The sequence below is a fragment of the Colius striatus genome, chromosome 22 (genome assembly GCF_028858725.1).
Source record: "Colius striatus isolate bColStr4 chromosome 22, bColStr4.1.hap1, whole genome shotgun sequence".
NCBI classification, from domain to species: Eukaryota; Metazoa; Chordata; class Aves; order Coliiformes; family Coliidae; genus Colius; species Colius striatus.
This window is the reverse complement of record NC_084780.1, coordinates 2,356,347-2,425,539: the sequence shown is the minus strand read 5'-3', so window position 1 is coordinate 2,425,539 and position 69,193 is coordinate 2,356,347. Positions and strand designations below refer to the sequence as shown.

General features: G+C 52.2%; 3 protein-coding genes across 3 annotated transcripts; all 3 read right to left on the bottom strand.

Annotated features, from left to right (window-relative positions):
• Nucleotides 1–30,637: 30,637 nt before the first annotated feature.
• On the bottom strand, nt 30,638–39,901 carry LOC133627580 (DNA polymerase epsilon catalytic subunit A-like). The gene is made up of 15 exons (XM_062013860.1): nt 39,896–39,901; nt 37,010–37,152; nt 36,249–36,486; nt 36,038–36,119; nt 35,918–35,958; nt 35,676–35,768; nt 34,969–35,123; nt 32,967–33,108; nt 32,349–32,429; nt 32,032–32,134; nt 31,953–31,957; nt 31,810–31,920; nt 31,447–31,532; nt 30,779–30,898; nt 30,638–30,647 (listed from the first exon to the last, which is right to left on the bottom strand). The coding sequence occupies exons 1-15, from the start codon at nt 39,899–39,901 to the stop codon at nt 30,638–30,640; spliced, it is 1,416 nt and encodes a 471-aa protein (XP_061869844.1).
• Nucleotides 39,902–41,180: 1,279 nt separating this feature from the next.
• Nucleotides 41,181–43,653, bottom strand: LOC133627579 (ciliary microtubule associated protein 1A-like). Its single transcript, XM_062013859.1, has 6 exons — nt 43,536–43,653; nt 43,165–43,365; nt 42,945–43,043; nt 42,490–42,611; nt 41,980–42,117; nt 41,181–41,261 (listed from the first exon to the last, which is right to left on the bottom strand). Exons 1-6 carry the CDS (start codon nt 43,651–43,653, stop codon nt 41,181–41,183), a joined length of 759 nt encoding a protein of 252 aa, XP_061869843.1.
• Nucleotides 43,654–45,816: 2,163 nt separating this feature from the next.
• LOC133627578 (histone-lysine N-methyltransferase EHMT1-like) lies at nt 45,817–62,685 on the bottom strand. The gene is made up of 13 exons (XM_062013858.1): nt 62,612–62,685; nt 60,485–60,792; nt 58,949–59,038; nt 55,834–55,954; nt 53,784–53,951; nt 53,252–53,396; nt 52,703–52,780; nt 51,687–51,802; nt 50,846–50,932; nt 50,293–50,368; nt 49,563–49,738; nt 49,153–49,300; nt 45,817–45,963 (listed from the first exon to the last, which is right to left on the bottom strand). Exons 1-13 carry the CDS (start codon nt 62,683–62,685, stop codon nt 45,817–45,819), a joined length of 1,734 nt encoding a protein of 577 aa, XP_061869842.1.
• Nucleotides 62,686–69,193: the final 6,508 nt, after the last annotated feature.

The following is a 69,193-nucleotide window of genomic DNA, read 5'->3' as shown; positions in this document are numbered from 1 at the left end:
CATCTTTATCCGGCTCCAAAGACACTTTTCTAGTAGTCAAAGCCTCATAAAAAATGAGAGTTTGAAACCAACACAGGAGGTTCTGGCTCTCCAAAATCAGGCTTTGGGGGCAAAAACTGAGGGTTAGGGCACTCAGGATGTGGTTTTGGCGAGGAAAAAAAGGAGCAACAGGATGCTCAATGCGAGGCCTTGGATCCTGAAAATGAGGTGGGGGAGGGAGGGGAGGGGGGGGGGGAACTGAGGCCCCAGAGCCCCTCACACCCCTTGTGACACAAGGTGAGGGGCCTGAGGGGGAAGCTCCAGGACGAGCCAATGGCGATGATCTGGGCTGTGAGGTCACAGAGCCCCACGTTTCCACATCATACTCTGTCGAGCTGAGCTACAGCCACAGCTCAGTACTGCCAGCAGCAGTGGCAGCAGCAGCAGCAGTGGCAGTAGCGGCAACACTGATGCAAGCATAGGCAGCTGTGACCCCCATGAACATCCTTATACTCCTGTTCCTGCTGGGAGCCCAGGGTGCCCAGGCAGCTCCGTGGCGACCACGGCAATCAGGTGAGCAGGTAGGTGACGGGCTGGCAGCAAGAGGTGGCAGCGGGGCTGGGGCCGTGGTGGGGCGGGACCAGGGGAGCTGGCCACTCCGTGAACAAGCAGAAGGCACATCCCTGCAGGGAGGCACAGCAGGTCAGTGTTACTGTAATAGAATTTTCTGGAGGAATAGTCGTGCTCAGAACCAGGGTCAGAAACTGTCCCAGAGCAATCTCTGAACTGCTCTGTCCAGGGGCAGCCTTACCCAGGGCAAGAGCTGCAGGGCAAGAGCTGCAGGGCAAGGCCTGGCAAGATCCCCCAGGAGCAATTCTCCCCTCAGCTGAGTCTCTGCGCTACCTCTGGCTTTCAGTCTAGGGAACAGCTTTCCTTGGGAGATGTTTCCTGGGGAACAGCATTCCTGCTCCAGCCCTGCAGTGCTGTCCTTGGGCAAAGCCAGGTCTCCAACACACAGCCCCAGCCCACAAGCAGGGGAACAGACCGGGGAAAGTCCATGGTCTGGAAATGGTACTTGAAGTGTTTCCAGGTGCCAATCAGTCAGGCCCCTCTAGAGCTGTGGAAGTCTCCCTCCATGCCTGGGTCTCACACCATTACCAGAGCCCCTCCAGGCCTTGCAGGTAACTAGTAAGAAGGAGATCACAGTCCTTAATGGAAATGTGTTTAATTGCAGCTGTGCCTAAAGGCAATGACCACATCAGTTCTCAGCTGGATCATGGGCAGGAAAATCAATGGAATCCCACAGGTATGTTGCATCTGGGTTTTAATATTCAGTTCATAGCTAATTTCACTATGTAATTTCTTGACCAGGGCTCAGATGTGCAGGAAAGCAGAGAGGGAACTGGGGGGCTCCATGGTGCCCTGGGGGCTCAGCCTTGCAAAGCTCTTTGCCAGCCTCTCCCTGCTGCACTGCTTTCAGTGCCTAATGCAAAGCCAGTGGACTCCCTCGGTGTGAGGTCAGAGCTGCTGTGAGTTCCAGGGAGTGCTTCCTATGCACAGATTGCATTGGGCGAGCACGGCGCAGGCTCCCAGGACCTACAGGGTGCTCCTGAGTGGGATGGAGAGACGAGTGCCATGGAGCAGTGCCGCCTTTTCACGGCGTTTTGCTTCTTCCCTGGAGAGCTGCTGGCTCCAAGCCCAAATACGAGCCAGGGGTCTCCTGTGGGTGTAAGGACACGGCCCTGCAGGGCGAGGGCTACGCCATGGCGTGAGCCTCTCTCATGTTGGGCTCTTCTGCTGTTGGGTGAATGTCCCAGTGGATGATGGAAGCTTCTCCTCAGTGTTTGGTTGCAGATGTGGCTCCAGTTCCTGCTCTGGAACCCACTGTGTATCCCAGCAGTCAGTGCTCTGTCTTGAGTGACTGCACAGACTAAACACTAATATCCATATATTATTAATCAGAAATTTAACTGCACTCATTCTGTTGAGGTCTTGAAAGAGCTGGGAAGAAACCTGAAGCAGAAAACCATTCTGAGACGTTTAATGAGATTGTGAAAAGATTTATGGAAAACGTGGCAAAGGCAGGAAATGGTGGGTAAATCTGTCCCTGAACCAAAAGCCTTGGGAAGCTGAGGGTTTATATGCTCCACAGCCTGGTCCAGCCCCTTGTTCTCCTGGGTGTCTGAGAGCTCTCACTGAACCCTCAAGGTGAAGGACAGCTGGGAGCTGCAGCCTGAGCTTGAGGCCGGGCTCATAACCAAAAGGCAGCTGCAATGAAGGGCTCTGAGCTCAGCCTCGGCTGGTTTGGCTTTCTATTCCTAGTTTTCTTTTAGAAAACATGGCTCTGATTTTTGATTGGAATTGGGGGACTTTTGGATCCGCATTGACACTTGTGAACGTGCCCAGAATATCAGGTGTTTTATTTTCCTTTCTTGGTGAATCTCTCAATATGTGACGAACACTTCTCCTGGGCATTTGGTTGCAGATGTGACACCACCTCCTGAGATGAATCCAGCACTGGAACCTACCTTGACACCCACTGGTGAGTGCTCTGTCTGTAGTGACATCACAGACTAAACGTTGTTTTCCATATTTTGTTACTGAGAAACTTTGCTTAATTCTTTCTCATCAGATTCTGGAACAGATGAGAAGACAGCTAAACCAGAAAAATCTCCTCAGTTCTTCAGTGACGTCATCAAGAAATTCATGGAAAACATGGGAAAACCAGGAAATGGTGGGTAAATATATCACCCCAAAACTGAAGCCTTGGGAAGCTGAGGGTTTAGATCCAGGCATGGCCATGCTGTAGTTGTGACTCCTCCAATGTGTGATGGACACTTCTCCTGGGTGTTTGCTTGCAGATGCAGCTCCAGCTCCTGAGATGGATCCTGAACTGGCAGCCACTTTGCAAACCAGCAGTGAGTGGTCATTTTCCATATTATTTTCAGTGAGGAATGTAGCTCAGTACTTTCTGGTAAAGTCCTCAAAGAGGCAAGTAGAAAGCAGAAACAGGAAAATCTTCCCAGCTGTCTTCAAGCCCTTGGGGAAATCCTGCAGGAACTGGACAACGGCCTGAGACAGAGATGGGTTGTGTCCGTGTTGCTCACGGGGCGGCTGGTCAAAGCGCTTTGCTCCCACACGTGCTCTCCATCTGGCCTCATGAGTTGTGCTCAGTGGGACCACTTGTCTTCATGGGTCAGAGACAGCCTCCATGCAGCAGCAGGGAGAAGCCTCGGGGAGGGAAGGGGACTGAGTGCCAAAGAGATGGTGCTCAAATCTGAAGGTGTGCCACGGAGGAGCAAACCCATGACACCAGGAAAACTGGATGGCAGCCAGCCCAGAGAGTACACAAAGCTGAGAGGAGAACGACCAGAGAGCTTTGACTTGGTTTCTGGAGTTTGCCCTGTTTCTGCTGAAACCAAGGCACTGTCTCAGCCCCCGTATATTCACGTCTTCGGAGATGCTGAGAAAGGGAGGAAGAACATTCCCTGGCCATGCCAGCCCTGCCAGCAGTGCGCAGGACACACTAACGTGCAGAACTGTTCTTCCAGGTGCAGATGGTGAGAGAAAGACAAAGGCTGGTGATCCTCAGGATGTTCAGAAGGATTGGCTAATCGGCCTTTTGATCACCTTGGGCTTCGTGCTGCTTGGGATAATTCTCTATTGTGTGATCTGTCTGTGCAGGAAGAGAAAAAGGTGAGGTTTTTGAAGGATTTTTTTGGCTAATGTTCTGTATGAGATGGGCGCTGTTGGCTGTGAAGTATTCCAAGGTGGGACATTCTGGCGTGCCCAGTTAGTTCCTGGCCAGACTGGGCTGAGCTTTCTGCTGACAGATGATTGAACTGGCATCTCAATTCATGGGAGCTCTTTTCCAGATCCCCTTCTTTCTGTGGCAAGTGTTAGTTCAAAGTGACTCTGTCTCAATGAGAGCAGACACATCCACAGATGTAGGCAGGGCAAGGTCAGAGAGTAGATAGAACACGAGCTGGCGTAGGCAGAGAAAGTGAGACTTGCCATGGTGACATCTCCCCAGCAGGGAACCCGTCAGCGGCAACAGCCCCGTGAGCTGATGCCATAAATGCCCGATGTTCACCTCGGCCAAGGGGTTCCAGCAACTCAGGCTGTGCTGAGGAACCTTCCCAGCTGTGGGCGTGGCTGTGGAGAAAGGCAGTCAGTGTGTCCCTTCTGCATTCCAGCACTGCCAGTATGGACCAGCACATGCTGGGGTCCGGGCTCCTTCCTGGCGCATGCAGAGCAGGCAGGTCAGGATGGTCTGGGCTGAGCGGGGATAGCCATGGGTATATGAGCACATCCACAGCTGAGGGGTGTGGGACACCTCATTTCTGTAGAACCTCTCTGTGCTCACAGTTCCCATGTGCAGGCAGGTGCCCAAACCCCACCGTGTGCCCAGCTCTGCCCAGCACCCCTTCATCCACTCAGCACCAGAGCTGCAGCAGGGCCTCAGCCTCTTCCTCTCTCCACAGGAACCTCTCTGCAGCTTCAGGAGCGCAGCCAGAGACCAGCAGCTGCCCTTCACCCACATCCAGCCATCATACACAGCCCAGCACCTCTGTGAGTGGGAGCCCACAGCATAACACACAGAGGCCTGGGGAACAAGTGTCTGCTAGCCCAGCTCACCAGTCCCAACCCGAGAGCCCAGAGGAGTTTGTCCTAACCATTGGGACTTTGAAGCGGTGGAGGAGGGAGTTCCGTAAGCCCTTTCCAGAACTAGCACTACCTTCTTGTGTGAGAACGAGCCCAGAGCATGAGGAAGTGCCTGAGCATAGAGAATCTGAAGGGAGTTCTCTGTGTTGCTCACTTGACTCAGACACACCAGTGATCATAGACTGTGGCTTAGATCCTGAGGCTGCGCAGAAGGTGTACGATGAGATGTGGCGCGACTACCGTCCCCTCCCAGAAATGGAGATTCCTCCCTGCCTTTTGCCATATTTTGAAGCTGAGCCAGAGACCAGCAGCAGCCCTTCGTTCCCTCAAAGCAATGTGGCACAGCCCAGCACCTCTGTGAGCAGGAGCCCACAGCATATCTCAAAGCCAAAAAAGCACTTGGAGCCAGTGGTCATAGATTTCAGATTATATCCTGAGCTTGCGCAGCAGACGTATGATGAGATGTGGCACAACTACCATCCCCTCCCGGAAATGGAGATTCCTCCTTGCCTTTTACCATATTTTGAAGCTCGGCCAGAGACAACCAACTGCCCTTCATTCCCACAAAGTGATCTGGAACAACCCAGCACCTCTGGAAGTGGCAGACCAGGCAATAACACAGTACAACAGATGGACAGAGAAGCCACCTCTGCCAGCCCTAAATCCAAGAGCTGGAAGAAACACATCCTAAACTTCATAAATTTGAGGAAGAGGTTCAAGAAACTCAAGTCCAAAGTGAAACTGCTATCCCATCCTCCCAAATTCATGAGCCCACCCTGAGACCAGCAGATGCACAGAGACACCACCCTTCACTGCCCAGCAGCCCTGAAAGAGTATTGGCTATCCTGTTATTCAGTGAATCGCCACACATATGACACAATGTGGGAAACCAAGGTGCAGGACTCACTACAGCGTGAGAAAGGAGTGGAGTTGTGTTTGAACACAACGTGCACAAGGAGATGGTTGGAGGAGCCTCCACATGAACAGGAGATTCAAGTAGCAAACAAGTTGTCCTGGTTTGAGCCAGGATAGAGTTAATTCCCGTGAGGAACCAGGAAAGGGCACAGCCTGACCCAGGCTGGCCAGCAGGTATTCGATACCATCCTAACGTCATGCCCAGGGTACAGGTGGGGGCTGGCTGGAAGAAGCTCTTCCGGGGTCGCGGGCTCTCGGTCGCCTGTCCGGAGCGGTCGCTCACGTTGGGTCCCGGGTGGTGAGCAACTGCATCACTCACCAGTTTTCTTTGTAATATCCCCTTGTCTTTGTTATAGTTGTTCCTCTTCAATTTTCCCCAGTAAATTGTTCTTATTTCAACTTACACGGGCTCTTTTACCTTTTTTCCCTCCCTCTCCGATCCCCTCCGCATTCCGGTGGGAGGGGGAGGAGTCGTGGGTTTCTTCCCCTTTTGCTCCGGCTGGGCAAAACCACGACATGCATTGGCGCCCAACGTGGGGCGAGCGGATTAATTGCACATCCACGGCTGTGTGCGTCCTATGGAGTCTGGGAGCGCAGATGGGTCAGTCACTGTGTGGGGACGCGGAATGTGATGGGCTTGACAGCGAGGAGGAGGATGAGGAGTGCGGCCCTAGAGCGGAGCCCCCCCAGGAGAGCTGCTTCCCAGTCGAGTTCAGCCGGCCGGGCTACCCCTGGGACGAGTTGCAGAGGATGCGCAGGGGGAATGCGGAGTCGGGCAGGAGTACGGTGCAAGGGGATCAGGGGAGAGTGGGGAAGTGCGACCCCATGTTAGACTGGGTACCATTGGGCACGCGAGGGGAAACAAAAAGCAAAGGCAGGAGAGAGTAATACCGACTCCGCTGGCAGTGCTGGGAGCAGGGCCGGGGACAATGCCGCCGGCACCGGGAACGAGAAAGGAGAAAAGGCAGCTGCCCCACGACCCACCAAAGATTGTGTCTGACGGAAATGGGGGCGGGACAACGGAGAAAAGTCGGCCGCATCGTTGACCACCTGTGGTAGTTTGAGCCTGGCTGGATGCCAGGTGCCCACCACACCGCTTTATCCCCCACCTCCTCAGCAAGCCAGGGAAGGGGAGAAAATAAGATGGGAGTCTGGTGGGTTGAGATAAAAGCAGTTTAATAAAGAAGCAGCAAAGCCACGCGCGGGAAGCAAAGCAGAAGCAGATAAAGCTGTTCCTCTCCACTTCCCATCAGCAGCGATGTCCGGCCACCTCCCGAGAAGCAGGGCTGCAGTATGTGTAGCGGTTGCTTTGGGAAGGCCAGAAATGCATCTCGCCTCCCCTTCCTGCTCCTCTCCCGCAGTTTATATTACTGAGCTGATGTCATATGGTATGGAATATCTCCTTGGTCAGCCTGGGTCAGCTGTCCTGGCCATAGTCCCTCCCAAGATCATGCCCACCCAGAGTTATTGGTGAAGGTGGGGGAAGGAATGCTGGAGGGACAGCCCTGATGCTGTGCGAGCGGTAGTCATAATATTGATATCAACAGTAAGCACAGCACTGCAGGAGCTGCTGTGGAAAGTCACTACCATCCCAGACCCACTACACCACGAAGATGACGCCTGGAGGAGTGGCAGAAATGAGAGCTGGAGTACCGGGGGGGGGGGGTGTGCGGGTACTTTGGGCCACAAAAAAAAAAGATAAAGAAGGTTTATAAAAAGTGGGTTGTATTTTAGACTTGATAAGTGATGTAAGTAGTATTAGACATGCGACCTTGCAAAATAGAGCTGCTATAGATTTTTCCTTTCAGCACAAGTGTAATAATTTTGTTTGTCAGCTGTCCTTTTTTTTCAGTGTATAAAAAGAAGCTTACCAGGCATGAGTTGCTCAAAAAGGGGGAACTGTGGAGGAATTTCTTTCTGAAAGAGGCCATGGCCTGGTAACAGTGAACAACCCATGCTTTGAGAACTAATGTGCGGATTGTCCCTGAGCTACTCTCGACTGAGAAAAGAAGAAGAAAGAATGCCTACATGATAACAAGGAGCAAGGAGGAGGCTGAAGCAGTATTTGAAACTGCAAGGCTTATCGCAGAAAAGTGCAGCTGGCTTTTAGAAAAACGACCAATTAGAAGTAGTACGAGCATGCTAGCTTTGCTGCTGATTGTAAAAGTCTGATGCTTGTTAGTAAAATGGGAGTTATAACCAAACTGCTTTGTGTGGATGACGGAGCAGTGGAGCAGGGCAGCCTTGGAGGTTATCGGGACCTGCCTGAGTATGTTCCTGTATGACCTGGTCTGGGTGAACCATCTTCTGCGGGGTGCGGGGTTAGACTGGGTGATATCTGGGGGGGTCCCTTCCAATCCCTACCACTCTAATATTCTGTGATACTATGATTCTATGATTCAGTGACCGATGGGGGCAGATATGAATGGGCTCTCCTAGAAACAAAGGTTGTGAAGGAATTGCATGGGACTCTAAAGACACACATTTACAGATACCTCATCAAACACCAACACAGCGGCAGTGGTGTGGAAACAGGGAGACAGAGGAAAGAAAATCCTGCATATTGACACCACAAAATTGGTGCAATATCTAGAGGCCAAGGCTGTTGCCCTTGCCCTGGAGGCATGGCATTCAACAACACTCAGTATCGTCACTGACTTGAGATTTCGTCGCTGAACTAGTTCGACAATGTGCACGAGCCATGTGTGCCTCTACCAGCATAGCAGACCTCATATTGAATGCCTTACAAACTCGTCCTGCCCCCTGCTCTATTATACAAATCAACCATCTTAGGGAGGGGGGGAGCAGGGGACATAGAATTACCCCTGATAGGCAACACGATATTACCAGCAGGCAAGTTACGACAAATCAACACTGGGGAGTGGGAATTGGGGTGGAAGCTCAGATGCTGGGGCCGAGGGTATGCTTGTTTAGTAACGGAGGGAAGCCAGCAAAATGAATACAACTGGAGATACGAGTCTAATGGTCTGCTGAGTCTCTCTTGCAGATTGACGTGTTCTTCAAAGAGCCTGCGGTGAAGCAGATCCAGCTGGAGTCACTCAGCTGTTAGTGAGATTGGGCAGTGAAGTGGAACACGACCAGCACCTGATCATATCTTCCTGCAATTGGCTCAGCTAGCATATGTGCTGGGCAGACACGTTATGTATCAGCCCGTGCCACAGGATACTGGAGTCATCGAGCATAGGGAACGGGAGATGTGGTAGGCATCCGGAAGATCTCGGGTTGTAATGTGAGAGGTGAAAGGTACAGAAGAGGTGGGCACGGGGTGGAGGGAGAGGAGATGCTGGTGGTAGCAGATATAAGCACATGGTGTAAACAGGGTTGGAATAAAGTATCATCAATGCTGAGTGTGTGGTGATCCTTGTCCCCTCAGCAGGGTGGGCTGAGAAATCTGCACCGGTGGCCTGGTGGTGTTGCCAGTAGCGGCAACACTGTGTGTGCTTGGCTGTGAGGCTTTGCCAGCAGATATCAGGGTGGTTGAAGTCTTCCATGAGGAACAGGAATTTTGACTGTGAGGCAGCTCTCAGCTGTTTGTAGAGGGCCTCATCAGCTTCCTCCTCTTGATCAGGTGGCCTGTAGCAAACTCCTATAACAGCATCATGTACCTTACCCTGCCCCTTAATTTTCACCCACAAGCTTTCAACCCACCCCTCATCCCCACCCAGGCACAAGTGCCACCCAGGCACCAGCAATTAGCACACTAATTGCTCTCTCACATACAGAGCAACTCCACCTCCTTGCTTTTCCTTCCTAAACAATCCATGGCCCTCCATGGCTGTGCTCCAGTCATGGCAGCTGTCCCACCACATCTCTGTGACCGCAATGAGGTCGTAGCCCCTCATCTGCACCCACATCTCCAGCTCCTCCTGCTCATTCCCCAGCCTGTATGTGTTGGTTCACAGGCCAAGCAGGGGCTTACTCAAGCACACAGGTTTCCCAGGACGAAAGGAAGAGGATCCTCCCTGATCTGATACTCGCTCAGACTGGTCAGCCTTCTGCATCTCATCACAGTGTGCGGCTGAGAAGCACTTACCATTGCATCCCCTGCCCTGTCCTGTTTGCCTGCTAGACAGTATGGCTTGTTCTCTGATTTTCTTCACCCACCTCCAGAGTCCTTCAGTTTAAAGCCCTCTTCAACCAGTTGGCCAGACACAATTTACACTGAGAGTTTCAGGAAAGCAAGCAGCTCCAGCTTTCCTACTGTGTGAGAGAGGGCCCAGCATATCAACAGCACGGTGTTACCTTCCTAGCAGCTTTTCTGTGGGAGCTATCTCCAATCCTGGGCATTTTGCCTGCTTGTCTCCTATTGAAAATACAAGCTGCTGCTCAGGGTCATGCCACTGCACCTGGGGGTTACAGGAAAGCCCGCAGTGCCAGTTTTCCTGCTCTTAGAGGGGGCCCAGGGTAGCCTGTTAGCCAGCGCAGTGCTACCTTCCTAGCAGCTTCCTGTGGGAGCTATCATGGAATCATATAATGGTAAGGGTTAGAAGGGACCTTTAGAGATGATGTAGTCCATCCCCTCTGCCAAAGTAGGTCCATCTAGATCAGGCTACACAGGAGCGCATTAGTGTGGTTTTGAAGATGTCCAAAGAAGGAGACTCCACAGCCTGCCTGGGCAGCCTGGACCAGTGCTCCTTTCCCCCTTATGCAAAAATAGATTTTTCTTATGTTTAAATAGAACTATTTGTTATCAAGCTTCATCCCTTACCCCTTTTCCTTTCTCTAGATACAACAAAATATGTGATGCCCCAACCTCCTGACATCCACCATTTATATTCTTCTAGATATTAATGAGATCCCCCCTCAGTCTCCTCTTGTCAAGACTAAACAGCCCCGCTTCCTGCAGCCTTTCCTCATAAGGAGGTTCTTTCAGTCCCCTGATCATCTTGGTGGCCCTGTGCTGGACTGCAATGAGTTCATGGCCCTCCATTCCCACCCACATCTCCAGCTCCTCATCTCACTCGCCAGGCTGTGTGCATTATTTCACAGGGAAGCAGGGGTTCCCTGAGCACATGGGTTTCTCTGGATGGGTGTAAGAAGAAACTCCTACAGGGCAGTCAGCCTTCTGCTTCTCAGCTTGATGACAGCTGACAAGTACTCATCACTGCACCTTCCTGCCTGACCTGCTCCCCTGTGTGACGGGAAGGCACCTGCTCTGCCATTTTGCACCCTGACTGCCTTCCTGAAAAACTAGAGACTGAAGGCGATTGACCCTCCTGCCCTGTGAGGCACCAGAGGCTTGCACGAGAAGCACCAACACGTCACGACAGAGGGGTGTTCTCGTGGAACATCCACAGGACCATCCCACAACTGTCTGTGGCTCAGTGGATTCAGAAGCAAAGAGCTGCATATGACACTTGTGCAGGATTTCTTTTTCATAGTGTAGGGGTTCTTCTTTGTTGCACGAGACGGGAGTGACCAGACACCAATATGATGTGTATTAGCTCCATTTTATTGGCACATAATCATCACTTATATACTGTCAGAGACCAGCTCTTTCCAGGACGATGAAGGACAGGCGGACCACTGCTCTTAGGGCAAGTGACAGTTTATTGCTTCTTCTTATGCTCTTTTTATAGTCAGTACATATCGCAAAGGTCATCAGTATAGGTTAACAAACAATATGAGTACGTATATTTTCTATATGCTACAAATCAATCAAATGTTATCTACAAAATTTATGGTACTGTTTACTACATTTTTGTGATATATGTTCCGTGGCTACAAGACATCTGGTGTCCTTATCATTGTTGTGTATACAGGATGTTTTTGCTTAAGTTAGGGGCTTTGTTTAAGGAGCCAACCCTTTCAGGCAGGCTTCCTTAGAAAGGATTAACCCTTACCAGGCAAATCCTTTCGAGGGCCATTCTACCCTTTCAGGCAGATTGGTCTCATCATTTCACCCTTTTTTCTTTTTATTCAGTATGTATTGTAGCGGGAACGTGTTGTGTAGCCATTAATTGTAATTTTTTAGTTTTTATACTCGTTTGTTTTATCATATCATACATTAAACGAAATATGCAAGGTAATACTACAACTAGGACAATTATGCATAAAGTTGCTCCTATAAGGCAATAGATTCCTTTATAAAATGAAGATAAGGATGGAAAAGAAGCTTTTAAAACACTAACAAAATCATGAGCACGTTGGGCGAGAGGCAACTGCAATTTTTCTGTATTTTGTAGAGAGAGAATTTCTCCATGCAATTGTTTTAAGTTAATTGAAGAGTTGGCATTATTCCATATTATGCTAAGCCAATAAGCAAAGATCTGTAATGATGACCAATAGTTAAAATCATGTTGTTGTGGTCGAGGTTGTTGTGGTATCAGCATCAGGCGTTGAAACCTCTTTCGGAGCTTGCCTATTTTCGTTTTTGGCATGTCGAACACAGCGTTCTGGAATCCACCGAGGTACAGGCTCATCTGTTGGGAAAATACAAACATACCCTCTACCCCATAATAGAACCGGGTCAGGGCCTCTCGTGGATCCATCAATAGGATCTTTCCATAATACTGCAGGTTTCTGCTGAGCTGGGGATTGCCAATGACGATCAGCAGCCGAAAGGCCAGCTGCATCGAGAGTAAAAAAGTTTAAAACAAAAAGAGCATGATTTAACAAAGACAAAGGAGTGTCCTTAATCGCCCATGTCCCCGTTTTTAATTTCTTTAATTGTGTCTTCAGAGTAAGGTTAAAGCGTTCAATCATGCCTTGACCCTGTGGATTATAAGGAATCCCTGTTTTATGTGTTATAGAAAAATGAGCACAAAATTTTGAAAATTTAGCACTAGTATATGCGGGGCCATTGTCTGTCTTGATAGTCTTCGGTATACCTAAAATTGAAAAGCAGTGTAACAAATGTGAAATTACTTGTGCGGTTGATTCTCCAGACAAAGGAGTGGCTACTGCAAAATGAGAAAAGGTATCAAGGGTTACATGGATATAAGAGAGGCGGCCAAAAGAAGGATAATGAGTAACATCCATCTGCCAGAGATCATTAGGTAAAAGACCTCGAGGATTAACTCCATAATGAGGAATTGGTAAAAAAGAAACACACGAAGAACATGTTCGAACAATTTCTCTAGCTTGTTCTCGAGAGATATGGCACATACGTTGTAGAGTAGCTGCAGGTAAGTGATGCAGAGAGTGCAAACGCTGGGCTTCTGCAACAGTAGCAACAGTAAAACGAGTTAACAAATCAGCCTGATTGTTGCCGTGACTCAAAGGTCCAGGTAATTTAGAGTGACTACGAATGTGTCCTACAAAAAGAGGTGCATCTCTTATTATTAAGAGAGATTGAATCAGACCAAAATATCGTTGTATAAAAGAAACTTTAGAAGCTATGACAGGAACTGTTTCTAAAAATTGTAATGAAGTGACAATGTAACGACTGTCAGAATAGATATTCAAAGGCTCAGAAAATTTCAACAGTGCTTGATAAATTGCATATAATTCAGGCATTTGTGCAGAAACATTCTCTAATTTCCAAACAAATTGGTCTGTAGGAGTATACAGGACTGCTTGTCCATTAGATGATCCATCTGTAAAAACAGTCAATGCTCCTGTTATAGGGGCTCCTTTAACGACCCTAGGAAAAACTAAAGAATGATAGGTAGCAAAACTAAGAATTTTATCAGAAGGGAACTTTTGTGTTATTTCTCCAGGAAAAGCAGCTAAGGCTACAGCAAAATCGTCTACAGTGGCCATCAGCCAAGTAATTTGAGCAGGTGTGTATGGAATTCCAATTACTGCCGGTTCTTTCCCAAGATGAGTAATACATAACTTTCGTCCTTGTTTAATTCGTTCTGCTATCTTTTGAGGATATGAAACAAGAACTCCTTTTGCAGAGTGAGATCCATGTATCCAACACAGAACACCGTCTTGATACAAGACTCCTGTAGGAGTCATTACTGTAGGCAAGATATATAAAAAGAAAGACTTTGTTATGTCTGCATATTGTAATTGAGCATTTTCTATGGCCTTTTCAACCAATCGAAGAGCTTGTTTTCCCTCTTGTGTTAACTTGCGAGGAGAGGTAGGATCAGGGTTTCCCTCAAGTATTTTAAAAAGAGGATGCAAATCGGCTGTTGTTAACTTAAGAAAAGATCTGAGCCAATTAATGTCTCCCAAAAGTTTTTGAAAATCATTCAAGGTTTTTAAAGAATTTGTTCGTATGGCAATTTTTTGTGGCATAAAAGATTTAGGATATAGTTGAAACCCCAAATATTGAAAAGGATATGATTTCTGTACCTTTTCTTGTGCTATTTTCAAACCATGTTTAGTTAACATCTGTTCAATATGAGCATAAGCATGTTGCAACTTATCGATAGATGAGGCTGCTAAAAGGATATCATCCATATAATGGATACAAAGAACATCAGGAAATTGTTGTCTAGTCGCTTTTATACTTTCATGAACAAATTTTTGACAAAGAGTAGGACTATTAGCCATTCCTTGAGGCAATACTTTCCATTGGTAGCGTTCCATAGGTTCACTAAAATTTATGGATGGAATGCTAAAAGCAAATCGACATTTGTCATCTGGATGTAAGGGGATAGTGTAAAAACAATCTTTTAAGTCAATAATTATTTTTTCAAAATTTTGAGGAATGGCAATAGGACTGGGTAGACCAGGTTGTAACGCTCCCATGGTACACATTGTTTTATTGACTTCTCTCAAGTCTTGGAGAAGTCGCCATTTCCCCGATTTCTTTTTTATAACAAAAATAGGTGAGTTCCATGGTGATGTGGAAGGTTCTATATGACCTAATTGTAATTGTTCCGCTACTAATTGACGAGCAGCTTGCAATTTTTCTTTAGTTAGAGGCCATTGATCAACCCAAACAGGATGATCTGATTTCCAACAGATTTTATCTGCATACATAGTTACTGATAAATTTATCAGATTAACTGCTAGGCGTATAAAGGTATGCACCCATTTGTGTCAAGATATCTCGGCCCCAGAGGTTAAGAGGCAAGCTTTCTAGTACATATGGTTGAATGGTACCAGAGTGTCCCTCTTTGTCTGTCCAACTTAACAACTTACAGCTTTGAAGAGGCAAATTTGCAACTCCGATTCCTTTTAGATCAGCTGAAGCATGCTGTAAAGGCCATTCTTTTGGCCATTGTTTTAAAGTCATTACCGATACATCTGCTCCGGTGTCCAAGAGTCCTGTAAAATTTTTACCATCAATTGTTAACTGAAGTTCAGGTCTCTGATGATTGATGGGCTGTAAAAGATAAACGTCAGTAGATCCAAAACCGCCTGTTCCCCGAATGTGGGAATCAGCTTTTCCTATAGATGAAACATAAGGAATTAAAAGCAACTGTGCAACCTTTGTTCCTGCAGGTAGATTAAAGACAGAAATTTCAGATTGTAACATAACTTTTAACTCTCCTTCATAATCACAATCAATTAGTCCTGGTATAACTCGCAATCCTTTCATGCTCAGACTACTTCGTCCCAATACCAAACCGCATGTTCCCGCAGGTAACGGGCCATATATCCCTGTTGGGATAGCTTGTGCCCCCATTTCAGGTGTTAATACGAAGTGGGAGGAGGAACACAGGTCCAGTCCGGCACTATGACTGGTGGCTCGGTGGAGTTGTGAAATGGATTGTTTAGCTGGTGCTCTGAGGTTTGCACCTGCACAGGATACATCCCCTGTTTGTTTGGGTGGGCCCGGGGCAAGCCCATTGAGAAGTTTCCCGACTGTAAGGAATTGCCGTTCTTATCATATTTAGATCGGCATTCATTAGCCCAATGATTACCCTTTTTGCATTTTGGGCATAAACCTGGATTTTTTCCATTATTACTTGGAATCTTTTTATTAGGACATTGACGTACTTGATGCCCCATTTGTCCGCAATGAAAACAGCTACCAGGAGGGCCTGCAACCCTTCTGTTTTTCTTAAATTGCATTGCAGCTAAAACTTGCTCAACAGGTTTGCCCTGTTGTGCTGCGGCAGTGACTATGCCTTGAATATATCCAGAGCTAACATCAGAACATAATCTGATATAGTCATTTAATGTTGATTTATTTTTCCAAGGTCTTAATATGGATTGACAGATATTATTAGCATTTTCAAAAGCTAATTCCTTAACTAAAATCATAGCTGAATCGGTGTCTTGTATGAGCCTAGATGAAGTTTGTAACAAACAAGATACAAAATCATGATAAGGTTCATCTGGTCCCTGTCGGACTTTAGTTAATTCTTCCCTAGACGTTCCATGTCTAGGTAGCCCTTTCCAGGCTTTCAAACCAATTTCTCGAATGGCATCATATGTCGCAGCAGGATAAGTTAATTGTTGTGCCAGATCAACATGCGGTCCTGTGCCAGCTAACATTTCATGAGTAATTCCTTGTTGGCGAAAGTGTGGTTTTTGAGAATAATCATAACAGGAATCCATAAAATCTGTAAGCCATAACAAATATTCTCCTCCCGTTAAGGTAGCTTTAGCTAAGCCTTTCCAGTCCCATGGGGGAAGAACTTCAGCTGCAATGGTCTCTAGAATAGCAATAGTATATGGTGCAGTTGCACCATATTGAGCAGCAGCTGTTTTCAATTCTTTAAGATTCTTAAATGTAATGGATGTATATGTAGCAATTCTAACATTGGCTTGAGTAGGGTGAGGAGCATATGTTATAGGATAAGCATGTAATATTTTTGAAAACCCACTCACATCTTCACCTTGTTGTTTAGCTTGTAGCAATGATAACTGTAAGGGTGAGTGAGGTGATATTTGATGGTATATGTCAGGAGGGGGCGGACGTCTACCAGCTTCTATTGCTGGTAAAACAACAGGTTCCTTTTTTAAAAGTGTTTGCTGTTTCTTCAATTTAAAAGGCGTGTTAACAAACACTTGATCATCTTCATTATGATACTGAGCAGCTTCTTTTTCTAATTCAGCTTCCTCATCGGAGGATAATTCTTCAGATAATTCTATAGGTCTCAAGGCGCTCTTGCTTTGTTTTAACGGTCGGCATTTTTTACCTCCCGTATTTGAGTACATAAGAAAGGGATTTTTAAAATTAGATTCCTGAATATCTTTTTGTTCATTATTGATTATTGATGGATATTCAGGTGGAGCAGAGGGTTGTGAATCGGGATTAGTAACAGCAGAAGGTTTTAAACCTGAATCCGCTGAACGAGATCGAGGACGTGTTTGTCGTTGCCATTTATCATATTCAGTATCACCTTGTAAACATTCTTTAATTAAAGTCCATAAAGGAAAAGCATCTATAGGGATCTTATCAGGGCCATTAGCAGCATAATAGCTTTTAATGTTTTCACCAACCTTATTCCAGGTTTCCAAGTTAATAGTGCCTTTATTCGGAAACCAAGGACACACAGTGTCTATAAATTCTAAAAATCCACCCACTTGCTTGGTGGTTACAGATATATTTCGACTTTTTAACAACGTCTTAACCATAGCTACAAACAGCTGTCTTTCCGTACTATGTACATGTCCCATATTTTAAATTGTAAATGCTGAATATGAGGGAGCCCTACCGTTGAGTCACGAGGTTCAGTTTGGACCCCCTTGCTTTCTAAGACACCTTATAGAAAGGGCTTAGGTGCGGCTGGATCCAGACTTAGTCTCAGACTTGGTCAACGGAAAATCTAAGACAAAAAAGGGATTTTTGTTTTTATTTTACTGAGATAAATTTCTACTTTCTTATATTTTACACCTTCCTAGTAGTTCTGCCCCCCTTTATTTCCCCTTTTCCTTACCGCGGTTCTGTTGATTCGGAGGCAGCTCACCCTGGTCAAAGGCAACCGAGTTTCCCGGGTTTCGGCACCATTTGTCAGAGACCAGCTCTTTCCAGGACGATGAAGGACAGGCGGACCACTGCTCTTAGGGCAAGTGACAGTTTATTGCTTCTTCTTATGCTCTTTTTATAGTCAGTACATATCGCAAAGGTCATCAGTATAGGTTAACAAACAATATGAGTACGTATATTTTCTATATGCTACAAATCAATCAAATGTTATCTACAAAATTTATGGTACTGTTTACTACATTTTTGTGATATATGTTCCGTGGCTACAAGACATCTGGTGTCCTTATCATTGTTGTGTATACAGGATGTTTTTGCTTAAGTTAGGGGCTTTGTTTAAGGAGCCAACCCTTTCAGGCAGGCTTCCTTAGAAAGGATTAACCCTTACCAGGCAAATCCTTTCGAGGGCCATTCTACCCTTTCAGGCAGATTGGTCTCATCAATATACTTATATAAGTATATACTTATATCACTTATATACCTTTTCCAAATGCTGTGTACGTGCTACAATTCATGGCAAGTAGTTAATACTGAGCATCACGCGCTGTGCATAAGGCCTCAAAGTTTCATTTTTGTAACAACTTAGACACCAACCTCACTATGTAAAAACACCATCCTTATTGTGCTTAAAACATCAGCCTTATTGTGCTTAAAATATCACCCCATCTCTTTGGCCTTCAGTTAGTTTTCTCTAACAGTAGGGGATGGTTATGCTTACCTTACATTTACCTTAACTTTATACTACTGTTAGTGACATATGTTACAATTGGTTAGTCAGGTGCAAGCAATCATACAATGCTAAATTGAATGCTCTCTTCAATCTTCTAACAATGCTTAGTTTAATACTCTGTCCTATCTTCTTGCTTTGGCCTTGTTTCTGTTACAATCTGCAGTTTCAGTTTTCCCCTTGCTCAAGCAGCTACCACATAGGCATTCCTTTCTTTTCTTTTCTACTGGAGAAGGTGACTCAAAGACAAACTGCTGTCTTTCTCTGTTTCTGTCTGACTCCATAACATTCGTTATAGCCCAGGTCCCAGGACACTGGCTCCTGTTCCAGATGAAGCACCGCAACAGCCGTCTCCCTGTTCCTTTGCCCCCACATCCTTCGGGCCGAGTCCTTGGCTGTGTGGCACAAGGAGAAAAGGTCCCAACAGGAAAGGGCACCTGCTGCCAGTACATCCTGCCTGGGCCAGGCAGGGACTCTGGCAGCAGAGTGCCAAGCCCGAGTGTGGAGCCAGGACGGTGTACACGGTGCCTCTGGGTGCTGAGGGATATGCTGTACCCCTGTGCACAAGCTGAGGAGTCAGCAGAGCCCAGCCCTGCAGCACTGACTGCCACTGCTCGGTTTTTTCCCTTCCAAAACAGATTTTCCCCTCCAAAATCTTCATTTGGGATTGTACACTCTTGTTTGAGGCTCCAAAGGTGCATTTTTAAGACTCCCACCTGTCACTTTTAAGGCTCCAAGCTGCACTGTGAGTGTTCAAAGGTGCCTTTTTACAGGCCAAACTCATCCTTTAGGAACCAACAAGGAGGGGTGTGCTGCTGGACCTGGTACTGACGAATAGAGAGGGCCTGGTTGGGGATGTGAAAGTTGGAGGCAACCTCAGCTGCAGTGACCATGAGATGGTAGAGTTCAAGATCCTGTGTGGAAGGGCCAGAACACAAAGCAGGACCATGACCCTGGATTTCAGGCGAGCCGACCTTGGTCAGGAAGAGCAGTGGATGTTATCTACCTTGACTTCAGCAAGGCTTTTGACACTGTCTCCCACAACATCCTCATCAGAAAGCTCAGGCAGTGTGGCTGGGATGAGTGGAGGTGAGGTGGATGGAGAGCTGCTGAATGACAGAGCCCAGAGGGGGGGGGATCAATGGCACAGAGTCGAGTTGGAGGCCTGTGGGCAGTGGAGTTCCACAGGGATTGATTCGGGGGCCAGTCTGGTACAACATCTTCATCAACCACCTGGGTGAGGGGACAGAGTGTGCATACAGGAAGTTCCCTGCTGGCACCAAACTGGGAGCACTGGCTGATTCCCCAGAGGCTGAGCTGCCAGTCAGTGGGATCTGACAGGCTGAGAGTTGGGCACAGAGGAACCTGCTGAGGTTCAACAAGGACAAGGGCAGAGTCCTGCAGCTGGGAAGGAACAACCCCCTGGCCCAGCACAGGCTGGGGGTGACCTGCTGGAGAGCAGCTCTGCAGAGACAGACCTGGGAGTGCTGGGTGATAATAAGCTAAATATGAGCCAGCAATGTGCCCTCATGGCCAAGAAGGGCAATGGCATCCTGGGATGCATCAAGAAGAGTGTGGGCAGCAGGTCAAGGCAGGTTCTGCTCCCCCTTTACTCTGCCCTGGTGAGGCCTCATCTGGAGTCATGTGTCCAGTTCTGGGCTCCTCAGCTGCAGAGGGACAGGGAACTGCTGGAGAGAGGCCAGAGCAGGGACACCAAGATGATCAGGGGACTGGAACATCTTTCATATGAGGAAAGGCTGTGGGAACTGGGGCTGTTTAGTCTGGAGAAGAGGAGCCTGAGGGGGGATCTTATTAACATTTACAAATATCTAAAGGGTGGGTGTCAAGCGGTTGGGACATCCCTCTTTTCTATGGTAGATAGTAACAGGACAAGGGGTGATGGGATGAAGCTGGAACACAAACAGTTCCACTTAAACATAAGAAAAAACTATTTCACCATTAGGGTGAGGGAGCCCTGGCACAGGCTGCCCAGAGGGGTTGTGGAGTCTCCTGCCTTGGAGGTCTTCAAGACCCGCCTGGACATGTTCCCACGCGACCTGATCTGGGTGACCCTGCTTCTGCAGGTTGGACTAGATGATCTCTAAAGGTCCCTTCCAACCCCCACCATTCTATGATTCTATGACTGAAGTCTCATTTCTAAATGAGTCAAAAGCTTTGATTCTTGTGTGGGAAGTTTCATTTTTATGGCAAACATGATAAATTTTAGGATCTAAATCTGTTGTTTATTTTACACAACATTTCCTTACAGTCCACGTGTTCATTCCTTTAAACTCTGAACCATTGTTTGTAGGGCACAAAGCCTTCTTTTAGCATCCAAATTCCCACTAACAGGATCCAAAATGAGGTCGGGGGGGAGGGAGGGAGAGACTACTGGGGCCCCAGAGCCCCTCACACCCCTTGTGACAAAAGCACGGGGGGAGGGGCTAAGGTGGTGGCTCCAGGACAAGCCTATGGCGATGGTCTGGGCTGTGAGGTCACAGAGCCCCGTGTTTGCACCGCGTGCTGTGCTGAGCTGAGCCACAGCCACTGCTCAGTACTGCCAGCAGCAGCAGCGGCAGCAGCAGCGGCAGCGGCAGTAGTTCAGCACCATAGGCAGCTGTGACCCCCATGAACATCCTTATACTCCTGTTCCTGCTGGCCCTGGGAGCTCAGGAAGCCCAGACTGCTCCGTGGCGACCACGGCAATCAGGTGAGCGCAGGAAGAGCTTGGGGTGGCAGCGGGGCTGGGGCCGTGGTGGGGCAGGGCCAGGGGAGCAGCGGAGCTGAGCTGTAACCAGGAGACCACGGCCACTCCATGAACAAGCAGAAGGCACATCCCTGCAGGGAGGCACAGCAGGTCAGAGACTCAGTGGGAGCATTTTCTGGGGTAAAACACCTCCTGGGAGCAGTGCAAGGGTCAGAAACAATTCCCAGAGCAATCTCTGAACTGCTCTGTCCAGGGGCAGCCTTACCCAGGGCAAGAGCTGCAGGGCAAGGCCTGGCAAGATCCCCCAGGAGCAATTCTCCCCTCAGCTGAGTCTCTGCGCTACCTCTGGCGTTCAGTCTAGGGAACAGCTTTCCTTGGGAGATGTTTCCTGGGGAACAGCATTCCTGCTCCAGCCCTGCAGTGCTGTCCTTGGGCAAAGCCAGGTCTCCAACACACAGCCCCAGCCCACAGCCCAGGAGAAGAGATGGGGGTTGCCCATGACCTGGAAATGGTACTGGGAGAGCTTCCAGTTGCTGGCCAGTGGTTCACTTGAGCCCCTCTGCAGCTGCTAAAATTGCTCCCTATACCTGGGTCTCACCTCATTACCTGAGACCTCCAGGCCCTGCAGGTCACTAGAAAGCAGGAGATCACAATCCCTAATGGAAATGTGTTTGATTGCAGCTGTGCCTGAAGGCAATGACCACACCAGTTCTCAGCTGAGTCGTGTGCAGGAACACCAGGGGAATCCCACAGGTATGTTGCATCTGGGTTTTAATATTCAGTTCATAGCTACTTTCACTAGATATTTTTTTGGACGAGTGCCGTGGAGCAGTGCCGCCTGTTCACGGCGTTTTGCTTCTTCCCTGGAGAGCTGCTGGCTCCAAGCCCAAATGCGAGCCAGGGGTCTCCTGTGAGGATACAGCCCTGCACTGTGTGGTCTACACCATGGCGTGAGCCCTTCACACGTTGGGCTCTTCTGCTGTTGGGTGAATGATGGAAGCTTCTCCTCGGTGTTTGGTTGCAGATGTGGCTCCAGTTCCTGCTCTGGAACCCACTGTGTATCCCAGCAGTCAGTGCTCTGTCTTGAGTGACTGCACAGACTAAACACTAATATCCATATATTATTAATCAGAAATTTAACTGCACTCATTCTCTTGAGGTCTTGAAAGAGCTGGGAAGAAACCTGAAGCAGAAAACCATTCTGAGACATTTAATGAGACTGTGAAAAGATTTATGGAAAACGTGGCAAAGGCAGGAAATGGTGGGTAAATCTGTCCCTGAACCAAAAGCCTTGGGAAGCTGAGGGTTTATATGCTCCACAGCCTGGTCCAGCCCCTTGTTCTCCTGGGTGTCTGAGAGCTCTCACTGAACCCTCAAGGTGAAGGACAGCTGGGAGCTGCAGCCTGAGCTTGAGGCCGGGCTCATAACCAAAAGGCAGCTGCAATGAAGGGCTCTGAGCTCAGCCTCGGCTGGTTTGGCTTTCTGTTCCTAGTTTTCTTTTAGAAAACATGGCTCTGATTTTTGATTGGAATTGGGGGACTTTTGGATCCGCATTGACACTTGTGAACGTGCCCAGAATATCAGGTGTTTTATTTTCCTTTCTTGGTGAATCTCTCAATATGTGACGAACACTTCTCCTGGGCATTTGGTTGCAGATGTGACACCACCTCCTGAGATGAATCCAGCACTGGAACCTACCTTGACACCCACTGGTGAGTGCTCTGTCTGTAGTGACATCACAGACTAAACGTTGTTTTCCATATTTTGTTACTGAGAAAATTAACTTTATTCTTTCCAATCAGGTTCTGGAACAGAGAAGACAGCTAAACCAGAAAAATCTCCTCAGTTCTTCAGTGACGTCATCAAGAAATTCATGGAAAAAACGAGAAAAACAGGAACTGGTGGGTAAATATATCACCCCAAAACTGAAGCCTTTGGAAACTGCTGAGTGAATGTCCCAATGTGTGATGGAAACTTCTCCTGGGTGTTTGGTTGCAGCTGTGGCTCCAGTTCCTGAGAGGTATCCTGTGTCGAGGCCCACCGTGCATCCCAGCAGTGAGTGCTCTGGCTTGAGTGACCTCACAAACTCAACTCTAGTTTTGTGTATTTAGTTACTTGAGGTATTTAATTTGTACTTCTCTTAAATGTCCTCAAACAGCCAAGGAGAAATCAGAAAAGGAAACATCTGCCCAGCAGTCCTTAAATACACCAAACGAAATTATGGAGGAGCTGGACAAAGTAGCAAAAGGTTAGTAGATATCACCCCAAAACAGAAGCTTTGGGAAGCTGAGGGTTTAGTTCTGGGCATGGACATGCTGTGGCTGACACACGCAGGGAGGGATTGATCAGAGCCTCAGGACACTGAGCCAGGGTTTCATGCCTCAAATCTGGTGCTGGTGAGCCACAGAGATGGCCCAGAGTCTGTGCTCCAGCTGAGGCTGTTAAAGCAGGACTGGCCAGAGCTGCTGCAGGAGATCAGCCCTGGCCAACCCAAGCTCATTGTGAGCAAGGGCCAGAATGGCTGATACAGATATGGACATCCCTGAGTCTGTACCTCAAGCAGCTGAAGGAGATTTGAAGCAGTGTATTGAAATGAGAGAGGAGAGATGCTCTGTTCTGTGTCTTTACAGAGGAGGCTGGAGGTGATGGATATCCAGATGCAGATCTGCATGCCAGGGCTGACATGATGGGAGATCGCACAGGTAAGTCACAGCCTTTTGTTTCTTCCCCGGAGAGCTGCTGGATCGAAGCCCAAATGCGAGCCAGGGCTCTCCTGTGGGTGTGTGGATACAGCCCTGCACGATGTGAGCTACACCATGGTGTGAGCCCCTCGCATGCTGGGCTGTTCTGCTGTTGGGCGGATGTGATGGACACTGCTCCTGGGCATTTGGTTGCAGGTGTGGCTCCACCTTCTCAGATGGATCCTGCACCAGAAGCCACTCTGCGAACCAGCAGTGAGTGCTCTGTCTTGAGTGACCTCACACTAAACACTCATTTTCCATATTATTTTTAGTGAGGAATGTAGCTCAGTACTTTGTAGTAAAGTCCTCAAAGAGGCAAGCAGAAAGCAGAAACAGGAAAATCTTCCCAACTGTCTTCAAGCCCTTGGGGAAATCCTGCAGGAACTGGACAACGGCCTGAGACAGAGATGGGTTGTGTCCGTGTTGCTCACGGGGCGGCTGGTCAAAGCGCTGTGCTCCCACACGTGCTCTCCATCTGGCCTCATGAGTTGTGCTCAGTGGGACCACTTGTCTTCATGGGTCAGAGACAGCCTCCATGTAGCAGCAGGGAGAAGCCTCGGGGAGGGAAGGGGACTGAGTGCCAAAGAGATGGTGCCCAAATCTGAAGGTGTGCCACGGAGGAGCAAACCCATGACACCAGGAAAACTGGATGGCAGCCAGCCCAGAGAGTACACAAAGCTGAGAGGAGAACGACCAGAGAGCTTTGACTTGGTTTCTGGAGTTTGCCCTGTTTCTGCTGAAACCAAGGCACTGTCTCAGCCCCTGTATATTCACGTCTTCGGAGATGCTGAGAAAGGGAGGAAGAACATTCCCTGGCCATGCCAGCCCTGCCAGCAGTGCGCAGGACACACTAACGTGCAGAACTGTTCTTCCAGGTGCAGATGGTGAGAAAAATGAAAATGCTGATAATCTGCAGGATTTTACAAAGTATTGCACCGAGGGCATCTTGTCATTTCTGGGCTCTGTGCTGCTTGGAATGATTCTGTGTTGTTTCATCTATTTGTGGAGAAAGAAGAAGCGGTGAGTTGTTTCAAGGACTTTTTTGCTAATCTTCTGTATGAGATGGGCGCTGTTGCCTGTGAAGTATTCCGAGGTGGGACATTCTGGCGTGCCCAGTTAGTTCCTGGCCAGACTGGGCTGAGCTTTCTGCTGACAGATGATTGAAGTGGCCTCTCAATTCATGGGAGCTCTTTTCCAGATCCCCTTCTTTCTGTGGCAGGTGTTAGTTCAAAGTGACCCTCCCTCGACGAGAGCAGACACAGCCACAGATGCAGGCAGGGCAAGGTCAGAGAGTAGAAAGAACACGAGCTGGCATGGGCAGAGAAAGTGTCTTGGCAGAGAAGAAGGGATGATAGAGGGCACCTCACTAGAGAGAGGGCTGAGGCATTCAGCTTGTCTGCCGAGGGAGCCAAGTGCTGGTCTCTGCCTGGTGTGCTAAGAATGGACTTTGGTCCCCTTGACATGCTGGACTCAGGGCTGCTTGATGAAACATGAAGAGCAGGAAGATCAGGATGGTCAGGGCTAAGAGTGGAGGAGCCGTGGGTGGGTGAGCAGAGCCCCAGCTGAGGGGTGTGGGCACCCCCTGTCTGCAGAACCTCTCTGTGCTCGCAGGTCCCATGTGCAGGGAGGAGCCCAAACCCCACCGTGTGCCCAGCAATACTCAGAACCACTTCATCTGCCCAACAACAAAGCTGCAGTGTAGACTCAGCAGCTTCTTTTCTCCACAGGAACCTCCCTGCAGCTTCAGGAGTGCAACCCTAGACCAGCAGCTGCTCTTCCATCCTACCCTTCTGTACACCCCAGAAACCCTTAGAGGAAAAAGAAGATTGGATTCGCAATGTGCAACCTGAGGAAGACACCGAGGATTTCCTTCACCCTTTACAAAGTCATGTGCTCAGTAGACAATCTCCACATCAAGTATACTGATGGGAGTTTCTGTGTAGCATTTATACATTAACCCACTGAGATAATAATCCCATGTATTGTTCTATTAAATGCCTGGTCAAAGATTTCCATCTGATTGTCATGTTGCTTTTGCATTCTAAAGCTCTGATGTACATGCTCTGAGAAGGTCATTATGTTGCATATGTCAGCAGCTTCAGGGCTTGACTATAAATTGCTGCATATAAGGAGAACAGCAAAGAGTCATCAGGAGCACAACTGTGGCAGCAAAGCCGGGCACTGACCCCTTTGCTCCTGAACTTTATCTTGTGCTGAAGCCAACGGGAGACAAGCCCACCCTGTAGTGCAACAAGTCTCAACTTTATTTGCAAAGATACAACTCTTTTATAGATACAATAATCAGGCTCATACATATTGCAAAGCTAAGCTCATCATTGGTTCCCAGTTAGCTGCAAACCTCGCCCTTGTTTCAACAAACTCCAGATACTTGTGGCTGCTTAACCCAAACTAAGCTCCTGCTTTCTCACCCTGTGATCATACAACTCTCTTGCTCTCACATCCTTGAGCAAGAGTCCAATATCTTATCGCTTAATGCTTACTGCCTAACCAGCTGTATTCTATCATGTCCTCTTTCCTCTAGCCAAGTCTCCACAAAACTCCCCACATTTCCCCTGTTTTCTTTTTGGACAATGATATTAGCCTGCCACATCCTCTCAAATGTTTTTTCTATTGTCTGTTGAATACAATTTATAAAACAGGGAATCACTAACAATACAAATAAAACAATACCTATAAAGCCAATTCCATACATTATAACATTTCGCAACCAAGGGCCTATTCCCCATCCTAATCCCTTTTCTTGTTTCAACTGATGTAATCCCTGTTGAAGTTCTTTCAGTTTGGCATGTATCAAGGTGGAATGGTCCGACAGGTTCATACAACACATGCCCTCAAACTCTTCACATCCATGTCCGTGGGCTAATAATAAAAGTCTATGGCAGCTCTATTTTGTAACACCGCATGATTTACACTTTGAACGTCAACTGTTAACATATCAATCATTTCTGAAGTTTAATTTACCTCATCCTTAGTCCAACATCCTAACTGTTTAGCCAAGTTCATGGCCTTATTGGCTGCTCCTCCTGGCAAAAGGGTGGCAACTATGACTTGCTTCAGTTCACTCCAAAATCGTGGGGGACCAATATCAGTACAATCAAACTCATAATAACTACGTTTTTTGCGGGAGCTGTTATCATGGTCAGCAAGCTGCATTAGCGTGGTTAAGTAAGGGTAGAATAAAGAGAGTTTTCCCCAAATAACAGGGTCCACCTGGGAGATTTACTGGTATTCCGTTCCAGACCCTTTCTCCACAGATTAAAAATATACCCGTGGGCAATTTCTTCGGTGATGTAATACTAGAAACATTACAGCTGGAATGCAATTGCTTAAATACTGTTTCTGACTTCAAAGAAGAGTCTAAGGTGGCCCAGTATTTTCGATTTCTATTAAAGTCATGGATATCCCGTGACATAAAACCCAATTTCCCCCAGTTCCATTAGTACCGAAGCTTGCATTGGCACTTCCAAACAGGTCTATTTCCTCAGGGGGTGAGGCTAATGTGGTATTAAGGGACTTAATCATCTCACATTGACCCTTCCCGTCCGAATGATCGTGATCATCGCTAATTGTGTTCAGCTTCTATTACACAAGGTGTTATTGTCTACTAGTCCACAAAATTCCTCTGGATTCCACACGGGCAATCCTATCAAACACGTTTTAAAAGGATTAGTAACCCCTCCCAAACTAAGACAAGGAGATGATTGACCAGTTCGATTAGCAAAGGTTATCCAAATATTATCTCTAGGCTGATTAAAATGCGTCAAGCTGTTAGCAATTATAGTTATACTAAAAGCTATGGTTATAACAAAACACCTCATTATTCATTAAATTCACTGTCTTTTCGTTTTATATCCTTCAGTCTTTTGATTGTTAGCCAGTCCTCCAATGACCACAAGACGAGGGTGTATGTATTCTTCAATCTCTTCCTGTCCTTTTTCGTCAGATGGTTGGATCTCCGCAGCTTCAAGGACAGCTCTTGTCCACCTGGCTGGCACCCAAATGGATCCTGTGGGAGAATCAACACACAAATACCCACGTCCCCAGTATAATACTTTGGCCAGAGGCTGCCATATCCCTGTTTTAGGGTCACGATATTTAACCCATATTTCTTTCTTTCTCTCCTTTTGTGCCTTTGGATTATGATGTATTATTGCAGGTGGTAGCTTCTGTTCCCCAAACACACACAGGTGGTTCATAACAAATAAGGCCTTTAACAATTTCATATGTGGGTCTTTAACATCCCCATATTTGCCAAGATATCTTTTTAGAGTCCCATTAGCTCTTTCTGTTATGGCCTGTCCTGTGGGGGAATGGGGAATCCCTGCTACATGTTTAACTCCCCATTGCCTCATAAACTGTTCTATGCTTCTTCTTATATAGACCAGTCCATTGTCTGTCTTTATTTTCTGAGGAATTCCCATTGTTGCAAAACAACCATATTAATGACGCTCCACATGTATGGCCCTCTCCCCTGTCTGTGCTGTTGCCCAAATGAATTTGCTCCATGTGTCTATGGTTACATGCACATATTTTAGTCTTCCAAACTCTGCCACAAGTGACATCCATCTGCCAAACATCAACCCCTTGTTTACACCATGTGCTTATATCTGCTATCACCAGCACCTCCTCTCACTCCACCCCGTGCCCACCTCTTCTGTACCTTTCACCTCTCACGTTACAACCCGAGATCTTCCGGATGCCTACCACATCTCCCCCTCCCTATGCTCGATGACTCCAGTGTCCTGTGGCACGGGCTGATACATAACGTGTCTGCCCAGCACATATGCTAGCTGAGTCAATTGCAGGAAGATATGATCAGGTGGTGGTCGTGTTCCACTTCACTATTCAATCCTGCCAATAGCTGAGTGACTCCATCTTGATCTGCATCACGGTGAGCACTCCGAGAAACACGTCAATCTGCAAGAGAGACTCAGTAGACCGTTATATCTTCTACGCCCCATGCTCTCCCCCTCCCTAAGACGGTTGAACTGTACTTTTAAAGTAGTGTGAGCGCATTTAACGATCGCCCGTCCCTGGCTAGTGTGAGGGACACCTTGACTCAATGCATGGGGATAGCTGGTATGTCCATGACCCCTGCGGGCAGCCTATAACTCAAATTTTACTAACAAGCATCAGACCCTTACAATCAGCAGCAAAGCCAGCGAGTTTATAGTATTTCTAATTGGTCCTTTCTCCAAAAGCCAGCTGTAGTTTTCTGCGAGAAGCCTTGCAGTTTCACACGCTGCCTCAGCTTCCTCCTTGCTCCAAGTTGTTATCTCGTAGGTATTTTTGCTTCTTTGTTTCTCACAGTAGAGAGCAGCTCAAGGACAATCTGCACATTAGTGATAGCAACTCATGCCTGGTGAGCTTCTTCTTATACACTGAAAAAAAAAAGCACAGCTGACAAACAAAGTTATTATACTTGTGCTTAAGGTAAAATCTCTAGCAGGTCTATGTTGCAAAGTTGTATGGCTGATACTACTTACATTACTAATCAAGTCTTCTAATGTCATTGAGGTTTGGTTACTTTGTTTGCTAGGCCAGCATCTTAATTTGCATAGCTGAGTCAATAAAGCAGATACTCCTACACCTGGAGCAAATATACTAGTTGCTATTATTGTTGAGGGAGACCAAAGGTAACATGGTCATCACATTCGCCAGTAAATGCATGCACAAGTTGTTTTGGACAATGATGTTTCTAAATCATTGTGTGATTAGGCATCAAGAGCGTCAGTTGCTCCAAACTGCGTGGTCCCCTTTGTAATCTCGAGGGTATTCCAGGCCATGCCTGGTCCCCACAGATCAGAAAAATTCCCTTTGGTAACTGTACAGGCACAAGACTAGACCTGGATCTTTTTGGTGAAGTATAATTGCACCAAGATGTTGTGTTCTTATACACGCCCAGGATGGGATCCACATTCTGTCCCAAATGTTTTGGTATTGCTGGTAAAATTAAACATAACACAAAAATCCATCTTTATAGATCCCAATAATTCTAACTCCTGTGGCTCTGTTGTCATTATTGGCAACCATGAAATGATCAAATCCCAGCTGTCAACTTTGCCATTACCCTTAACTAAGGGATTTGTTTTTAATGCATTTGGTACAGGCCATTGTGCCACATCTGATGGAACTCCCACCAAACAGGTAGAAAAGGGAATATCTGGAGAGGCCATTGATAAACATATTGTAGACTGATTGATTGCTTTGGCCAGTGTAAGCCACATGTTTTGCTTGGTTTGTTGAAATTGCCTAAAACCATTTCCCACAATCATTTGAAGCATCAACAGTGTGACAAAATCCTCCTTTTTTACTCCTGATAAAAAAATCCTTCACCAATGAGTCTAAAACACAAACCACCTTTTAGCTTCTCAATGCCAAAATGTTCTGTTCCTGACACCTCAAACACCTCAGAAAGTTTCCCCTGTAAGAAAACCACTATTCATCATCACATCTACAGCAAAAGGCATAACATCACGACCAACAGTTTCCACACTCTTTGAGGCAAGGGACTGAGGATGGAAAGGACGAGCCCAGCGGTCCGTGAGGGCCGGGGCCGGCGGTGTCGGCGCGGTGTGTGTGGGGGGGCTCCGGAGACACTGACCGGGCGCGGGAAGCGGCTGCGCGGCGGCGGCTGCGGATGGAAGGGGCGGGGGGGGTCTGGCTCACTCCGTGCCGTCCCCGGCGCCGGCGGCGCAGTCGGTATTAGTCTCTCCCGTGTTTTCTTTGTCTCCACTCGCGTGCCCGATGGTGCCCAGGACGAGATGCCACCAGGGCAGCCAGTCACTCTCCAAAGCCCAGACACTGCTCCAGTGGAAAAAACCCACATAAAATACCCCAACTTGTCTCTCTCTCTCATGCATGCATAATGTGTTACTTCCTCTTTTGGCTGTGCCAGGAGGCTGTTGGGTCAGGACACGGCCCCTTCCTCACTCCCTCAGTCAGTCCTCAAACACAAGAGGACAGCCACCAGCAGGCTGCAGGCAGAGAGACAGCCCTAGCAGCCCTTCACAGAGAAGGCTTGGCAGTTTCTGTGGTGTGCAAAATGCCAAGGGGAAGCAGCACAGTCAAAAAATAGACTATCATGCCAGCCTGTGGAGGTGCAACACACAAGAGCTGCCAACAGACAGAAGGATGATGGTTCTCAAACACAAGCGTAGGTATTTTACAGAAATTCAAGGAGTCAAGGTGCAATTCTATATCAGAGAGGCAGCATTTGGTACCTCACACAGTCCATGTGGATGCACTGGGATGCTTTGTACTCTCCCTGGCTGTCCTTTTGAAATCCAATTTCCCAATACATATTAATTCCATGAGCTGCTGCTCTCGCTTCCACAAAGGGCCTGGGGAGAGAGACAACATGAAGAGAAGGAACAGAACAGTCATTTCCCTTCATCTCCAACAACAGTTTCACAACTGCTTGATAACAAACTACCTAAGGAATTTATCAGGCAATTTTTCTGTGATTCTGGCCACAGGCAAAACTTCCTGCAGGACAGAATTGCAGCATGAGGCGATGCTGTTTGCTTCTGTCCTCCAGCAGGAGGTACAGGCACACGGTCTCTCTCCCCCTGCTTCCCAAAAGCTTGCCTGCACACATATCCTCCAGGTCTCTTTTGAGCCTCTCCCTAGACTGGACTCATCCATACACCAACGCTGCCACGTTGACAAGGGTTTCAAGCAGCTCAGCTGGGTGGATGAGACTCTACAGAAACTCTCATTCCCAAGTCAGTCACCACAGGTTTTGGTGAGGTGCTCAGACTGGCCAGACAGCACAGATCACACACTGTCAGTGTTCTGTGGGCCATGGAAGGACGTCAAGGCTGGTGCCCGACCCTGCCCCACAGTTGAGGTGACACCTTGCCAGCTTAGTTTTCATTCATGATCTTACCAGTCAAAGAAGTCTCCATTATATGTGACAATGATGTTGGGTTTGGTCTCCTGGATGTGTTCAAACCACCTCTGGATCAGATGAGCCTAGGATGAAACAGAAGAGTAGAAAATATACATGGTACACTTAATTTCCTCATGGAGAGGTGGTGGATACCACAGGTGACTCCACCCTTCCCCTCTCTTCCCCACTTAGCCCAAACCTGACCTCTCTTACCCTTATTGCTGAGAACAAAAGCATGCCCAACCCTGCCAGACCCACCACATTCCCCAGGGAGGCAGCCAACCAAGCAACCACTGCTCTTTGGCCCACAAGAGCCCCAGGCAGGTAAAAAACAAAATCTACTGGGCAGAACTGACTTACCTCATCTGGTTCATTAAAGACACAAAACGGACCCTCGTACTCTGGCTTGGGAGTAAACTCAAAGTCCTCAATATCCTCAGAGACAATCTTCCTGTTTGTGATCAGGTAGCCCTAGGGAGGTGACAAGGAGGCAGTCAGAAGGCCTTGGCTTGTGAGCAACACAAAAAATGTTGTCCAAATGATGGTTCACTTTCCTTGTGAAAGCCAGAGCTTATGGAGAACAACTTAGGATGTAGGAGATCATCATGATCTGGTCTGTCTCTGCATCAGGAAACTTCAAAGGCAGTTTGGTAGTTTCAGGGTCAAAGGCGAGAACGACGGGATCCTGAGCGGGACCAAAGCCGTTACAGAGTGTTCTGCAGGTGACTTCAGAGCAATTCTGCTGAAGCCTGCTGCTAGCCCACCAAGCTAAGCAGACCCTAGCCAGTAACTGTTCTACTGCTTTATCAACCCCCAAATCACTACCCAAGCCCAGAAGCAAAGCTGTCCAGCTGTGCACCACGGTGTGACCCCAGCAGCTCGCCCGGCCTGGTGCTCACCGGCCGCTCCCCCAAATCGTCCCGGCGGGTGATTTTGGGGGGGAAGGTGCTGCCCCGGCACCGCACGTTGTACCAGTGAGCCTGTCGAGAGAGGGTAGGCAGGGCTTCACCGTGGGGCCAGCTCCTGGCTGGGCACAAAGCTGCAAACAAACCCCCCAATCCTACTGAAGGCCTCCCTTGTGGGCCCTCCCCCAGCCTCATCGCTTGGCTGCTGGGAAAAAAGCTGCACAAATTAAATGCAGCCCAGAAGAAAAGCTCAAACTGTGGCTGCTCAGCAGTCATTTCACTTCTTTGCACATCATTAAGCAAGGAGAAGGCCCAGCAGTACAGGACAGAGCACTGGCACAGGCTGCCCAGAGGTGGGTCTTCAAGACCCACCTGGACACGTTCCTGTGTGACCTGATCTAGGTGAACCTGCTTCTGCAGGGGGTTGGACTGGATGAGCTCTAAAGGTCCCTTCCAGTCCCCACCATTCTATGACTCTATGACTAAGCTTTACACACAAACTCATTGTCACTGACACCTTTGCCTGGAGACAAACATTTCTGCCCTGTCTGGGCTACAGGAGAACAGCAGCAGGACAGCAAAGCTCCTCCTGCTTCCCTGATCCCTGCTCACCACGTGGATCTTCAGGTCAATGGAGAGACGAACGTGGTAGGGAACGTCGTACTCCCACATATCCATAATGTTGTCCATCTGGCTGGCAACCTCTCTGGAAGCCCCTTCTTCCTCTGTGCTCAGGCTACCTCCACTCAGAGCACTGCAAAGAGCCCCACAAAGCAGCTGCCTTACCAGAGGGCATGGCCCCACATCCCCAGCAACCAGCACCAGGAGTCAGGGGCAGAATGGCAAACACTTCCCCACCATGCAGTCACCATCTGTGCTCAGAGGCAACCCCAGGGCACACAGCACCCACAGCCCATGCTCCTGACCAAATTCAGCCCTTCTCACATTTGTGACTTGTGTCTGCTTAGAGGCACAGGCAGGCAAGACCCACACGTCCCTGTATCACCAACAGGTCCTACAGTGTTTGGTTTATAAGCATGGCACTTGTGGCCAAGAAGCCCAATGGCATCCTGGGGTGGATGAGAAGGGCTGTGTGCAGCAGGTTACGAGAGGTTCTGCTCCCTCTCTGCTCTGCTCTGCCCTCGTGAGACCACATCTGGAATATTGTGTGCAGCTCTGGGCCCCTCAGTTCCAGGACTGGGAGCTGCTGGAGAGAGCTCAGCACAGGGACACAATGATGGGGTGGAGCATCTCCCTTGTGCTCAAAGGCTGAGGGAGCTGGGGCTCTACAGCTTGGAGGAGCCTGAGGGGTGACCTCGTTCATGGTTACAAATGCATCAAGGGTGGGTGTGAGGAGGATGGAGCCAGGCTGTGCTCAGGGAAGGCCACTGATAGGACAAGAGGCAACAGGTACAAGCTGCAACAGAAGAGGTTCCAGAGAAACACCAAGAGGAATTTGTTCCCTGCTGAGGTGAGGGAGCACTGGAAGGGGCTGCCCAGAGGGGCTGTGGAGGCTCCTTCTCTGGAGACATTGAAGCCCAGCTGGATGAGTTCCTGTGTGACCTACTCTAGGTGGTGCTGCTCTGGCAGGGGGGTTGCACTGGATGAGCTTTCCAGGTCCTTTCCAGCCCTTCAGATTCTGTGCACTGAGCCTAAGCAGAATGAGGCATCCCAGGAGGCCCCTCAGAGAGGGACAGTACACCTTCTGGGTGAGCAGGGAAGCCCTCAATTCACTTCATTCTTCTTCCTCAGGTTCCAACTGGAATCACACTTCAAGGCCAGGATACCAGAGAGAGGGCTGTACTTTTCATGTCTATATTCTGGTTGATCTTTAAACCAAAATTTCTTTCTTTTTTTTTCTTCCTGCAACAAGGTTTCCAACCCTCTGAACAAGTGCCTGGCCTCTTATTCAGACAGAAAATCACAGACTCATAGAATCACAGCGTGGTGGGGGTTTGAAGGAACCTTTAGAGTCCCATCCCCGTGCCAAAGCAGCTCCCACCTAGATCAGTTCACACAGGAACGTGTCCAGGTGGGTCTGAAGACCTCCAAGGGCCTCCACACCGTCCCTGGGCAGCGTGGGCCAGGGCTCCCTCACTGAAACAGGGAAAAGAGCTTTTCCTTATGTTTCAATGGAACTTGTTGTGTTCCAGCTTCATCCCATCACCCCTTGTCCTGTCACTTGATACAACAGAAAAAAGTGCTGCCCCAACCTCCTGACACCCACCAGTGAGATATTTGTCAATGTTAATGAGCTCCCCCCTCAGTCTCCTCTTCTCCAAACAGCCCCAGCTCCTGCAGCCTTTCCTCAGAAGGAAGATGCTCCAGTCCCCTCAGCATCTTGGTGGCCCTGCACTGGCCTCTCTCCAGCAGTTCCCTGTCCAAAAATGTTTGTTGGGCTCTTTTCTTCTTTAGTCCCAGCTAGAAATAAATTGCCCAGTACCTCTCAGACACCCCCAGCACAGCACTGAGATGGAAGAACCACCTTGGAGACGGGTAGCTTGGGTCAGACCCCAGGCAGGACAGCACCTCTCCGAGAAAAGCTAAGAACTAATCAAGGGAGCCTAATTATTAAGATGAGTGACAGACTGGCCACCTGAGGCAGAGCTCCCACCTTGCCAACGTGGCTGCGTAGACGTCGCTCGCAGCGTCTCGCTCTCTGTCCTTCCTTACAGCAGGTGAGATCTCCTTCCTCACCTTCACCAGCTCATCCACCGTGTTGAAGGACAGCTTGATGTCGTTCCTCTTCAGGCCTACCAAGTGGTTTGGCTGTAAAGCAGCAAGATAACGTTAGCTTAGGGGGGATGCATACTGAGGGATGGCCACCGTAAGACAGGGTGAGGAAGGCAGACAAGACTGATTCAGGTAGAAAACTTGGCCACAAAAAAGGTGCCAACAGGTGGAAGAGTCAAGCACCAAGAATTGATTCTGGGGAGCACGTCAGGGAAGAGCACAAGAGCTGCATAATGAGGAACCAGCCAGCCCTGCTGCCTGCACAAGGACCACAGGAGCATTTCCCCTGGAATGAGAAGGAAGCACGTGCAGCATCCCCCTCCCACAGCATCTCCTCCCTCACTCGTCCTTTAATTCCTGCAATTGTCTTGAACATACTGTGCACAAGCTGATGTGCTCAAGGAGAGGAAAGTAATCACTACTGGTAAGTAACCAGCCAAAACCAACCCATTTCTGAGAGACACCGTGAGCAACGGTAGGACACTGAAGTGCAGTTTCCCTCCACTCCTCCATCTCCTCCTACTTCACTAGAGGTGTGAGGGGGTTTCTGAACCTTGAACATTACTCAGAGCACAAAGGAATACAGACCAGGTCCAAATCTTCTTTGGGAACAGTCTCCAGCTTCGCAATCTTCCCTTGGAATTTCTTGGAGAGGAAGGAGGACGCTTCTAGCTCGCAGCCCTGCCGAGAGACCCCAGGGCCCAGCACCACGGCTCCGTCCCCTGCGAGAAGACTTTCCCAAAGCAGGATGCCCAGGGGGTCTTGAGCTCCCCAGGGATCTGCCGTCCCCTCCTCTGGGGAGCTCAGCCCTCCCAGGGTCCCCTGCTCACCTTCTGGGTAGCAACACAGAAGTAGGGCTTGTAGGGCAAGGCTTCCTAGGAGAGAGCAGATGGGTGACAAGGGCGGTTCCCCTCGCAGGGCCCTGCGCCGTGCCCGAACCCCCGGGACACACGTTGAAGCGGCTCCGTCCTCTTGGATGAAGTAGTAATCCACAGCGCTCACGGACCGCCGGTCCTCGTCCAGCACCTCCGTCTGCCCACGGGCACCACGGGCTCAGTGGGGTCCCTGTACGAGACCTCCCGTGCCGAGCGGGGCCCCTCCCCGGGGCCCATCCCGCCAGCCCCGCCGGGCACCTCCCCGCGGCTCCCCCTCGTCCCGTACCGGATGCGTGTTGCTCAGCGAGCCCGTGCGCTCGCCAGGCTCCGGTGGCCGCTCGAAGCCAAACAGCGCGTCCAGACGGTCCGTGCGCTGCGATCGCTGCAGGCGCTTGAGCGCGGACAGCGCGAGGCCATCGTCCCGGGCAGACGCCGCACCGTCAGACCCCAGCGCCGTCTCCGGGACCCGCCCGCCCGCCGCCCCCACCGCGTTCCCTCGGCATGTGCCCCGCAGCCGCCCGGCTCTGAGCGCCGCCCGCCGCCCCGCAGCACCGGCACGGCACGGCACGGCACGGCACGGCTCTGCACGGCACGGCTCCGCACGGCACGGCTCCGAACGGCACGGCACGGCACGGCACGTGAATAGCGATGGTGAGAAAAAGATGCAACAAGGAACAAAAGGAAAGTTGTAAAGATCACTTCTTCAGATCAACTCCTGATGCCTATTATGAGCGTGTTTACAAGGGCACGTGTCCCCCAAATCCCTTCCCCAAATGCACTGCTGCATTCCACACACCACGCAGGAGTGGCACTGGGCTGCTGGGATCAGTCACAGACATGGCTGAGGGAAACAAAGGCACCTGAAGGAAGGGATTTGACCAGCAGTCAGCAAGGGCTTCACTGGAAATGTCTGCTGAAATCCCAACAACTGCCTCGGAAAGGTCACATCAATCCCAGACATACAACAACAACAGCCCCCAGCCAACACTACCCTGTGTTCTTCACTCCTGAAGGACATCAGGTTGGCACCACAGCCAGGGTCCCTACCTGGGTGTGTGAACTTGCCCGTCTGCAGCCAGCAAGGCAGAGCTTTTGTCCCCTCCTTCCCCGCGGCGGCTGCCAAAGCAGCGGCACAGCCAGGACGGCGAGCTCCTGGCCGGGCTGTGCCTGCGAAACCTCTGGCCCAGCACCTGTGGGGAGAAGGGAGATGGAGTGAAAGCCCTGCCAGAGTGAGCAGCACCACACACTGCTGCTGTCAGGGCAGGGACTGAGATGCTGGGGCGGCTGCGGGGGCTCTGGCAGCTGGGGCACCCGGGGCCTGTGCCCGGGGCCTTGTCTCCATCTCCTGCCCCTCCCCAGCTCTCGGGTCACCAAGGGGCTGCCCCAGCCAGGCCCAGCTCAATATTGGAGCTGCCATCAGCATCCCCGGGTGGGCAGCAGCCAGGAGACACCCCCAGAGCTGCCCAAGGGCCTCCCTGGCCTCAGGGGCAGCCCCAGGCCTCACCTCAGCCAGGCCACAGCTGCAGCACAGCCTGTGCCTCACAGCACCGACACGGCTGTGGGCAGCTGAGGGGGCAGCGACAGCTCCCAGAGCGCCCAGCAATGAACAGGGATGGCTGCCAGCCCCTGCCCAGGGCTACAGCTCCCACATGGCCCAGGAGCCAACATGGCTGGCCGGTAGCCAGTGCCCCAGGCCTACAGCTCCCACGTGCCCCGGGGCCTCCTTCCTGCTGCCTGACCCTGCAGGGACACCAGCCCCTGGCCAGGCCCCCCTGACCCTGCAGCCCCATGGCCGCCTCCCCGGGGCTGCACAGGCCCAGCCCCAGGAGGAGCCAAAGGAGGAGGAGGAGGAAAATACTGGGGAGGAGCAGGGCAGAGGGACAGAGCAGGAAAGGGATGGAGCTTAAGGAGACAGGGAGTGCAGGAGGAAAAAGAGCAACAAGCAGCAGCAGAGAGGGACAGAGAGAGGATTGGAAGGGCAGAAAGGAGAACATGGGATACACAGACACAGGCAGGGAGAGGGACAGGGGGGCAGAGAGACAGAAAAGGCACCAGGAGAATGGACAGAGAGATGGGACAGGGATAAGGACAAAGGGACAAGGGAAAGGTGAGAGAAAGGGAGAGGCAGGGACAGAGGGCAGGGACAGAGAAGAGAAGGAAGGGAAAGCATCCGGAGAGAGCGAGGAGCAGAGGGATGTGGATCAGCAGAAGGAGGCGCAGGAGGGTGGAACAGCGATGGGCTGAGAGAGTCAGAGGAAGCTGAAGTTGCATTGTCCTGCCCAGGTACCCCTGAGGAGTAGAAAAGCACCGGTTACAGCCTAGGTTTCCTCTTGGCGAAGTTCGTCTGTCTTGGGCTTTTCAAGGGGGAAGAGAGGAAGCCCTTGGCACATTTGAGAGACTCCAAGAGGGCTCTGAATTCTGGGCTGGAATTCTGTTCCTCTGAGGGAACGGAGCGACAAGAAGAAGAGGAGAAGAAGCGCTCGAGCACTTTGTCCTTGTTGTGCCAGAAGCTGCCGCTGAGGAAGATGGAAAGGAGGACACCCGAAGTCTCCTGGATGTCCCCGTGGTGCCCACAGAGAAGGTTCCAGGGCTGGATGGGGACATGGGGGCAGGTGGGATGGGAAAGGGTCACTGGGAAGGGCACTGAGGACCTGATGGGGCCCAGTGTCTGCAGGCATCCCTCTGCAGGCACTTCCTGAAGGTCTCCCGGTGTCACACACTAGAAGCTGGTCTGTCCTGGCTGCAAGTAGATGCAGGAGCAGCTTCACTGCCATCTGCCCTGTCCCCTGGGGAGCTGCTGCCTCAGATGGCTTCCTCTGGAAACGCTACTGAGGAGCTGCTGCAGTATCCAGACTCTTGTTTGTGTGTCTGCCACAGGCAGCTGAACACAAACATAGACGGGACAGCACAGAACAGACTCGTGTCTGCAGCAATGTCCCTGCCTATGTGGATGGCTTGTGGGTGCCTATTGAAACTCCCCAAATCTACCCTAAAAGCTTCAGGTGGGGTTAGCCTACTCTTTCTACCCCCAGACTGAGGTACCGGAGCACCCTGGACCCTCTTTGCAGCCAGGGAAAGGAACAGGCACCTCACAAAGGCTCTTCCCATCCCAAGAGGTCTGCAGCACAAGGCAAACAGCACCCAGAAACAGCTGATTTTCCCCCTCTTTGTAAGAACATCCCTGGTTTGGGTCCCTCACTGCAAGAAAGACATGGAGGGGCTAGAGTGTGTCCAGAGATTGGCAAGGAAGCTGCAGAAGGGGCTGCAGGACAAATCTGATGAGGGGCAGCTGAGGGAACTGGTGGTGTTCAAGCCTGGAGAAGAGGAGGCTGAGGGCAGACAGGAGCACTGACAGGAGGCTGTAGCGAGGTGGGGATCGGCCTCCAGGGATGGGGACTCCACCACCTCTGTACACAGCCTGTTCCAATGCTTAATAACCCCCTCCAGGAAAAAGTTCTTCCTCATGTCCAATCTAAAGCTCCCCTGGCACGACTCAAATCCATTTTGATTACTGGGGAGAAGACACCAACCCCCTCCTCACTGCTGCTCCCCTTCAGGCAGTTGTACAGAGTGCTCATGTCTCTTCTCAGCCTCCTCTTCTCTAGGCTGAACATCCCCAGCTCTCTCAGCTGCTCCCCATCAGGCTTGTTCTCCAGACCTTTCACCAGCTTCGTTGCCCATCTCTGGGCACACTGCAGCACCTCGATGTGCTTCTTGCAGCGAGGGGCCCAGAACTGGGCACAGTATTCATGGTGCGGCCTCACCAGTGCCCAGCACAGGGAGACAGTCGCCTCCTTGGTCCTGCTGGTCACACTATTCCTGCTACAGGCCAGGAAGCCATTGGCCTTCTTGGCCGCCTGGGCACACTGCTGGCTCTCGTTCAGCTGCTGTCAGTTAACACCCCCAGGTCTTTTTCCACAAGACAACTCTCACGCCCATCTGTCCCAAGCCTGGGGTTGTTTTGGCCCAAGTGCAGGACCTGGCACTGGGCCTTGTTGAACCCCATGCAATTAACCTCAGCCCATTGCTCCGGCCTGGCCAGGTCCCTCTGAACAGCCTTCAGGTAGCTGACTGTGAACTGCTTGCAGCGTGCGAGCCTCACCCTGGGGCTGAGCACTGGCAGTGGAGGAACGACACAGCTGGGCAGAGACAGCACCAAAAGGCAGCTAGAGACACTGAGAGAATACAGAATGTGTTTGCTCTGGAAAAGCTTTCCCACCACAGACCAGCGCTCACCAGGGCTCTGCTGCCTCAGTAGAAATGATTCCTTGCTCTGCCACGCTGCTGACAGCTCAGCCATTTGTCCCAGTGAGGGAGGGCACAAAGCACCACCTGCCTTATGCCATGGGGGGTCACCCCCTTCCAGTTCCTGCAGATCCCTTGGTCCTTCTCTATCACTGGCTGCTCCCATTTGCACTTCTTTGCAAGGAATTGCAGCCCAGGCCCTGACTGGACGGCTCTGACAGGGAGAGGCAACAGCAGCAGGGTCTGTCAGCGTCCCCTGGTCACTAACCTGACACCCACTGCAGCACAGCAGGATGCAACCTGCCTGCAGCATGAGCAGCTTTTGGCAGAAGGCTGAGAATGCTCAATAGAACCAGAGGGATGCAGAGAAACCTGAGCCCACCTTCCACAGCAAAGACAACTCAGGGGGAACGTTGCGGGAGGTGCTGGGGGCTGCTGCAGGGCAAGGGCAAGCTGGTGCCTGGAGCTGGCACTCAGAACCGTGCTCACTTCTACATCCATACATCTGTAGAGCTGGTTGTCACCCTTTTTGTGCAGTAGTTGCTTGGAGCAAAGGAGAAGCAGAGACAGGCTGTGAGGCTGGAGGCTTTATTGAATCCTTTCTTCCCTTCAAGCCCCCTTCTCCCTTCCACAGGCCCCAGCTCCCAGCCGTGTCTGCACCTTCCCAAGGTGACAGTTACCTACTCTGATGCTAAAAGGATAAAAATGTCAGAGAGACACTTCAGGTCCCAGCAGAACCTCACACAATGGGCAGCAGGGGCAGGAGAGACACTGACAGGGGGCTGTCAGAGCTCTGCCTGGCTGCCTCCGTCCCTCTGGGTGCTGTGCCCTCAGCCTCCTCCTGCAGTGCTTAGGCTGAGGCACAGGCATGAGAGGGAGGCTGCAGATGGTCTGCACGTGCTCAGCCCCTCTGCCCACAGCCCCGGGTGAGCAGATGAGAGCTTTGGGGTCTGTTGTTTCCTGAGCCTTGTGTCTAAAGCAGTAGAGGGAGTGTGTAGGGGGAGTGTCGGATGCCAAAAGTGGGAGCAGGTGCCTGGGACTTGATCAGCGTCACCTGGAAGGGAAAAGGGAGACTCTCAAGAGGTGCCCCCGGGGCCCTGTTCTGCAGTTGACTCCTCTGCAGGTGTGGCCATGGGGTACAAGCTGGTGTGTGTGCATCCCCTGTGTGTTGTGCTGTCTGGCTGTTTGCAATGGCTGCAGCTCTTCCTGCTGGGCATTTCTCCCCTTTGGGGGGAGGCCCGTCAAGGCCAGAGAAAAGCAGTTTAGGGGCAGGTGGGATCCTTTGCTCGAGTGTTGTCCGAAGGCTGCTGCAAGCCAGGATGTGGGGTTTGCTGTGGAATGGTGTGACAGGCCGGCTCCAGCTGGCAGGGCAAGCTGAGGGCTGGAGCTGAGCTGGGCCTGGCAGCTGCTGCAGGTCCGGAGCCCTTGTGTCTGCAGGCAGACTTGGCTCCATGCCCCTGCCCTGCCAGCAGATGCCCAGAGCACGAGCAAGGTCAGCTCTTGGCTCTGCGTGTCCCCTCTGCAGCGCTGTGTCCTCCTCAGGAGCCTGAGGTGTGAGCGTGTCAGCGTGGAACGGCCGAGGGAGAGGCGAGGCCAGGACGGGTTCTGTGGCCACGCTGCTGGGCTTTGGGCCCAGGCAAGGAGCAGATGTGCCGGCCCCTGCTGTGTCCCTCCCGGAAGGGGCTGGGGAGCTGTCAGAAGCCCGTTGGAAGGGATTGATGCTCAAGGGCTGGCTGTGGCAGAGAGCAGCAGAGGCGGGCGGGCTGCCTTACCTTGCCCAGGCTGTAGTCGGCCGGTCCCGGGCTCCTTGCTTGGCCTCCTGGTGCGGTTTTGGTGCCCATGGTGTACGCGGGAGCCCTCGTTTTGTAGGTGTCCAGCTGCACCTTGGGGAATGCAGCAGGCCCTGGTGTCTGTGAGAGAGGCAGGGAGGATGCTGGGTGCCAGCCCAGCTGCGGGCTCTTGCTGTTGGTCCCAGCAGGTCGCGCCGGCCGAGCCACAGCCGTGGGGCGAGAGGCAGGGAGGGACTGGCACAGGGGCAGCTCCTGGTGCCGGCCCAGAGGCCGGTTTGGCGGGCAGGAGGCAGCTTGGCCGCGGTGCTGCTGAGCTGTGCCGTGCCCAGGCTCTGTCGCTGGGCAGCGAGGGCTGGCGGGCGCGGGCTCAGGCTCCCGCGGGGCTGCTCGGGCTGTGCTGCCGGCTCAGGGCAGTGCCCGCGCCCAGGGGCTGCCCAGGAGAGCGGCCGAGCTTCAGCCGGGGCCGGGACGGAGCCGAGGCGCGGGGCTCACCTTGGAGAGGTCCTCAGCAAAGCTGCCGCGCTCACTCTTCCCTCGCAGGGAGTAGCAGGGGCTGGCAGGGCTGCAGGCTGTGTGGGGCCCCAGCTGCCTGGGCAGGGTGTAGGCGGCAGGACCTGCGAGGGGAAGGGGCAGAATGCGCGGTGAGCCCTGAGGGGAGAGCAGCAGCGCCTGGGAGGGAGAGCAGCATGCGGCCAGGCTGGCTGTGAGGGGCAGGGAGGGTGTCCTGCTCCCGCTCCTGCTGTTTCTGGCTGCTGCTGCCCGCGCAGGCTGTCGGCAGCTCCAAGCCTGAGCTGCTGCTCCTGCTGTGGGAGAAGCCGGTGCTCTGGGATGTCCGAGAGCTGGTGCAGAGACTGCGGCATCCTGCTGTGTCAGCTTTTCCCCAGCCCAGCTGACAGAGGCTGGAGGACACAGAGGCTGCCCCAGGGTCTCTCCCAGAGCTCCCTTACCTGGGCCCTGCTGGGTTTTGGCCTTGTGCCGGAAGGACATGGACTGCGCCGGCGCACGTTTGTAGAGGTGTTTGCAACTCTCCTCAGTGGAGTAGTCACCTGGGGCAGGGGAAACGGGCATTGAGGCTTTGGGCTACTCCTCGAGGCACAGAGAGAAGGGCAGGGAGGAGGAGCTCAGCCGCGCTTGCTTCCCCTCTGGAATCCTGCAATTAGCACTCACCTGGCCCAGGGGTGACCTCGGTCTTCTCCTTGGGCCGCCCGCAGATGTGCTGTGCTGGGGCCACGTACTTCCCGTTCCTGGTGATGGAGGCTGGGATGTAGTAGGCAGGGCCCGGGGAGCAGCTCTGCGGGGCGGGAGCTTTGGCCCCCCGCATTGTGTAAGCGGGGGCTTTGGCTTTGGTGATGCAGTGATCCTGGCAGCCTAGGGAGGAAAGCCCATGAGAGGCTGCCTGCCTGCAGCCGCCCGTTGCCTTTGCAGCCCCAGCCCTTGCTGTGTCCTGCCCAGAGCAGGGAGGCTGAGAGCCAAGGTGGCAGCTGCATGTGCCCCAGGGGCAGCGCCCGCAAGGCAGCCCCTGGCCAGGGCAGCTCTACCTGTTGTCCCAGGCAGCGAGTACTTGGGCCCCGGGCTGGTGAACTGGGCCATGATGGGGCCGCGGGGCCGGTGGGGTCTCCAGGGGCCCACCCAGGGCCCTTTCTGAGCCTCGACCATCGCACGGGGTGCAGCTGCTGCAGCTCTCGGTCGTGCAGTGCGGTGAGAGTGAGGGCAGCAGCCATGGGGCGGCAGAGGCTTGGACAGGGGATGTGGCGGGTCCTGGAGACACTCTGTGACGTCACAGAGGCTCCTGAGGCCCGTCTGCACCTGATGGGGAGCTGGGGATGTCCCTCATGAGGTCTGCATGTCAGAAACGTGCAACGAGGGGAAAGGGATGGGCTGCTTGTGTTTAACCTTGTCACGGTTTGCCATGATAGCCTTTTCTGGTGAGGGGGAAGGGGCTGTAAAGGTGGCTCCTGTAAGAAGTTGCTCGCAACTCTCCCCAGCTCTGAGCCAGACCCACTGCTGGGGCTGAGCCAATGAGACGCCTCCACGACCACTTTTTAAGAAGAAGCTGGGAGAGGAGGTTTCTTCCTCCATCTTTTTCTTTCTTCTGCCCCTTCTTTTTCTTCTGGCTGGTGGTGGTGCAAGGAGTAGGAACAGAGAGAGAAACAGCCATGCGGACTCCAAGGTCAGTGATGGAAGAGAGGAGGAGGTGTGCTGGAGCAGAGACTCCCATGCATTCTATGGAGAGAGCTGGTGAAGCTGGGATTTATTGTCATTTCTCTAAAGACCCCACATCAGGGGCAGAGACTCACTTTGCTAAAGCTGGCCCCAGACCAGGGGCAGCGATTCACTTCATTAAAGGCCCCGAGCCAGGAGCAGTGACTATGGCTGGAAGAGGCCGTGTCCTGAGGAAGGGACCCAATATCCACAGCTGTAACTGTGGGGAGGAACCCACGACAAAGCAGCTCATTCAACTTATGCCCAGAAGAGGCCTTGTCCCGAGAGAGGGACCCTGCAACTGCAGAAACTGCAACCGTGGCAAAGAATCCACGCCAGGGATATTCACCAAGGACTGTGCCTGTGTGAGGGACCCCGTACGGCAGAAGCCGCAGCTGTTGGGAACAACCCACACCAGAGGTGTTTGTTCAGGACTGTGTCCTGGGGGAGGAACCCCGTGTTGGAGCAGGGGAAGGATGCCAGGAGTCGTCCTGTGAGCAGAGAGAAGCGGCAGAGCCCATCTGTGAGAGACTGAGCACATCCCCCATTCCCTGCCCCCCTGAGCCGCTGAGGGGGGAGGAGGGAGAGATCTGGGGAGCAGTGAGCTGGGCCTGGGAAGAAAGGAGGGATGGGGGAGGGAGATCTTAAAGTGCTGCTTGTAATTTTCTCCTCATCCTACTCCCTTTTTGCTTTTGTTCTGCTCTGTTTCTTGTAGAATAACCTTTCCTCCTTCCCTCTCTCAGTTGAGCGCTGGAGTCTGTTTTGCCCGGAGCCGTAACTGGCAGCCAGCCCTCCCTGCCCTTGTCTCCATCTACAACTACCTTGGTGATCTTTTTACCCCCATTTCGCTGGGGCCTCTGCATCCTAACGAGGGTGTGGGTGGATGGGGGCACCGAGCGAGAGACTGTGGTGGTGCTGCTGCGCTGATGGGCCAAACCACGACAAAGGAAGGAGCCTCTGTGGTAGGCGTCCGGAAGATCTCGGGTTGTAACGTGAGAGGTGGAAGGTACAGAAGAGGTGGGCACGGGGTGGAGTGAGAGGAGGTGCGGGGAGTAGCAGATGTAAGCACATGGTGTAAACAAGGGGTTGGAATAAAGTATCATCAATGCTGAGTGTGTGGTGATCCTTGTCCCCTCAGCGGGGGGCTGAGTAATCCGTGCGGGCGGCCTGGTGGTGTTGCCGCTGTCGGCCCCAATGTCATGTCGAAAAGACGTGAATAGTGATGGTGAGAAAAAGATGCAACAAGGAACAAAAGGAAAGTTGTAAAGATCACTTCTTCAGATCAACTCCTGATGCCTGTCATGAGCGTGTTTACAAGGGCACGTGTCCCCCAAATCCCTTCCCCAAATGCACTGCTGCATTCCACACACCACGCAGGAGTGGCACTGGGCTGCTGGGATCAGTCACAGATGTGGCTGAGGGAAACAAAGGCATCTGAAGGAAGGGATTTGACCAGCAGTCAGCAAGGGCTTCACTGGAAATGTCTGCTGAAATCCCAACAATTGCCTCGGAAAGGTCACATCAATCCCAGACATACAACAACAACAGCCCCCAGCCAACACTACCCTGTGTTCTTCACTCCTGAAGGACATCAGGTTGGCACCACAGCCAGGGTCCCTACCTGGGTGTGTGAACTTGCCCGTCTGCAGCCAGCAAGGCAGAGCTTTTGTCCCCTCCTTCCCCGCGGCGGCTGCCAAAGCAGCGGCACAGCCAGGACGGCGAGCTCCCGGCCGGGCTGTGCCTGCGAAACCTCTGGCCCAGCACCTGTGGGGAGAAGGGAGATGGAGTGAAAGCCCTGCCAGAGTGAGCAGCACCACACACTGCTGCTGTCAGGGCAGGGACTGAGATGCTGGGGCGGCTGCGGGGGCTCTGGCAGCTGGGGCACCCGGGGCCTGTGCCCGGGGCCTTGTCTCCATCTCCTGCCCCTCCCCAGCTCTTGGGTCACCAAGGGGCTGCCCCAGCCAGGCCCAGCTCAATATTGGAGCTGCCATCAGCATCCCAGGGTGGGCAGCAGCCAGGAGACACCCCCAGAGCTGCCCAAGGGCCTCCCTGGCCTCAGGGGCAGCCCCAGGCCTCATCTCAGCCAGGCCACAGCTGCAGCACAGCCTGTGCCTCACAGCACCGACACGGCTGTGGGCAGCTGAGGGGGCAGCGACAGCTCCCAGAGCGCCCAGCAATGAACAGGGACGGCTGCCAGCCCCTGCCCAGGGCTACAGCTCCCACATGGCCCAGGAGCCAACATGGCTGGCCGGTAGCCAGTGCCCCAGGCCTACAGCTCCCACGTGCCCCAGGGCCTCCTTCCTGCTGCCTGACCCTGCAGGGACACCAGCCCCTGGCCAGGCCCCCCTGACCCTGCAGCCCCATGGCCGCCTCCCCAGGGCTGCACAGGCCCAGCCCCAGGAGGAGCCAAAGGAGGAGGAGGAGGAAAATACTGGGGAGGAGCAGGGCAGAGGGACAGAGCAGGAAAGGGAGGTAGCTGAAGGGGGCAGGGGAGTGCAGGAGGAAAAAGAGCAACAAGCAGCAGCAGAGAGGGACAGAGAGAGGATTGGAAGGGCAGAAAGGAGAACATGGGATACACAGACACAGGCAGGGAGAGGGACAGGGGGACAGAGAGACAGAAAAGGCACCAGGAGAGTGGAGTGACAGAGAATTGAGACAGAAGGGAATAGGGAGAGAGAAAGAGAGTGGTTGGGAGAGGAGGGGAGGGGAGAAAAAGAAAAGCATCCAGGGAGAGCGAGGAACAGAGGGCTGTGGATCAGCAGAAGGAGGTGCGGGAGGGCAGAACATTGATGGGCTGAGAGAGTCAGAGGAAGAGCTAAAAGGGGGTGAGGAGTAGGATGGAGGCCCAGAGAGAAGCTCCAGCCAGCTGAGCAAGAGAGTTGGGCAGGAAAGTGGGGACAGGCTGTGGGGGAGAGAGGGAAAATAAGGCCAGGAAACACAACATGGTGATAGAAAAAGGCAAAGGACAGGGAGCAGGAGAGGAGAAGTTGTGTTTGGGCTGTAAATGGTGGGACCAAGCAGCCAAAGCAGCTGAAAGCATTTCCAGCCAGGCCACAGTGCCCACAGTGGGATCGTCGCTTCGTCTCTCCGTAAGGGATGGGAGCTGTGTTGTTTCCTTTCCCAGGGGCACGCTGGGTGCAGCGATGCCCCGAGCAGCCGGCGCTGACAGAAAGGAACGACGCTGCCGATGCTGCCCTGGGCTCGAGCACTTCAGTCTCGGAGCCGGTGCCAAAGCCGTTCGCAGCTGCACACAGCCCCGCTCACTGCTGCTGCCCACACTCCTGCCGGCGGCTACAGGCAGCCACCCTGGCCCTTCAGTGCTCTCCAGGAATGGCAGCGCCAGGCAGCTCAGAAACCCCACCAAGCCTGCCAAAGGCTGACAGCAGCTTCATGCTGGGCAATCTTTCCTCTTCTCAGGCCTCAGTGCTGCTCCCTCCCAGGAAAGGCTCAGGGCTTCAGGCTCAGCCCCACAGCAGAAGAGTGCCTGGGCTGCAAAGCTGCACAGCAGAACGGGGAATCAGGCTCTGCCTTTGCTTTTCAGGCTCTCTCCTCAACACAGCCCTTGAGACAGATGCTGTGCCTCAAGCACATGTCACACCCAGCCACTTGAGCAGTACTGTGCCTGTTTCTTCTCCAGCAAGTGGAGGACAGGAGGGACAATAGAATATGTCAGAGCAAGCTCCTACAGACAACATGTGAAGATTGAGAACTAAATGTTCTTTCAAGCTGGGGCAAATACTTTTAATAGTAACACAAGAAGGAGCCGTGTTTGAACTTTGAAACAATGCCGGGGAAAAGTGTTTCTGTGACAGAACAAAATATAATGATATAGAATAGAAACAGAAAATCAAACGTGACAAGATGCTTCTCTGATGGCAGCAGGTCCCACACTGATGGAGAGCTGCAGGTCAGGCTGTGGGCTCTTCTCTTCTCTTCTCTTCTCTTCTCTTCTCTTCTCTTCTCTTCTCTTCTCTTCTCTTCTCTTCTCTTCTCTTCTCTTCTCTTCTCTTCTCTTCTCTTCTCTTCTCTTCTCTTCTCTTTTCTCTTCTCTTCTCTTCTCCTCTCCTCTCCTCTCCTCTCCTCTCCTCTCCTCTCCTCTCCTCTCCTCTCCTCTCCTCTCCTCTCCTCTCCTCTCCTCTCCTCTCCTCTCCTCTCTCCTCTCTCCTCCCCATATCCCCTCCTCTCCCCTCCCCTCCCCTCCCCTCACCTAATCTTCCTCCTCTACTTCACTCCCCTTGTCTCGTCCCCTTATCCCCTTCCCTTCCCTTCCCTTCCCTTCCCTTCCCTTCCCTTCCCTTCCCTTCCCTTCCCTTCCCTTCCCTTCCCTTCCCTTCCCTTCTCCCTGTCCTGTCCTCTTCTTCCCTTTCTCTCCCATCTCCTATCCCAATACCCATCCTCTCCTCTCTTTTCTACACCTCTCCTCTCCCCTCCCCTAATTCCCCTCCTCTCCTTCCCCAATTCCCATCTTCTCCTCTCCTCCACTCCCCTGATCCTCTCTTGTCCTCCCCTTTTATCCCACCTCCTCCCCCAATCCCCATACTCTCCTCTCCTCTCCTCTCCTCTCCTCTCCTCTCCTCTCCTCTCCTCTCCTCTCCTAATCCCCTCTTCTAACTTCTGTCTTTTCTCCTCTCTTCTCTCTTCCCTCTTCTCTCTTCTTCTCTCTTCCCTCTTCTTCTCTCTTCTCTCTTCCCTCTTCTCTCTTCTCTCTTCTTCTCTCTTCTCTCTTCTTCTCTCTTCCCTCTTCTCTCTTCTTCTCTCTTCTCTCTTCTTCTCTCTTCTCTCTTCTTCTCTCTTCTCTCCTGCCCACTCTCTTCTCTCTTCTTCTCTCTTCTCTCCTGCCCACAGCCCCTTGCAGTGCCAGGGACAGCTCACCCTCTCCCCGCCAAGCCCAGCACACAGGGTGACACCCACTCAGTGCCTGTGCCGTGGAGCCTTTGCCGCCCAGCTGCTGACAGGGGCCTCCTTTGGCTTTGTGCTGCGGGACAGGGCGCGCGCCTGGCGCTTGGCCAGCGCCCAGCTCGTGTACTTGCACCTGCCAGAGCCGCATTTGCAGCTGAAGGATTTGCCTTTGACGGCCCAGAAATCCTCCTTGTAGTCGAAGCTGCGGGAGAGAGACGGAGCCGGGCTCAGGGCAGAGCAGCAGCACGGGGCAGCCAAAGGGATGGGGCAGCCAGAGCTGCAGGATGGGGGGGCGGCAGCCCGCGGCGCCGCCACCGTTTGGGGCTCGGCAAAGCTTCAGGGGATGGCGAGTGCCGGCGGGGGCACGGCCCCGGGAACACAGCGCTGGAGCCCAGCAGCTCGCAGCAGCCCAGCGCTCGTCCCTCTGCTCTCCATCCTCCCTGCGGCCCAGGGCCGGCACCTACCCAAGCTGCTCTCCAGCTCTGATGTCCCTCGTGCTGAAGAAGACCAGCCTGGGGAAGCGCACGTCCTGATGGGATGTGAAGACCCTGGCAGCGAAGACGTTGGGCTCGCAGTGATGGTTGATGAAGCGGCCGATGTTGCCATAGAAACGCGCATCGATGCAGTACACGTCTCCTGCCTGAAGTGAAACCGTTGCTTCTAAGCTTTAGGTGGCACTTCCCAAAGTGACATTTCTGCTGTGAGACAGCCCGCACAGGGCAGCACAGGCCAGCTCCCAGCACAACAGGCCTCGGCTCCCTGCCAGCCTGACCTGCTGCAGCCCTTGAGAAGGCAGCGGGCTCTGTTCAGTCTCCCAGCTCAGCTCTTTCCCAGGAACTTACAGAGCTGACAGCCCACCCAGCCGACACTGCGTGTCCACACTCGAGGGACAAACCCTGAGCAGCCCAGCTCAGGCTGCCCAAATGGCTTTCACACAAGTCTCTGTCGAGCACCAAACCCGGGGCTGGCAGCACGTGCCGCGGTGGCCCAGCGCTGCTGGGCTGTGGCCCCTGAACCAGCCTCAGCCTCGCCTCACACACACTCTCTCCTAACTAAAAGCCAGGGAGGTCACAGCCCTCCTCTAGAGGGGGATTCAGCTCCTGCTGCACAGCAGGATGGAGGCAAACGGGCTCTTTGCTCTCCTGGAGAGGCCAGAGCCCGGGTTGGCCTCGACACACCCCTCAGACACAGCACCTCATTGTCCAGGTCGAACAGGTAGGTGTCTTCACGGAGCTCTGCCTCGGCATCAGAGATCACCTCACCAACGTACCTGCGGCACACGGGGAAGGCAGCAGTGAGATGCTGGTGCCATCACAGCCCTGGCTTGCAATCTCTCCTTGTAGGAAGAGGGAAGAGAAGGGAAGGGCCCAGGCACAGCAGTTGGCCAAGATCAGCACGTGAGTCCCATTCTCCTCACATTCATGGTCAGGCTCAGGCCCTGGCTCTCCTGCACACCACTGCAGGGTCTGTGCTGTTCACAGCCCAAAGCAAGATGCTTGTGTCTGCCCTTCCTGTGTTTCCCCAGCTATTGTGACCAGTTCCATTGTGTAGAAGCTCTGAACTCACCACACTATTGCAACCCAGGAAACCCTTTGCAAACCATTTCACAGAGCCCATGGGCCAGTTTAAAGACTACAACACCTCCTGACTGAGAGCCAGCGCTCGGCTCCGTTCCAACTCGCTGGCAAATTGCAGCAGCCCCCAGGCCCTTGGACAGGGATGAGTGGGCCAGAGCTGAATCACTCACTCGCATACAAAGGTTCCTGCTGGAATGTCCTCCATGGTTCTCACGCCCCAGCCCATCTCTCGTGTGCGGAACAGCTGTAGCTGAACACTGCAAAAGAGCAAAGGAAACATGCTGATGGCAGCCCCCTGCAGGAAGACAACAGCTTGTCCCAGAGATGGGAGCAAAAAGGCAGCAACCTCCCATCACCACACAGACAAGAGCATTTCCATCCCCACCCCTGACAGAGCTCACTCCAGCACCGCTCTGGGCACAGAATCACGGAATGCCACAGCAGTGGGGGCCTGGAAAGGAGCTCCAGAGATCATCCAGCACAACCCCCTGCTAAAGCTGAAGGTGCTCCCTGGGGCTGGGCACGTGGGACACCAGAATCCCACCCTCAGCAGTTCCCTTCCATGTGCACAGGCAGCACTCAGGGGAAGGCAGGGAAGGGCCACGGCGACTGAAGGCAGCAGAGCTCTGCAGGATGCAGGGGGAAGGCAAGGAGCTTGCCCTTGGCAAGTCACAACACCTTGAGATAAGTGCTCTGATCCTTTAGCCCTCTGCTAGGGCCAGCTCCGTCATCTCCAGCTCCCTGGCTGAAACACAAGGAAGAAACGCTGCAGCTGCAAACTTGTTGGGGTAAGAGCTGCTTGTGTGTGGCATTTTACTGAGGGAGTGTATGGGCAGAGAAAGAATCCTATGAGTCACCCTGCCTCCTGCTCAGCCAGCACTGGAGTTCAGGGCAGGATGAATGATCTCCAGGGCTGGGGAAAGCTCCCTCTGGGCTCTGTGGTTTACGGCAGGCCCAGAGGGGTTAGTGTTGGTCTTGCCAGGGGAAGCTGCGCTTGGCCCCTCCTCTCACCGGGGCCCGTTCTGCACCACGCGGTTCCTGCAGGTTCGCCAGCACGAGCACATGGGGTTGCACTCGACGATACACGGGGGGTTCCTCTGGTTGAATCCGGGCAGCAGTCGGCCGTCCTGACGTGGAGAGGCATTCAGGACTGGGTTAGTGGCTCTTCCTGTCACCCACTGTGACCAGGGCAAGCAAGAGCACAGATTGCCCAAGTAGAAACACAGCCCAGAGAACCCCAAGGCAGAGCCTCACCCCGACCTCCCTCAAAGCAGCACCAGACCTCAGCTTCTACAGGGGGTTTGGTCTGCCCTGACTGTGGCACACTCCCCACCACCACCCACAGCTGACAACAGCAAGGCACCATCTCCACTTTTGCTGCCTGGCATCACCCTGTGCAGCACCAGAACGCTGTGCATCGTCACCAGGAGCATTCTGCAGTGCTGCAGGGGACAAGCTGATGCTCAGTCTGTCTCTGCAACAAAGCCGACACTTCCCGAGCGCTAGCCCAGTGCTCCCAAGCTCTGGGAACCACATTCTCTTCCCAAACAACATTCCCCAAAGCTCCAAAAGCACTTACCCAAACCCAACCAGGCTTCTGGCAATACTGCAGTTAAGACACCTTTCCTTTGCCCTCATCCCCAAGGATCACAACAAAGTGAAGCAGGCAGAATGCCTCTCTGCTCTCCTCTCCCCTGGTTTACATATGGCAGCATTTGCTGTGTGCTTCACAAACGGAAGCTGATTTCACAGAAGGGTTGTTACATGCTCTCTAGCACGTGGCCATCACTGATGGCTGGGTTCCCATGGCAGTAACACTCTCCAATAACAAGGAGCAGCTTCCCCGAGTTCACATCTTGTTCTTGCCACACACCCCTCCGAGCTGAGACTGCAACTTGAGGCATTTTCCAACAGGGAGAGATTTGCTGTGCCAGGAGCTGTTTGGAAGGCGCACTTATCCAGCCCCAAGGCCGCGAGTGGCAGCTCCAAGCGCTGCTCTGACCCAAGAGACGCTTCTGTGTCCTCACCTGCCGGTACCAGCAGCGCCCGCTGAGCTGCCCACACACGCAGGTGCTGGAGGAGCAGTCGTCCGCACACGCGCAGCGCTGCAACAGGAGACAAGGGCTCAGACAGGCTCACCCTCACCCGACACTTCCTCACCTCTGCTCTCACAGCCCTCAGCCCTTGGAGGACTTTGGTATCACAGTGGAGACCTCGGCCGGACGCTGCGCTCAGAGGGCGACAGCACGAGGAGGGGCCCCAAACAACTCGCTGGCTCTCCAGACACAGAACAGAGCAGAAGGCTGAACAGGAGCCACAGCAGCCAGCACCACATGTCTGATGCTACAGCACACGGCTGAGCTCAGAGCATGGCTCAGGGCTCGGAAACAAAGACCAGCAGAACCCGTCTCCTACGGCAAGAGCTGGGCTACGGCCCCAGCTGCAATTTGCTGGCAACGTTGGGATCAGACAATCCCATCTGGAATGGAAACCCCACTCTGAGCTGCAGTGCACTGCAGCACCTCTGAATGCACAGCCCAGGACAGGACAACACGCAGGACACACAGCAGCCTCACCTGTAAATGAGTGACGTTGCTGTCAACGGCCACTGTGGAGGTGAAGCAGCTCTTCACGATGTATTTGAAGTCGCTGGGACACGGCTCACTGTCCACAGCATTGACACAGGGAATCGGGACCCGCTCGTAACCCCGGGAGATGTCTCTGCCAGTGGCACAAAGAGAAGTGTCACACAAGGAAAGCTCCCCAGAGCCATGGGCCCCTCCAGTGCCATCCTGGCCCAGCGTTACTGCCTGGGATCACGGAGCAGTCAAAGCCTGAAAGCCATTCAGGACACAACAGGGTTCCTTTGTCCCCACCCTGCCTTACAGATCGTTCTGTGTGCTCGGGAATATTCCCATTTGGAGCAGGACCTCACAAGCCACGCTCTGAATCAACAGGTGCTGAGGTCTTGCAAAGCACAAACTGCCCTCCACAGCCCTGTCAAAATCTGAGCAAGCACTTGAAGTGCTGTCTTAAGCCAGGCTCCCAGCCTCCCCCGTGCAAGGGCTCTGTTTCGTGACCCACAAGCAAAGCCAGCCATCTTCTCACCTGCTCAGCACCTTCTCTGTCTGGGTAGGCCTCTCATTAGATGTTTCTTCAAGAGTCTTCTTTGTCTCCAGGGCCACCCAGACCTCAGAGCTCAGGCCAGTGCACTGGGCTGGAGTCTCACTCTCCATGTTCTTTAAACTGACATCTGAGCCACAAGAAACAGAGAGACTGCAAACGAGCAAGAGAGAAGCAGCATTCCCCATGAGAAAGCGTGCAAGAGGAACATCAGCTGAATCCCATCCTCCAGCCAGCCCTTCAGCAACAAGGAAGAGGCTGCAGCAGTATATAATCACAGGGAAAGAGGTGGGCTGGAAAGAGCAGGATGCAAACAGAAGCGGCCCACAGGAAGCTGCTGTTGGACTTGGCCCTTGTTCATACTCACCAGCCTTTGGGGAGTGCACATGGGGCTTTATTCGGAGCAGCCATGAAGGAAAGGAAAAGCCCTGGTACCTTCTTATTCCCTGCTAGCTTGGGGGAAAAAGCAGCTTGAATGAAGGATGCCTGAGACCTTCCTACTGGGAAGCCCAGGCTGAGCACAGCCCCTCAAACCCTCTGCCCAAGCCTCCAGCAACACTCCACCGTTTCTTATCGTTCTGACAGCAGCAGCTCAGGGGTCAGAGCCACTGCCCCCAGGAGCAGGACAACGAAGAAACAAGCCTCCCAGCCCAGCTTGGGTTTGTGCTTCAATGCCAAAGGCAGGACAGAGTTTCTCCTGAGCTTGCCAGCCAGCAGTCAGCTAGAAAGGAGGGACAAGGGGAAGGCAGAGAAACAAAACAATCGGCATCAACACAGGAGGTGTGACAGATGTGAACAAACATGCTGGAAAAGGCCAGAAGCTGAGCTCCCCTAGCCCAGGCAGGCAGGAAACACAGTCTTGGCTAGAGCCAAGGGGTGAAACACCAAAGACAAAGGGATACTGCCATGGCTGGATGAAGAAACAGAAAGAAGAGGGAAGGAAAGCCAGTGTCTCTCGCCCATCTCACACCTAAGCCAGAGAAGCTAAACCTTGACTTGGAAAGAAGGAACCAACACCTTCCATGTAGAGCCTCCAGAAGAGTTCAGCCAAAGGACATTCTTACCCAAGCACCAGACATCACTATGAGCCACCAAAGCCCCTCACAGAAGCCCCTCAGAGAATGAAACCGCACGTGTGACGATGGCATCAAGATGACAAGTAGGTCTGGGAAATGGAGCAAATCTGTGTCCCTATTGCAGGCAGGTTGGTCCATCTGTATGGAACAGGAGGGGCCATCCCCCAGTGGCCTGGGCCCAAACACAGCACTGCCTGCTGGTCAACGCTCAGTGCTGTGGAGAACTTTCCTCCTGATTTCAGTGACACCTGCTGGTGACCCAGGTGGGTCTGAAGTGAGCACAGAAAGCTCAGGGGGCTGCCCAAACCCAGAGAAGCTACATCTCAGCTTTCTCTAGGTGAAGTACATTTGCTGGCAGCTGGAGAGACCCCTCAGTCCTTTTCTTCCTTTTTAGAACCCAGGACAAGTAGGACACTTTCCAGAGCTGCTTCAACTGGTGCCTGGGTCAGGCTTTGGAAAACAGAACCATTCAAAATACACAACAGTGTGGATCTTCTGCCAAAGAAGGAAAGGCAATAGATTTGAAACACAGATACACTTCAGTGAAGTCAAAACACAGACCAATCTATTTTACAGCCTTTGCTAAGAACTTGCCCCAGAAAGGAGCTGCAGTGTCCTGTGATTACAGTGGGATGCTCCTGTGCTACAGGAAACCCAGGAGCGTGGGGCAAGTCATAAAAGCCACCAGAACAAGATGAGATGGGACAGGAGGTCAGAGCACTGTCCCACGCAGGGATGGCTCCATTTGTCTTCTCCTCTGTGTTTTCACCCTCCCTTTACACCTGTGCCCAGTGGTGTAAGTCAGCAGCTACAGCCAGGTACTGCATGAATGTCCTTGTCACTGAGCACACCTGGCAGCATCAACTCACTGCACTGGTATTCCATCCCTAGCAACAGAAGGAAGGGATGGCTTTCACTCCTGAAGCCCTCCTGTCTTCACAGCCTCTGCCCCAGCTCACCCTGTGCCTGCTGAGCTCTTCTCCATGTCAGCCATTCTCTGCTTTAAGCCTCTGCTTTTTTTCCTGGGCACCAGGCTGGAGCTTCCCATTCTCCGTCTTTTCCTCTCAGACACTGCAGCAGCTGGAAAACAGAAGAAAATCAAACCCCAAGTTTGCTCAGCAATGGCAAGATAAAGAGCTGCAGAGGAGAGGCTGTCCTGGGGGGAATCACATTGGAGGGCACGATCTGAGAATACCGCTTCCCACTCCAACAAGCTGATTGACAAGTCAACCAAAAGGTGACACCCCCATGCCAACACACCAAGAGCTTTCTGTCAGTGCAGAACCCACTGCAACCCTGAGAATCCTCCACAGACTCCTTCTGGCCCCTACACCATCACATATAGGATCAACTCCTTCCATTACCCGTGTTTGGCAGCGCTGCTGATGCCGCAGGAGGCTGAACAGAAGCCAACTCACTCCAACAGATACTGACAGGCCACTGGCAGAGAAGTGGCTGCACAAAATGACATCTGTCCAACCAGGTCCGTGGCAGCAGCCCTGCTGACACCAGCAGGAAAGGAAACCCTGGAGAGATTCAGTGAGCAAAAGGTGCCAGGAGAGATTTCAGTCCCTGCTAACCTGCCTCACCCCCCACTCAACCACACAGACACACGTTTGGGAGGTGGGTGCTGTGAGGGATTTTAACTCTGTCCTTTATACCTGTCTGGGACTTCAGGGGGGCCACATAGCTCTGGTTCCCAGGCCCTGACTGCTGAAGGCCTGGCAGACAGGGCAATGGCACTGGCCTCCCAACCTCCAGGATGATTTTGCTGCATTCCTCCTGAGATTCCTTTGGTGTGCAGTCTTGACTTGCATTCTGGAAAACAACCTGCAGTTACATTGAGCTTCTGCATTGAAACACAATCAGCAAAGAGATGCAATGCCTTTCTCTCAACTATAATCACTTCCATGGAAGACAGCACCACACATTCAAAGCAAAAGCACACAGACCCTCCTCCAGCACAGAACTTTGCCAAACAACTCCAAGCGACTCCCAGGCTGCTGTTCCTTCCCTGGCTGAAGGCTCCTGCCTTGGAGGGTGAGTGGCCACCTCACAGAAGCAGACTGGCAGGTCCAGAGTAGCCACAGATCATGAAAAGGATCAGACAGTATTGACACAGGCATTTGTTTGGCTCCGGAGAAGGCAAACAAGTGCATCAAAGACAGCTGTTCCCTGACACGTGCCTCGAGCGCGGCTGTCACGTCCAGCACGTGTGACACCAGCCCTGCAGACACGTTGCAGAAGAGCAGGCAGCAATGGGAAGGGATCCTTCCTCTGGGGCAGCATTTGCCACAGCCCAGGCTGACCAAAGGCTGCCCACTCTAAGCTGGGCTTCCAGTGTGACTTGATGCCAATTGCACCCATTTGTGGGCAGTCACATTCTCTAAGAGCAGATTGTCCTTAAGGGCAGATGTTCCTCAACCAAGCTGCAAGCCTGTGAAGGGCTTTCTGAACCAGCATCCTTCAGAGGTGTGGACTCTGCCAGGTCAGGGGCACAGATACCCCTCTTGGCTCCTGTCCCCTCTGCAGCGAATCCTCTGCACAAGAAGTCCGGTGCCACTCTATGGCCTTGCCGCTCCTGAAGGAGATTTCCCACAGGAGATATTGAACTGCAGCCAAGCTCACACACACACGGAATTCACAGCTTTCAGTCAGTCCCTGCACATATGGGACCCATGGATGGGTGACCTTTGAAGTTCAGGCAAGCTGACAGTCAGAGGGACAGCTCTATTGCACTAGACCCCGTACTCTTTCTTTCTCTCTTTCTCCCCATGGAGACAATAACCTCACCAACATGCCCATTAGGACCTGCCCTTGGGGTTGATGTTTCTGCCTATGAGAGGGTTGGAGCTTGCTGAGCAACCCCAGATGCTTGCAAACCACCAGCTGCCACCTGCCTGGCTCCAAAAGATGAACACAAGATGCAACAGCAACAGCAACCCCTGTGTGCACACAGAAAGCAAGCACTTCACCAGCCCCAGCATCAGAGACTCAGTTGCAACAGTGCTTAAAGGGGTCATTGGCTCTCACACCCTTCTCCAGGCCACAGCAATTCACAGCTTTGAGACCTTCCTATCATATCACTGCTGTGCTGCAACACCTGGGGGACAGCTGAGCATCACTTGCCAGGAGCTTGTCCATAATACACCGGTAGCTGACAGCAATCCACTGCATCAACCCTGAAAGACACCTTTCTCTTCACCTCACTCCAACATCAACACACCAGGTGACCTCACGTCTCCTTTTCACTCCTAAACAAAAACACAGAGCTCTGTTCTAGTCAGGGATGGCAAATCCACCAGTGAAGGTCTCGGAACAAGTTGCATTACTGTGGGCAACAGACACAGAGAGAGAACATGATCTGGTTTGCCACTGTAATGATAGAGCAATGCAAGTTGCCTGACATCTCAGCTTCTTGAATGCAAGCAAGTTGCTGACATCTCAGCTTCTTGACAGCTTCCAAGCTTAGGAGAAGCCTCAAGTTCACGTGTCATTCTTAATCTCCTTGGTGCAACTCAGAAGAAGTCTGCTTTGTTTCACAAGCAGCTCTGGCTTTCAGCAGACAGATGATGAGCAATAGAGCCAAGAGAGAAAGGCCCTTTAGTGTCTCTCATGGATCTGTTGCACAAGGTATGTTATCAATTATGTATTTAGACCAACACGGAGGAAGAGAGCTGAGGGTGGCCTTGAGACTCTGTTTTAACACCTCTGTCCCTCTGCAGGAAGAGAAAACATTGCAGGAAGGACGTGGACGCTGAAAAGCCACCATTGCTAACGCTGAAGTCAAGGTCCAAAGAGCTCGGGAGGCAATGCCTAACCCCACCCCCAGCCTGGTGACGGATATCCCCAGCAGCCAGTGTGGCTGCAGCTGCTGCTGCTGTGGGTGCTCTGGGTTCTCCTGGAGTGCATGAGAGGGATGCTTTGCTGCAGACTCTGTGTAAAGTCATTTGCTTCCATATGGCTTTGCTTCCCAGGCTCAGCATGGCCTTCAGAAATGCCCCTTTCTGCTCTCCTATGGAATGCACTGTATCTCAGCTGGGTCTGGCTGGCCACCAGCTTCACTGACCTCACAGGAAACGTTGGGGTCACCATCTACTTCTGCTTTTCCTTCCTCCGCTTGCTGTTCTGCAGCACTTGCATCTTCAGCTGTGACATGAAACCCTGCAGAAGGAGGGAGCAGAAGGAGGATGAGAGGAGAAAGTGCAAGTTCCTGGCAGGACCTGGGCACCTGTGCAGAAAGGAGCACAGGCCAGACCAGGTTTGCTGCCAGGACTTGTGATCTCAGGGGGACCCACGCTGGAGCAGTCTGCTCCTGAAGGACAGTTTCCCCCGTGGAGGACCCACGCTGGGGGCTGTACCCTGTGGGAAGGAGCCCTGTGGGAGCAGCTCATGAAGAACTGTTGCCCATGGGAAGGAGCCACGCTGGAGAAGGTCCTGGAGGACTGTCTCCCGTGGGAGGGACCCCACACTGTGGTAGGGGGAAGGGTGAGGAGGCCTCCCCCTGAGAAGAAGCAGGGGCAACATCCATCTGTAACGAACTGACCCCAACCCCCACCCTCATCCCCTGGGCTGTTGGACAGGGAGGAGTGGGAGTCCTGGACAGAAGGACTCCCCCCGGGTCAGGGACGTGTTTTAGGATTCAGGTTTTACTTCCCATTTTCCTTGCTGTGTTCTGATTATTCATTAATAAATCAAACCATTTCTCCCCAAGTTGAAGCTGCTTGGGGTGATCTCCCTGTCCTTATGTTCTGTCAGGAACCTCTTGATACATTTCTCTCTCTCCTGTCCAGTGTAGGAGGAGAATGATAAAACGACTTGGTGGGCACTTGGCACCCAGCCAGGGCTACACCACCACCAGCACATTGAAAGCCATTCTAGACTAAAACAACCACAGGGCTCAAACACAGCAAGATTCCTGCAGACTGCCCAGAAGCTCACACGTGGGGAGAACAGCAGCTTCTTTTCCGAACTCCCTTCCACACATTTCCATGCTCTCCCAGCAATCAATCTTTCCCAGCACACATTGCAGACCTGAGATGGACCACAGCCAAGTCTGAACACCATGGACTCACAGAAAGGTTTCTGACATGACCCCACACTGTAGCAGGGGGAAGGGTGAGGAGGCCTCCCCCTGAGAAGAAGCAGTGGCAACGTCCATCTGTAACGAACTGACCCCAACCCCCATCCCCCATCCCCTGGGCTGTTGGACTGGGAGGAAGGGCCTTGAAGCTCACACATGGGGAGAACAGCAGATTCCTTTCTGAGCTCCCTTCCCAACATTTCCATGCTCCCCCATCAATCAATGCCAGCAGGCACTGCAGACCTGAGATGAAACCCAGTCCAGAATGAACGCCGTGCACTCGCAGGAAGGTTTCTGATATGACAACCCATCAGCTCCCCAGGCCAGCAGCAGTGACAACACCTCACTGGCACCATCAGCCAGGTGGTGCCATGGACCTGCTCTTAGGGACTCCCGCTGTGCTTTCCCTCCAGAGGCCAGAGAGGAAAAGCATCCCAGGCACGGCCAGCCAGAGCTTTGCCCCAGGGGGCCGGCAGAGCAGGTAGGGCCGATGGCCAGGAGCTCCAGGAGGGGCGACTCTCACTTACAGCACCGGGAAAGCTCCCGCCGCAGAGCGGAGGAGAGCTCAGCCAGCCAGGACAGCATGTCGGGACCCCTCGGCAGGGCGGCGCGGGGCAGCGCAGGGACCTCTCGCTCTCTTACAGCGCTCGGACGCTCCGCAGGAGCCGCGGCAGCAGCCCCCGGACGAGCGGCCGCAACTCGCCGTTGGGGCGGCAACTGCCAGCGGGCGCCGGCGAGCGCGGGCACAGCGGCCCCAGGGACAGCTCCGGCTGCCGCCCGTCCCGCGCCGCCCCCGCAGCGCAGCGCAGCGCCGCTCGCACGCCTCACACCTTTCCTGCAGCAAAGACACCGCGGGCACCTGTGCTCACACTGTCACCACGCACCCAAAGAGCAACTTAATTCCTTCTGGCTTGAAAATCAGTCCCAGACTGTGACTATTACGGCTCCCATTGCCCAGGGACAGCATGACCCTAATGCTCCTCAGGAGCTGATAAAGATGAGTCCACTGGTGCTTCTGGAAAACTACAGAGCAGGAGAAACTCTCAGCAATGTCACAGGGTGTGAACAATGATAGGAAAAGCCACCTTTAGAGCAGGAGAGGAAACAGCCAATTGCAGTTGGGAAAGTTCCACTCTGCTGTAAATTAGATATAGATATTAGATATAGATATTAGATTAGATACCAGTCAAGGTATTGAGAAGGGCAAATTCTCTTCCCAGCCCATAAAGCTCAAGTAAAAGCCATAAACCTTCCTGCAGAAGGTGGAGTCCAAATCTCAAATCTTAGCAAAGGCTGTGGGAGCTGACAGCTCTCCTTATCCAGCAAGAGAAAGCTCCCTGGCTTCAGAACGGGATGTTCCTCACACCCTGTGAACCTTTCTCTCCTCCTGGCACTCCAGAGGAGAGGTGCAGAAGGAGTTAGAGCTAGGAGAGGGACACACAGCCCAGTCACGCAGCTCCATGTGGCATGGCACCAGCTCTCTCCATCTCTCTTGCCTCTGAGAACTTGGAGGTACTTCCCACAGGGATTGATCCAAATGACTCTCCTGCAACCACACACTGAAGACTGACATCTGTATGTTGAAGTTGCCTCCACTTCCAGTCTCTGCTGCAGGTTACCTCCCCCTTCCCTCGGGCACTTTCCCCAAGGAAGATCCACATTTCACACACACACACACAGCTGCTCTCAGAGCAAGCAATGGGGGCTGGCATGGCAAAACTTGCAGTGCTCTGAAGGATTACACTCCATCTTCTACCTTCTACACTCAAAATGCCAAACTACAACTATCTAACGAGCTCCTAAAGCCCAACCAGCCCTTGCTGTCTGTTGTCAGGGTCATGTTCCACTAGGGACCTGGCTTCAAGTCAAGGGCAAAGGACAGTCCCCATTAACCGCCCTGTGGTCGCTCACCCACACCCCAGCACAGCTACAGGGCTGATGTGCTGAAGAAGAGCAACGTATTTGGCTACCAGCTCTCCAGCAGGGACTGATCCTGACAGCCTTGTTCCTTGCACAGTGCTGATGGCACCAAGCTCAGGATGCTTCTGCTGGAAGCACAGACTTCACCTAACCCTAACCAAGCCCAACCAGGATCCTGACCCTCACACAGACAGAGCCTTAAATATACACACCTTAAGTTATCCTGGAAATGAAACCTCAATAGGGTCTTAAAACCAGCTTAAACCTGAAATCAATCTGACATCACTTAACACTGAACCAGCCCAAAACCCAGCAGTGCTTTAAAAATTGACCATTCATAGTCCTAAATGGGCAGGATTTGAACTCAGCCTAACCTAGCTGAAACCCCAACATCCTAACCTAGTCCTGACCCTACATATACAGCAGTTCAATTCATCCTACACCAGCCCTAATCCCAGGGGGTACAAACCCAGGCCTAACCATAAATAGACAGATTTAACCTCATCCTGACATGGTCAAAACTCCCATGGGACTCCAACCCAGTCCTAACCCTAAACAGACAGGATTTAACCTAAAGCCCAGCAGGGCTCTAAGCCCAACGCAGCTGTAACGCTCACCCAAGGGGATGCTCAGCAGCCAGGGTTGTGTCTCCACTGAGGCTCAGTCCCAGTTTAGGGAATGTCACAGCCCCAGCTCAGGGCTGATCCTCTCATTTGCTGTGACTCCCTCCTTACCAGGCTGTCTCTCCTCCTCCAAAGGCTCCACCTATTTCAGGAACTTCTGCCATTGTCACTGCAGCATTGTCCATTGCTCCTGGGACAATGCTGATGCTGATGCTCTGTCCCAGGCAGGCAGCTGCTGGAAGTGGGTGGCTCTGAGGTGAGCAGGGACACTGTGATGCCTGAGGGGGGCTTTGTGGGGATGGGATGATCTTCAGAGGGATGAGGTGCAGCTGGAGGGAAGCCCATAAAGACAGGTTTGGGGTCAAACCACTTTTCCCACAGACTGCTGTCCCAGCCAGACACCCTCTGTTTGAGGCAACACCCGCAGCACCTGAGACATTTCTACAAGCTGGGATGGAGATTCCCAGGGTCAGAAGCGCCTTTGCTGCTGCTTGCACAGAAGCACTGAGCCACCTGCCTGCCTGTGAGCCTTTGCAGGGCCCAGCTCACAGCAGCACGGCCTCGGGTCTGCTGCTGCCCTGCACCCTGACACAGGCCGAGACGCCGGGGCTGTGCAGACACCGACCCGCTCTGCGCTGGGGCATCTCCCCCAGGCTGCTCAGAAGGGGCTCCACACGAGCCAGGCGTCCTGAGAGCTTCAGCCAGAGTGTCACCACCACCTCCAAAGCACCAGTGAACATCTGGTACTTGGCCAACTCCTTGGGGCTGCAGAGCTTGCTGATCAAGAGCTCCAGCTCCTCCCCAAGAGCACGACTCCTCTTCATTTTGTCCATCAGGCTCTCCCTGGCTTCCTTCAGGATCTCCAGCTTGTGGGTCAGGCTCCAATGAGCTCAGCCCATTGGAAGGGAAACATTGCCAGAGTGCTCATCACCACCATCACCCGGGTCACAAGGATGTCAGCAAGAAGCTGATATGGCCACAGGGCCTGAGGAGCAGGGTCACGTCAGCAACAGCTGACAAAGAAAACATTGAGGAGGAGACAGAAAACTCCACGTGCAGGTGACAAACTGAGCACCTGATCAGATTGCATGAAGAGGTGTTTGCTCTACCAGCAATGAACATTTAGGGAAGAGATGTTTGGTTTGTTGGGCCGTATTCTGACCCCCCCATTTCTAGAAAGTGTCTGAGGAACAAGAGCTACAGCCACATCTCCTGCACGGCCCCCACTCCCTGCCCCAGCCTGACATTGCCTGCTTGGATGTGACCCAGCAGGAACCTGCAGAGGCTTTCAGGAAGACTGAGCTGCTGAGAGGTGGCTGTTGTTCCTCCCTGCTCAGGGAGCTTTGCTCAAGGTGCAGACCTGCCCTCCAACCCTGCTGGGAGGGATGGAGCTTTCTGCTGCAGGCGTGGGAGCTGGGACTCACTTTGTGTTCATTCAAGGGTGACTCTCCTGTCATCCCAGATGCTCCTTTGCATATTTACAAGGGAAGGGAACTTGGTTTATGCCAAGGACCTCTCAGAGTAGCTGCCTTCTCAGACAAGACCTCTGCAAGCGTTCTTTCACACAGACCATCAACATGACAGGCAGACCTTGCTGCCTGGGCCACATCACTCCCCTTTTTGTCTGGGTTTCCATGCAAAGGGAACCTTGGGGGCCTGGCACATGTCCTCCAGGGGAGACTCCCATCTCCTGGCAAGGCTGTTAGAGGCCTGAAGCACATGCTGCAAGGAAAGGCTGCGGGACCAGGGACTGTTCAGCCGACAGAAGACTGAGGGGAGATCTCATCAGCACTTACCAGGATTTCAAAGCTGGATGTCAAGAGGATGGGATGGCACTTTTTTCTGCTGTCTCCAGTGACAGGACAAGGGGTAATGGACAAAAGCTGGAACACAAATAGTTCTACATAAACACAAGGAAAAGCTTTTGAGTGTGAGGTGAGGGAGTCCTGGCCCAGGCTGCCCAGGGAGGGGCTGGAAGCTCCTTCTCAGGTGCCTTTACAAACTCACCTGGACACGTCCCTGTGCAGCCTGATCTGGGTGGATCTGCTTTAGCAGAGGGTTGGACTGGATGAGCTCCAGAAGTCCCTTCCCACCCCCACCACTCTGCCATTCTGGGACTCCTTGGAGCAGCTCTCTCGGCACGGTTCATCACTCCCTGCCTTTCCTGTCAGGATGAGCAGGCAGACAGGGCTGGGGCACCCCAAGCACACACCAAAAGCTACAGACACGGCAGGGGCAGCCATCACCTTTGCAGCAGAGTGCTCTACAGCCAGTGGCTTGAGACAGAGAATTACAGTAGCAAAGGCCACAGGGAAATGCTTTGGATGAGCAACACACAGGGTGTGTGGGCACTCTCTGTGGACACTCTCTGTGTGCACTGGCTGTGCAGGATCTGAGCAGGGTCACGGCAATACGAGGTGGCAGCCACGTGCATGTCTCTCACCCATTCCAGCAGCACAGGACGACAGCCTCCAAAGCCTTGACAGGCTCCTGCCTACACTTCCCATGCCCCACACAACAGGGCTCATCTACTCATTTAGCACTCATGCTCTGTGTTAAAGAGCACCCTGACACAGGTCCCATTCCAGCACTCCTTCCATGAAAGCCTGGTGGGGAGCAGACTTTGCTGAATAGATAAAAGCTGAGAGCAGAAACATTGAGGCCATATGAAAATGAGAGGGCAGCTGTCCCAGTCAGGGCAGCAGGACAAGCTGCAGACTGACACCTCCCTTCTGTGTCATTGTCTGTGTCCTACGATTAGGACTTCTATTACTACACTCTTCTGGTTTTAAAAGCATTTCTCTCTCCCCTGTTGCTGAACAACATATCCTGCCTGCACTAACAACAGCAGTCTAAAGGCCAGCTCACACTTCAGCAAGCTCAAGGACATCTCCTGCTTTCCATCCACACAAATGTGCACTTGCTTTTGGGGAGACACAATCCTCAGCTGGAGAAACCCAGACAGTGGCACTGCAAGGCAGCTTTCCTATAGAACCCTCCAGTTCTGACAGCAGCTGGATGGGAGCTCTTACATTACACCAAACACACTTTGGAAGCCACACAATGGGAAAGATGCCCCAGAGACATGCTCCAATACATGAGGAAGAGCTGAGTGTGAATCCACCTCTGGATTGAAACAAAGCTCACAGCAGGTCACTGCTCCCAAGGGCTGGGCACAGCCCATCCAGAACCGGGCACGTGCAGACGCTTTCTCTAAATGCTGATGATCCCTCCATTGACACAGGCAACACACAACAACTGCTGCTGGCAGCAGGATGGCAGGAGCCCATCCTGCAGGGACACAGGGGCTGTTACCACACACCTACCTGGCTCCTGTGCTGACCACATGGAAATGAGCTCTCACCACAGGGTATAAGCCAATGCTTTCCCTTCTCAGCACAGCCTGCAACACAAAGACAGTGTTAGCAGAAAGCACAACACCACAAGCAGAAAGCACAACAAACCAACACAACACTGATGCTGCCCAGGAAGCAGAGAGCACACCATGTGCCAAAGACAGCCAGTGGAAACTCTGTTGTGGTGTACCACTCTCCAGCAGCCTACTTCTGCTTGGAGGGCTGTCTGCCTGTTTCTGGATGCACTGTGGGAAAGACGGAAGAGAGATCTGTGCAGAAAAAGGGGTTTAAAACCTCTCAGCAAGTCCTTGCCTCTTCTGAAAACACTCTCAGTGCTATCAACGGGCCCTGGCCATTCCCCTCCGCCTTACATGCAAGCAAGAAGCTGAGACGTCACTGAAGCAGCCTGAGCCAGTGACCAACCTGTGCCCAAGCCCAGTGTCCAAACAGGACTGAAACACCTCAGAGACGCTGAACACCACAAAGGTTGGGAACTCCAGCACTGGCAGAGCTGCTGGAAAACATCCCTGAGTCTGGCAAAGAAAAGCCTCGGGAAGATCTGTCCCACTTTGGCTTAGTACAAGAAATCTCACCACAAACTGGGATGGATCCAGAATCAATACTCTGGGTGAGACAAAGAAATGTGTCCTGCTGGGAAGATCAAGAGTGACTGGGAAAAACACATCAGGCAACTGTAAGCACGTCCCACCTGAAACAGGGACAAGAGTCTCTCTAGGACACTACCAGAAACTCATATCCAGGAGAAGGCCCTGTAGTAGCAGATGGGATTACAAGGCAGTCCTAGAGAGTAAATCCTTCTGGAATAAGCAAGTGAGGCTCATAAACCTCTAGGGCACAGACAGAATGAGTTTGGCAGAAGGATCCAGAGCAGACAGGAGGGTTGGTTCTGTCTTATCAACATGAAAGTGGAAAACAAACACATTTTCTGTTCAGTTTTCCTGAATCTCCTTTTTCACTCTGCTCAGAGAAAGAACACAGGGGCTTTACTTTTGGTAACACCAGGCATCTGGAATCTGGAAGGTCATTGCTCCAACTGCTTCTCTGTTATCAGAATAGGTCCCCAGTAGGAGATCTGCTCTAGAGTGCCTGTTCTTGTCACTTGATAGCACCCAGCCAGCACTGGGGAACTAACAGGAGATATTTCCAGGACTGATGCACTGAACTCACCAAAGGGTTTGGGTTGGGGGTTTTTCTGGGCAAAATTTCCATGGAGAAAAGTCTCAAAACACAAAGAAAGGATTTTCAAATGGGACCATTTAGACATTCACCTGAATGAGACCTGTTCAGCCATCCACAGGGTTTTAGCAAGCACATCGCTACTTGATTCTGCAAGAGTGGTTTCAGAGATACGGCACATTAGAAAAGGTGATTCAGGTCACTAACCAATCCCAATGGAGTCCTAAAAGGCTGATAAAATTACTCACAAATATTACACAGTTGGTTTTCCGTCCTCTGCAATAGGTTTAGCAGCCACTGCCAGGCCAGGCAAAGGTAGGAGAGGCCAGGTTCAGGAGGAGAATAGTTCTGACACTTTGCTGAACCTTCTCTCTTCTCCTGGGGGCTGACACTCCAGAGTAGGGGCATGTCCACGTGCCCAGGAATCACTGGAGGACCTTGTGAAACAGCTTTCACCTAGCAGGGGAGGGAGTGAAGGATGGGGGCAAAAGATAACCATGACATTTCTTACTGGTACCAATTAGAAACCAATTAAAGATCTCCTTTGGGATGGCTGCATTAAAGCTGAAACTTTACCACCCAAGGATTTCTTCCAGGCAAATCTCTCCAGAGTGTGACCAGTTCTGTCAAACAGACACAGGCACCATGTTATTCCAGTTTCAGGTTATATGCCAAAGCCACACTGTAATCAATTGTAACAAAGCCCAGCAGCTCAGGCTGCAAAAGGATACTTGCCCTGATCTCCTGGGAGTGCCACTGGGGAGTTGTCTCAGTGAAATACACATTTCTTGGCTTCCCCAAACAGAAGCAGCAGCTACAGAAATGGAAACCACTGCCTAGCTGTGACTCCAGGGCCGTACAGGAGGTGCAAAGGATGCCAGGCTAGAAGGTCATTGAAGCAGTCAAATCATCAGTTCTGGCTTTGTTTCCTCTGCCCTGAGCCACCAAGGGAGAGAATGTTTCAAACAGGGGTGTCATGCTGTTTGGCATCACACCCCCACAACGCTTAAAAGGCACAAGGAAGGAGCAACATACTCAGAAAAACACCTTCTCTTCCCTCTCTACCCAGAATAGCTCTGCTGTGGCTCTTTGGCACTTCAGCAGAGGAAGGCAGGAGGGTACAGAAAAAAGAAACAGAGGTTCCAGCAGTCAGTGAGAACAGTGTGAATCCCATGCACCAAGTTCACGTGCTGTGCTGGCTCTGTTGTATCTGCACCAGACTCAAACAACGTGTCTCGGCATAGATGGCATTGACAGAGAAAAACATTCCTGTCAGATACAGACACGCTTCCGTCTCTCTGTAAAGGACTCTCGTCTGGTCAAAGTACCAGAGCATTCTACCATTCTTCTACCATTGCAGCAAGTGGCACACATGCTTTTTTGTTCATACTCTGGATAACAATCTGAGCCTTCATGGGACACTACTGCATAAATGATGAAAAGAAATACTTGCTGGGATCCTTTGTCACAACTGACAGAGGAGTTCTCCAAAGCACTGCTGCAGAAAGGGATTTTACTAGTCTGAGAGGATGACTTTTCCTTTCCTCACCTTTAATGTTTCTTGTTCTCTTTCCCTTCCCTCCCTTCAGGGCAGCTTGTGCTCGGAAGAAGGAAAAGCCTCCCTTCTTTCCACAGGAGCCATCCTCCTCCTCCTCCTCCTCCTCCTCCTCCTCCTCCTCCTCCTCAGCTGTTCCTATTCCCGAGGAGCTGTTATGTCCCCTGTGTAAAGAGTTAATGACTGACACAGCTGTTATTCCCTGCTGTCGAAACAGCGACTGTGAGGACTGTGTTACTGCCATGTTTGTTAACTCCAAACATGACATCTGATCTTGTGAAAGCTGAAAGAAGAGATGACACAGCGACTCTGTTACCTGTTCTACTGAAAACTGAAGTACCCTCAGAACAGCAAAGGGCTCTTCTCGTGCTAAAGACAGAAACAAAAGGCAGCCAGCTCTTTTTTTCCTTGGAATGTCTCTGCTTAAATGATCTCTACAGGCAGAAGGTGGAGTATGAGAAGAGAGCATAATGGTGCAAGTGAATTCCAGATTGGATATGGAAGGCATCTGGGCTGCCCACAGCCCTTTTGTCTCCCACAACACTGTACAGCCAGCTCTGGTGACTTACTGGGGTCTGCCACAGA

Coding starts and splice junctions, on each gene's coding strand:
- LOC133627580 (XM_062013860.1), bottom strand. Junction 35,959..36,037: donor GGACGGAGCCGCTTCAACGT/GTGTCCCGGGGG, acceptor TCTCCTAGGAAG/CCTTGCCCTACAAGCCCTAC. Junction 33,109..34,968: donor TACGCAGCCACGTTGGCAAG/GTGGGAGCTCTG, acceptor GGCTCTTTGCAG/TGCTCTGAGTGGAGGTAGCC.
- LOC133627579 (XM_062013859.1), bottom strand. CDS start 43,653: ATGGTCGAGGCTCAGAAAGGGCCCTGGGTGGGCCCCTGGAGACCCCAC. Junction 43,366..43,535: donor CTCGCTGCCTGGGACAACAG/GTAGAGCTGCCC, acceptor TTTCCTCCCTAG/GCTGCCAGGATCACTGCATC. Junction 41,262..41,979: donor CCGACTACAGCCTGGGCAAG/GTAAGGCAGCCC, acceptor TTTCCCTTCCAG/GTGACGCTGATCAAGTCCCA.
- LOC133627578 (XM_062013858.1), bottom strand. CDS start 62,685: ATGGACAATGCTGCAGTGACAATGGCAGAAGTTCCTGAAATAGGTGGA. Junction 60,793..62,611: donor GGAGGAGGAGAGACAGCCTG/GTAAGGAGGGAG, acceptor TCTTTGCTGCAG/GAAAGGTGTGAGGCGTGCGA. Junction 53,397..53,783: donor ACAGAGAAGGTGCTGAGCAG/GTGAGAAGATGG, acceptor TGCCACTGGCAG/AGACATCTCCCGGGGTTACG.